Below are 65496 nucleotides of genomic sequence, written 5' to 3' on the forward strand. Positions count from 1 at the left end.
TCTCGCAGTGCGTCAGCATCATCCGTGGAAACGTAGTGCAGAAATTGTAGCCACGACGTCTTGAAGGAGGGATGAAGACATGATGCCATAACGCATTTCATGTTGTTGAAGCACTTATTGAATCGTTTCTTCACCCCTTCAAGGACTTTCACTTTCAACTCCTCACAGGTCACAAGATCACTGATCTCGGTCAACTTCTTCGCGCAAATTGTAATGGTTGGAAGCAAGACTCCGTCATACGCCTTGGACTCGCCCTAGAGAATGTCTAAAGCCTGGCAGATAGGCTTCATCACACGGAGATATTCCCCGAAGAAATTGACGTCAGCTAGAAAAGACCGAAACTTTGCAACCAAGCCGATTATATAGCTGCTTGACCACGCCAGTATTGCAAAAAAATCAAGCATTTTTTTAAATTTAAATTAAAAAGTAGCGGTAGCGGGAGTGCGACTGAAAAAAAGTAGCGCCTCTCCCGCTACCGCTACTTTGGAATAAAAATAGCGCCGCTACTGCAGCCGCTACTCCAACTAAAAAGTAGCGCCGCTACCGCTACTTTTACCAAAAAAGTAGCGCCGCTAGTAGCGCCGCTAGTAGCGCCGCTACAAAAGTAGCGCGCTACTGCCCACCTCTGGGTATATCACAAAACAGTTTATTCGTCTCTAACGACTGAATGTTGAGTTTAGCAAGGTCAGCACAAGTAGGTTTCTGACCAGCCAGAGTATCCATTTTAAACGACGCTTTGTCATACGGTTTAACGCCAAGTTCGCACACCAAATCACTCGAAACAAACGTCAACTGCGAACCAGGATCATGCTGACAATACACCAACTTCGACTTGCCAGTCATTGGATTCAAAACACGAGCAGCAGTAACGCGGTTAAAAGCTGCTTTAACATTTCCAATCTTAACATTACGGACAGGAACTCTGGCACGAACATCATCTTTCCCAACCGAATCCAGACAATCACGTGACGTCACATAAAAATCATGCAGAAGAAAATAGTGTTTCCTATCGTTGTTAGGGCCACACTTACGACAGTTGTTTGCATGAACGCAATCCCTAACCATATGCTGGCGCAAACAATTCAAGCATTTGTCAGCTTTCACAATGACATCTCTCCGATCTTTAGGTGTCAAGCGCAAAAGTTCTTTACAATTAGACAAAAAATGATATTCAACTTGACCACGTGACGAACAATAAAAACATGCCGGTATGTCTCTACGTCTGGCCACACCACCGCGCGGTGCGCCAACAGCAGTCGAGTACTGCGAACTCCCTGAAATCACATTATCATGGGGTTTTACCGACGTCTGCCTAACCGGACATGAAGGCAATTTTCCTTTGCCAAACTTTTTAAAATGCTGCGACTCACCAGAATCGCCCATTAGCATAATGCTAAAATCAGTCGACTTGCGCGTTTCCTCCCGTACTACAAATTCAAACGAACTCTGAAAAGTAGGCTCATCAGTACCACCATACTGATCACCTAAAAAGTCAAGATAACGCTGCTTAGCGTCAAACGGGAGTCGCTTAGCTAAATCCAAAACAAAACGTCCTTCCAATTTGTCACGCTGACCAGTGACTATAAGCTTGCGCGTAAAGCAGACACTGCGACAATTCATCTTTAAACTCTTTCAAATCTCTGGAAGAGATTGAAGTCAGTTTGCTACCATAGCGATACTTTCTAATTTCCGGTTCGGCGAAAAGACCTCCACGAACTCCAAAACACTGGGACAAGCGAGCTAACGACATTTCTATCCTGTCTTCCTCTGACAAGCCAGGAGTGTCAGAAACCAAATTAGCAATCGTTTGCGCAGCTGTTCTAACACAAGTTGCTTGTAACAAAGTCAAACGAGTCCCCTTAAAGGGAGAAGCTGCCATCAAGGCCGTAACACGATTTTTAAAGAAAATAAATGGCATATTATTACCATCGTAACCAATCAAGGCCGCCTTATCGAAAAACGTCCTACAATTTTGGTATTTAAAAAAGCAATCCTGCTGTTGAGAACTCGATTTAGCGGGAGAAGACAAGCTATATCCCTTAAGGGGCTGAGGGGGCTCAGTCACATGTACAGCCTGATCACGATCCTCACACACGTTAAAATCATTAGACGCGACATGCCTCTCACAACCACCCAGATTACGTGTAGCTGGGCGATCCAAAACTAGCGGCGCAGAAAACTGTGAAGGGGGCAAAGCATTACTGCTAATGGCGGCCCCGTGACCTGTACGCTCTGGGGGAGGAGTTCTGTTGTAATTCGCAGGCCTTGGCTCTACAGCCTTCGGAAGACCCTTAGCCGCGGCCCCGAGACCTCCTGAAACAGCTGGAAAACGTGTGGATTGCACTGGTCCACTCACGGACTGAACAGGCGTCTGGAAAAGGTTATGTAAATTAAACTGCGATTGATGTTTGTAGTGTTTCGTCATAGAAACCATTGTTACGTTTCACTAGCCTATCGTTTGTGCTATGTGCGACTGTTACGAGACTAGAGCATGAGATAGATTCAGCTAAGAGAAAGTACAATAAAGTGGTCTGTGTGTAATCTATTAAAGTGTGGTATATCTAAGTTAATCAAACGGAAATACAACAATGGCGACGAGGATTTAAGTGAAAGATGGCTGAACAAGTTACTGTAGCCCGAAGCAACCCGCTGGTCTGCGAACTAGGCAGTCTCAAATCGTTTCAAGTGCAAGGTGATCCACATGGTTTAGGACAAAAATGGAAGCAGTGGAAAAGGTCATTTTCTCTTTTTACAGTCAGTAAAGGAATCGCAGACGATAAACAAAAGCAAGCGTTGTTGTTACACACAGCTGGAAAAGAGGTTCAAGAAGTTTATTTCAGCCTCGTGGACGAAAATGACGACAGTAAGTCTTTTAACGATACTCTAGCAATTTTGGATGAGTACTTTTTGCCTAAATCTAATGTTCCTTTTGAAAGATACAAGTTTCGACAGCTGACGCAAGCCCAAGACGAGACAATTGATAAATTTATTTGCCGTTTGCGCCAGCAAGCAACGTTGTGTGAATTTGGAACCAATAGAAATGACTACATTCGAGATCAAGTTATTGAAAAATGTGCTTCTAACATATTGAGAAGGAAGTTGCTCGAAAAAAATAATCTAGTTTTGAATGATGCAATAGTTATTGCAAAAGCTCATGAAGATGTCGAAAATCAATTAAAGACAATGCAGCCTACGTCATCAGTTCATGTCAACGAAGTGCGCCACCCAGAGCATCGACGCGCATTGCCTTCAATTAAGAAGGAAGGGAAAGTATGTTTTGCTTGTGGTAAGACTGGACATTTTAAGTTTGATCAACAATGCCCAGCAAGAGGCAAGCAATGTAACAAATGTGGCAAAGTCGGACATTTTGCTTTACAATGTCGAACACGGTCCCGAACGAATAGATGTGTGACGTCACAATATCCTTCTGACGTCAAGATGAATCGGAATATGCCGTCGCGGAGACCAGTGCAGCGCAAGTCCAATACCAATACATTAGAGGAAGAAGAAGGAAAGACTTTTATTTTCGCAGAAAACGAGGAGAGCAACAAAGAAGAACTTTTCAACTTACAAGGGACACGTAAGAACTCTTGTACAATAACTTTGAAAGTTGGTGGTGTAAAATTATCTGATGTTTTGATCGATTCAGGTGCTGCCAGTAATGTGATTAGTAAAGATACTTGGAAATGGTTAAAATGTCGTAATGTTGTTGCCCAATGTCGGAAATCAGCTAAATCTTTGTATTCATATGGGAGTACTACACCGTTACCTACACTAGGTACTTTTACTGCAGAAGTGATTTGTGAGGATACTAATTGTGCCTGTGTAACTGATTTTATTGTAGTTAACTGTGATGCACCTAGTCTCTTAAGTAGAGATACTGCAGAAAAATTAAGTGTATTGCGTATTGGCCCTTCACGTGTAAACAATCTGTGTAATGATGTTTTTGATAGTTACCCTAAACTGTTTAATGGGGTGGGACTTTTAAAAAATTATGAATTAAAGTTACACATTGACACATCGGTAAAGCCCGTGGCTCAACCAGTACGTAAAGTTCCATTTCAACTTAGAGGTAAAGTTGAGTGCAAATTGCAAGACCTACTCGACGCAGACATCATTGAAGAAGTTCCCGAGGGACCTACAGGTTGGGTTTCACCCGTTGTTATTATCCCAAAGCCAGATGGGGATGTACGATTGTGTGTAGACATGCGTCGAGCGAATGAAGCAATCATCCGGGAACGACATCCCATTCCAACAATTGAAGATTTGTTGCATCGAATGAATGGTAGCACTATGTTTAGTAAACTCGATTTAAAGTGGGGTTTCCATCAAATTATGTTAGAGCCAGAAAGTCGTTACATCACAACATTTGTGACGCATAAAGGACTGTATCGCTATAAACGTTTGATGTTTGGAATCAACTCCGCTCCAGAGAAGTAGCCTACCAAAAGATTCTGTGCGATGTGTTGAAGAAATGCCAAGGAGTAGCCAACATCGCAGACGATGTAATTGTGTACGGAAAAACAAAGAAGAACATGATCAAAGATTGATTAATGTTTTAGAAAAACTACGGGAAGCCGGATTAACCTTGAACAAACATAAATGCCAATTTCGTTTACCGAAGCTGACGTTTTTTGGACACAATCTGAGCAAGCAAGGTGTCAGTCCTAGCGAGGAAAAAGTCGCAGCAATACTGAATGCAGAACCACCGAAAACTTCAAGTGAAGCAAGATCATTTATGGGATTGGTTCAATACTTTTCTAAATTTATTCCAAATCTTGCTACGATCGCTAGGCCTATACTTGATCTGACAAAGAAAGAAGTTAAATTTGAGTGGAAGCAGGAGCAGCAACAAGCTTTTGAACAGCTGAAATCATTGATGACCAAAGCTAATGCATTAGCATTTTTTCGAACCGATTGCAAGACACGCATTATTGCAGATGCATCACCAGTCGGTTTAGGAGCTGTTCTTACACAGCTACAGGATGGGTTATGGCGCGTAATTGCCTATGCGTCAAGGAGTCTTTCTGACATTGAGAAGCGTTATAGCCAAACAGAAAAGGAAGCTTTAGGATTAGTTTGGGCATGTGAACGCTTTAATCTGTATGTGTTCGGGAAGGAATTTGAGCTGGAAACAGACCATAAACCTTTACAGTTTATTTATAACAAAACGTCCAAACCCTCTGCCAGAATAGAAAGATGGGTTTTAAGGTTACAAGCTTATGATTTCAAAGTTGTTTACAGACCGGGACGTACGAACATTGCAGATGCCTTATCAAGACTCAACTCCACACAATCAAAAGAAGACGGTTCGCATGAAGAGTACGATTTTGTGAGGTTAGTAGCAATAAGCAGTACTCCAGTTGCATTAACACCGCTAGAAATTGAAAGAGAGTCTGCTCGTGACAAGGAGTTTGAAGAAATTCGAAAATATGTCAAATCTGGCGATTGGTCAAAGTGTTCTCAATTTAGCTATTTACATGTCAAGGATGAACTTTGTTGTTATGGTGAATTAATTTTAAGAGGAACACGACTAGTAATTCCAAAGTCTTTGCGAGAACGCGTTTTGGAGCTCGCACATGAAGGACACCAGGGAATCGTTAACCCTTAGGCGGTTGGGCTAATGGAGTCTTGCTGAGTTTGGGGGGGGGCTGTCGATTTTTCTTATGCTTTAGGAGTGATATCTCTGTTATTTTTTAAGGCACTGTTTCAAAATTTGGGATTCACTTTGTAAAACTATTCACGCAGAGCATATCCGAAAATTAAAACTATGTAAATTTTAGAACTGCTTATATACGTTGAAACGTTGATGTGACTTATGACGTTTGAATTATTTGGTATTTTTTGATAGAGTAATGAAAAACATGCATTGCAATGTTGTGATTAAATTTTTTTACATAATCTCAATTTAAATCATTTGATTAACGAGACATGGGCCAAATTAATTGCTTTCATCCAGCTGGTGGGAAAATTTTGAACAATAGAATATGAAATATTTCAGAGGATGTGCTGAGAAATGCCTTATATCTCTCAATTTATAACCTTTATTCGCTCAATATTTCAGCTCAATAGAGGTGAATAAAAGTTAGGAAAAGTCAAGAAATCTCGTAGTCGCAGCCTCAGTGGTTTTAGAGATACAACTGTTGATACAAAAAAGTTGAATTGACAGCCCCCCCCCAACCTTCAAAGGGTTAAAACTAAGAATAGACTACGCACGAAAGTGTGGTGGCCTAAAATGGACAGTGATGCAGAGAAGTTGTGTAGGAAATGTCATGGTTGCCAAGTGACAAGCGAATATGCAAGACCGGAGCCGATGACAAGAGTGGTTCCTCCGAACGGTCCATGGCAAGCTTGTTCTGCTGACATTCTTGGACCGTTGCCAAGCGGTGAAAACATTTTAGTTATTGTAGACTACTACAGTAGGTACTATAAAATAGCTGTCTTGAAGTCTACTACCACCACGAAAATAATAGACGCAATTGTGCCTGTGTTTGCACGATTCGGTGTGCCAGTTTCTTTGAGAACTGATAATGGGCCACAATTTGTTTCTTCAGAGATTTGAAAATTTCTTAACCGAGTACGGCATAAAGCATGAAAAGTCGACGCCATTGTGGCCACAAGCAAATGGAGAGGTGGAGCGACAAAACAGAACGTTGATGAAAGCGATCAGAATTGCACATGTGGACGGAAAAGAATGGAAAGAGGAGATCAGTAAATTCCTGATGGCTTATCGATCGACACCACAGTCATCCACTGGTGCATCTCCGTACTATTTGATGTTTGGACGAGAAATGAAAACGAAACTTCCAGAATTGTGTCGTGAGCCACAACAGTTCGACGAAGAAGTCAGAGATCGTGATTGGGAGAACAAATTGAAAAGTAAAAGCTATGCTGACAAAAAAAGGGGGGCTGTAGAGTCGGAAATAAAAGTGGGTGATGAAGTCTTAGTTAGAAATCCTAAAACTTCTAAATTGTCTCCTACATTTAAACCTGTCCCTCAAACAGTTGTCTCGAAAGAAAAGGGTGAGGTTACTGTTATGGATAAAGATGGTATTGAACTAAAACGTAATTCGTCTTTCTTTAAGAAGTATATCCGTCCAGACAATAGTCCTTGTGAAAGTGAGACTTACGACTCACCACTAGTCACTGTCGATGAATCAGATTCAATGAATCTATCACCCCCACGTTTACAAATGCCAGAACGTAGATCTTCTCGCTGTATAACTAAACCAACAAGGTTTAATGACTATGTTCTCACATAAACATGTTTACTGTATGTGGTAATATTGTGTAGTTCTGTTTTTACGTGTATTGGAGCCTACCACATACTAACAATTTTCTTATTTGTTTATGTCTTGCTTCATACTTGCATATTAAAGCATATCGTCGAAATAGTAATAGCCTGATCTGATGTTCTATGTACATACCGTTTGTGTCACCAATTGTTTCGTAATTGAGTCGCCACTAAAGTGCAGCTGTAGCAGTTCATAAAAGCTCATTCATATTCTTGTTTTTCAATGTTAAAGCTGCATTAACTATTGTGATCTGTACCGTATTTTAAAGTTTAAAAAAAAAAGGATGGATGTAGTGTTTCGTCATAGAAACCATTGTTACGTTTCACTAGCCTATCGTTTGTGCTATGTGCGACTGTTACGAGACTAGAGCATGAGATAGATTCAGCTAAGAGAAAGTACAATAAAGTGGTCTGTGTGTAATCTATTAAAGTGTGGTATATCTAAGTTAATCAAACGGAAATACAACAATGTTCACTTCTGGAATAGCTAGAAGAGCCCTTCTTAGAACTACGCCGGGAGCCCACCTCTGATCGATATTCAGCTAAAGCTACCTCCTTACGTTGTTCAGCCCTCAACTGTGCGTCTTTGAGTGCGAACTCAGCAGCTCTCGCTTCGGCCTCAGCTTGTATCTGGAGCTCCTCTCGTCTTAGCTGTAGGTTAATTTTTGCAACTATCCGAGACGAACTCCTAGACATCCTAGTGCTTACATTTGAGGCGCTATCCTCAGGATGTATGTCAGCACCCAACCTATCTGAGAACTCACTTACTTTTTGTTCGAAGTTATTTTTCAACGAGTTAAATTCGGAGTCTACCCTATCACGAAGTTCTGCCAAAATTGCAGAGTTAAAAATTTTACTCAAAAGAGCATGGAAATGCCGTAAATCCTCTTCCAAAGTAGAGAACTTAGATCTAAAAATTAACAGTTCCTGCTTATCACTCAAAGAACCTAGGGCTACAGAAAGTTCCCCAATTTGAGTCAAAATATCCCTTCTAAGATGCCGGGCCTCTCGAACTGACTTAGCCTCATCGTTACTGGGTCCCTCACCAGAATGGCCTGCCCGACCGCAAAGAACATCATCAGGCTTAAACTCAGTCGAGTCGACGGCGGTCGAGTCCCTGTCGCCACCGAGCGTAGACATATTAAATGTTGGGGCTAAATTTAGCAATTAAAAAATTAAGTTACACAAACACACAAAATTAAGTTATAAAAAACTTAACTGCAAAGACCGTAAAAATACAAAAAAGAACTTAAATGCACAATACCGTAGTTGTACGGGTATATGAAGTCCTAAAGTTCCACACAACTTGCTTGGATTCGTTCACTTGAATCTTCAAGCACAGATCGATTGTCTTTAATCTTTTATCTTGCCAATGAATGTCAAAGTTGTTTTCCTTCAGAACCAACAAAGACATGCCTTTAATTTTTAACTTGAAGTTCTTCTGCACCAACTGAGAAGAAATGTCTTTAATTTTCTTTTGCTTCTGTAGACTACCAACCAACAAGATTTTCTTTTTTATTATTTCTTTGCTTCTGTAGCCTAGCAACCAACAACTTCGTCTTTTATTATTTTGTGCTTCTAAGTTCCAACTGACAACAACGTCTTTTATTATTTTGTGTCTTGCCTGTGCTTCCGTACAAACACTAGCCAGAGAATCGTCTTTTATTATTTTGCTTCTGCAGCCTACCAACTGACAAGAACTCGTCTTTTATTTTTTATGGTCACAGCGGTAAACCATAATCTCTTCGTGGGAAAATTGTAACATAAGATTCCCGAATCCGTTCGTCTGTATGTAATGACCGAAACGTCTATTCAAAATTTTCCGTTATCTCGTCCAGCTCCTTTGAAACGTCTATTCAAAATTGTATTTCTGTAAAATTAGTCACCTGGCTGTCGAAAATGGAATGCAACGCCGTACACCACTAAAACTTGTCACTACAGAACAGATTAGGCCTACTTGGATAAAAGACGGAAATTTTATCCAGCTGGCAAGCACTAAGCAAACAGTTAAATATGCTTCCAACTTTCAAGCAACAACCTTTACGAATGACTAGAATAATTTGCGATATCTCAAACTCACGTACACAGTAATTGTGACGCAATAATGAAAGACATTGTCACGCAATTCAAACAGGTGTTGAAAGGCGATGATGCAATGTTTCATCAGGTCTTACGAACGATGGTGCAATATTTGGACATTTTCTAGCAATTTCCATGACGTAAGATGCCAGCTAGGTTAAGTAGACCATAACGGTTTTATATGACGTTTGATTTGGTGAATAATTGTCGGGAACAATGGCAGTCCAGCTTATTAGCCTACTTCAGTTGATTCATATTCAGTGCAAGTAGGCCATATGTGATAGGCTGCATTGCTTTTACAAGTAAAGAAGCAAAAAGGCTACAAACTGAAACCCACTTAGCCTACTTTATGTAGCAAATAAGACAATAATTCTCGCTTATTATTATAAAGACTTAGCTAAAGCAGAAAGAAATTTTAAGTCTATCAGAATTGCAGACCAACAGCGTTTTGCTTAGAGATTAACACACTACCGTACCAGCAGTTCCTTCAAGCGCCATAGCTTATGCGCAGTTACTAGAGCCCATTAAATAAGTGGCTTATCATTGTATAACTTGGCTTGTTTTTCATGTAAAAGTAACTTGAATAAATTTTAACAGTCAGATCCTTGTTTTTTAACGTTGATTCCATGTTTTTAAGAAGATTCTTTTAACTACGCAACAACCACATATTATATCATTCTATTTGAATAAGGTGAATGGATGCCTAGGTAGCTTGTATTTAAAAACCGGAAAATTTAAGTAGTTTTAATCTTGCCTAATACTTCTTGCTGCTTCAATTACCTTGCAAAGAAAAATGGATGAAGTTAAATGCATGCTGAAGCAATTGTCTGAAGAAATCAAGGAAATTCAAAAGGAGCAAAAGACAATAAAAGGGAAGTACCAGACTGAAATTCATAAACCAAAAGCTGACTCTAATGGTACATCCTGTTTTGCAGATTTACAAAAAAATCCTGATGTTGAACGACTTGACAAAAGAATTGACCATCTGGTCAATAAATTCAACATGATGTCTTCTGCCATGAAAAAAATTGAAAACAAAATGGATGACCAAGAACAGTATACCAGACGTGACTGCTTGATTCTTCATGGATGCTCAGCCATGCCTAAAGAATCAATCAGTCGCTCTCCTCCTTCTTTTTTAACTAATTTTGTAATTCAAACCATAAATGAGAAGTTAGATTTAAACATCACAGATTGGGACATAAGTACTTGCCACCCTTTATCTAACAGAACTGAAAATGTACCAATAATTGTGAAATTTACTAGGAGGTCAACTCGAGATCTGATCTTCAACTCAAAACGCAAACTTAAAGGAAGCGGGATGGCCATAACCGAGTCCCTCACCAAAAGAAGGCTAGCATTGCTGAATCAGGCCAAGGAGAAATTGGGAAAAAGTAATGTTTTCTCATTCAATGGAAAAATTTATGCATATGTCCACGACAAAAAGCATTGGATTCAGACTGAAGATGACATATCAAAGTTAAGCAATTAATATTAATTATTTAAATGATTTCTTCCATACATTAAGCTCCATTATCTGTTGAGAATTGAAATGTTAAAACCTATTTTAGATACAGTAAGCTTACTGAAAAGTACTGCTTTTTGATATAGCATTTCTTAAAGTCAGCTTGCAATATGCTGACATAACTTTAAAACCTCCAGTCAACCTCAACTTTATTATATTACCTTAATTACCTTGTTAAACTACTTTAAACTATTGATAATATACTTTTGATTATTGTTCAAATTTTAGCATATTTTTCTGCTTGTTTGTATACTCAGCAGTAGGCTGTATTTAAATATCATGTTCGGTTGATTTCTTCACAGCTACACAGGTAAGTCCATATTATCTATGCCTACATGTAACATCTGTGAGAAAGTTGTTCGCAGCAACCAGAAGTCCATCTCCTGCAGTGTATGTAATTTGTCTAATCATTTTAAATGTACAAACTTAACTCAGACTGATAGATCTTATTTCTGTACAAACTGTTTACATAACTCTTTACCGTTTTTCAACTGTAGTGATATTATATTTACCCAACTTTTTTCAATCAAAACAGCACAACTTCTCAACCAAGAGCCTACATTGCTTAATGAACTTTTTTCATCACTTGAAAATGAAGTTGTAAATACTGAAGAACTTGAACCTTGTTTTCAAGCTAATGATGTGTATGTGTATTCTAACAAAGTACATTTTTTCGTAACAAATATGCAAATAAACAAATCCCTAATAACTATGCACCTTAACATTAGATCTTTATCAAACCCAAAGAATTTCTCAAAATTGCAGGCACTTGTAACGTCAATGACAGTTAAACCACATATTATATCTATTAATGAAACATGGCTTAAAGTAAACCAAACTGGTGAATTTACCTCCCTAGATGGGTATGTTTTTCTCGCAAATAGTAGATGTAAACAAAGGGGTGGAGGAGTGGCTCTGTATATAAAAGATAGCATTATGTTCTCTGTAAGAAATGACCTGACTATTATGAAAGAAAAAATTTTTGAATCCCTTTTTGTTGATATATTTGTAAACAAGAAAAAGTTAACTTGTGGTACTATATATAGATCTCCTCAATCACTTTCTGCTGCCAACTCTGAGTTTCTACAAACACTCCTTCCTACAATAAAAACAATATCAAAATCAAATGCACAATGTTTCATAATGGGAGATTTTAATTACAATTTATTGGACCATAATAATTGTCACACCAGCAACTATGCTGATGCTATGTTTGAACACAGCTTCCATCCATTGATAACTAAACCAACTAGAATTACTTCAGCCAGTACCACATGTATTGATCACATATGGACAAATGTCTGTAATGCCAAAACAAATGCTGGTATAATAGTTGACTGCATCGCTGACCATCTGCCTGTAATACAATGCTCTCAATTAGGTTCAATAGAAGAACTTTCATTAAACAAAGAGAAAAGATGCTACAGCAACATTAACATGTGTCATTTTGTAGAAAAATTATCTAAGCTCAACATTAATAACATCATGAATGAAACCAACACTGATGTAGCTTATAACATGCTTTTCAATAATTACGTTGAAGTATTTAAAAGCAGTTTTCCAGTGAAATCTGTAAGAAATGTAACAACAAAATGCTGGTATGATCATGAACTCAGTGATCTTTACAGAATGAAACAACTGGCATACAAAAAATATCTTAGAAAATCTTCTGAAAAAAACAAATCTTACTACAATGCTCTAAGAAACTTTTATACCAGGTCACTAAAGCTGAAAAAACAAAACTATTTTAAAACTTTACTGTTAAAGCACAAAAATAACCTGAAAAAAACCTGGAATATTTTAAATCAATTATTAGGTAAAACCAGATGCAATGAACAGTCCCATCTTGTTAAAGGTGATGAAGTACTTATACAGAATATTGATAAGGCTAACTACTTCAATGAATATTTCTCTTCAATAGCATCAAATCTGGTGGATAAAATTCCTAATACAAGTACCAAATTTTCAGATTATCTTTCAAATCCTATCAGTGAATCCATTTTTTTGCGCCCCACTTCTGCTGATGAAGTCAAACAAATTCTTTCTTCTTTTCAATCCAAACTTAGTTGTGGAATAGATGAAATACCAACAAAGATATTAAAAGTTGTACCACAAAACATAATTATAGCACTGACCCACATCTTCAATTTATCCTTAACTAACGGTGAATTTATAACAGCATTTAAAACATCTAAAATAATACCCATATTCAAAAAAGGCAAAACTGAAGACTGTAGTAATTACCGCCCCATCAGTCTATTATCTTCCTTTTCTAAAATACTTGAAAAAATAATGTACAACAGAGTGTATAATTTTCTTGACAACCATAACTTTTTCTACCCCCAACAATTTGGGTTCAGACAAAATCATTCAACTAACCTCGCAGTTTTGCATCTTGTCAGTAAAATTTCAAATGCATTTGAAAAAAAAGAAACCACCCTTGGTATATTTTTAGACCTGTCTAAAGCATTTGACACAATTGATCACAAAATTTTGTTAAACAAGCTTTACTATTATGGTATCAGGGGGGCAGCCCATGACTGGCTCAGTAGTTACCTACTAAACCGATTTCAAGTAGTAGAAATATCTCAATCAATGTCTACTAAACGCAAAATATGTTTCGGGGTCCCCCAGGGTTCAATTCTAGGACCTTTACTGTTTTTGATATATATAAATGATTTCTGTAACAGCTTACAACACTCTGAATCTGTAATGTTTGCTGATGACTCCAATTTGTTTTTATGTGGTAACAGTATCCCCGAGCTTTATGAACTGGCCAATATGGAAATGTTAAATGTAACAGACTGGCTAGCAGCAAATAGGCTGTCGTTAAATGTAAATAAAACTAAGCACATTTTATTCAACAATAATAATAATACAAAGTGTTTTAACTTCACCCATACATTATCTGTGTACAATCAACCCATTGAACGTCTTAACACTGTTAGTTTCCTAGGCATTTTACTGAATGAAAATTTGTCATGGAAATCTCATATGATTCACTTGCTACAAAAACTGCGACGAAATTTCGGAATAATCTGCAAGATTAAACCTTACTTAAACACTGCGAATTTGATTTCTCTCTATCATTCTCTCATTGAAAGCAATCTAAGATATTGCATTAGTGCTTGGAAGCATGGTCATGTTACCATTGTAAACAAACTGCAAAAAATTTGCAACAAATTCATAAAAATGATCACTAAGCATGAACCACAATACAATGTCGACAGTTTTTTCACAATTGATAACCTTTATACCATCGAAACTGGCAAATTCATGTTTAAACTAAAACATAATCAACTGCCTAAAAACTTTAACTCACTATTTCAACTTAATAGCAACTTGCATCACATATCAACTAGAAGTAGCAATCGATTTTTTCTCCCCTATTACTCGAAAAAGTTAACCCAACAATCCATCCAATTTAGTGGAGTTAAAGTCTGGAACGATCTCCCTAAACACATTACTGAAATCGAAACCTTTTCATTATTCAGCAGCAAGCTGAAAACCCATCTGCAAACAAAAACTCAAACCGATTAGCATACGTCCATTGTGTAATAGATACCACTTTTGTACATTTAATCTTTCAAGTACTACTGTCAATGTCGTACATCTGCCATCAACACCTTAAACTGTTCAGTTTCAATAGGCTGCAATTAGATGCTAATATGTTACCAATGCAATATGCCTTTAATTAGCCGAACGTATAATATACTTGTTCACAGAACCTTATAACTTTCTGTTACTTTGTTGTGTAGATTTATTTGGCAAGAGTACTTCAACAATGAAGCTGTAGGCCTATCACTCTCCAGAAGTTTGGTTGGAAATTCATTTCAAGAAACTCCATCCCGCTCCGATACCGAAGTCACCCGCATGCCATCTAGACCATTTTCATAATTATCATCTTCACTACATTTTTCATCATTCATGATCATCAGTGTAATATCATGCTCAAATAATAAGTTAATTAATCTAAATTCCTGTACCCATCAGTTATCAATTCCTATTCAATATCACACCACTGTCGTTGCTGCGAACACTCCATTTTACTTAAAACGATGTACTGTACATAGTATTTTGTATATGTAATATGTTTAATATGTAAATAATATGTTTAATATGTAATAATATGCCGTATGTTCATTGTTTATTCTTGAATGCTCGTGTTGTTGATTTTTCTTTTTTATATTGGTTGTAAGGTTCAGTCGTCCCCGCATGGTTTCATCAACTGGCACACCTCCAGTTGCTTTAGGTATGTGGAGCCAACTGGTTCTTCCAACTAATTCATCTACTTTAAACTGTTAGGTTTGGTGGCCGTGCTTAATTTACGTTCGTGTACGTAACCTTTAAATTTGCATCGCATGCACGTTTTAAACTTTGTAGTTTTGCCACCTTTTCCTTTTGTTGGTTTTGTTCCCGTTCATTATTTGTAACTTTATCATTGCTGTTGTTTTCCGACAAAGAAAAATAAATTGAATTGAATTGAAGTTATCGAGCATTCACAAGCAATTTGGTGCTTGCCAATGAAGCAGCCAACGTGATTGTTTTCAACGTCACGCTTCATTGCACAGATCTGCGGAAAGGTCTCGCAGCCAACCAATGAAGCGTGACGTTGAAAACAAACCACTTTAACAACTGAAATCGTAGTAGAGAAGCACAGTTTTTGAACGTTTTGATCGAACAATGGCGCATTTTAGTCGTACATTTTGTACTAAAAGTACTTTTTGACTGATTATTATAATAATTAAGTTATTTATTTTTAGAAAAAATTTGAATTTGCTATAGGGCCTTAGCCCATGGGCCTAACTACAGCCGGCACAGTGCTATAGCCTACGGTACTGCACGGGACCACTGAACGAAAGGACCTCGCGTTGATAAACTTTATTTCAAAAATATTTGAGTTAACAACTAGACTAGGTAGCCTAAACGTGTTATCATTTCATTTAGAATCTACACTTATATTTTTTTCGTGCAGCTTTTCCGTTTATTACTTGATGTTTTTGTCCAAGCTTACCCTAGATGCTTTTGGTCACTCCAGGTTTTTAGCCACTTAATGTTTGTGTGTGGTTCGGCTTTTTTTATTCTTATGGAATTAATAAATATTGACACAGAATGAGACAGCATAGGCCTATGTATTTTGGGAAATTATTACTTTCTGTCGAAATAGGAATAATCACATCACAAGTTTGCAACACACACGCATTCATTTTAAATTGGATTACAGCGCAAGTGGAATCCCCAATATCATACTTTTTGGTTAGGCTAATATAATTTTATTAAATTATTAGCCTACTAACTGTTGCAGGGATGACTGTTGTCTAAAATTTGAGTAAACTTTTTAACATTATAAAACTCTAATTAAGTACAAACAATTTATAGTAATGTAGCAACTGCATGGTTGAGTGGTGGAAACGTTTGTGCGACGTTTGCAAAGGACGTCGGTTCGACACCGCTCCAGAGTTTGCGGCTATATCGCGGCAAAGACACTTAATGGTATGCTAAAATAAGGATAGCAGCTGACTCGACAACTAGGCTATATACCCTAATCTTCGTTGCTTCTTTTTGTGTTGTATTTGTGATCGCAGTGAAGGCTACGTATAGGCTACACTACATGTTGTTGCAATCGGAGCAAAAAAACGTGATTAGGCTAGCCTATTACTGGACTTTATGTCAACTTTACTGGGTGGCTTATACGAAACTGGGTGGGCTAAACAAACAAATAATTGAAATCCTTCTGTGGTCGGAAAAAAAGATTAAAACGTAGCTTCGATTTCATATCTAAAGTACCTAATCACCAAACTTCTGCGGAAATCCAGTTTTTATTGGATGAGTTTGGGCAAATGCGAAGTGTGTGCCCATACATCTTCATTAATAGGTTGACCCGTTAAGCAATTGAGCGAAAAGCGGCCAAAACAAGGTATAAGCTTATAGTAACAATAAATGTTTGTCAGCAGCAGCTGATTGCACCAAGAATTGACAGCAATAGACACGGGTGTTTCATAGTCTGTAGCTCCTGCGAGCTTTAGGCCTACATAGTATGTCATTTCTATGTTCTATAATAAGCACAGAAACAAACGGAGGCCTCATAATTGTATCGGAGCCCCAACTGACAAAGTGAGGCTACGGCCGTGATTGAATGGCAGTTCAGCTTATTAGCCTACTTCAGTTGGTTCATATTCAGTGCAAGTAGGCCATAAGTGATAGGCTGCATTGCTTTCACAAGTCGTCGTCGGCTCCAGCTCGTGTCCGAGCATTGGTTTTGTCTTCAAATTGAATTTGGTTTTGGATGGTGATGTTGTATGTGGCTTTGGAGGCCCAGTCTATGATGGAAAAGACGTGGGCAAAAGTCACATTGTATGGAGGGTGGGGGACGTGGTAGTTTTAGCTTTTCTTTTCTAGTGTTTCGTTTTTCTTGGTCTTTCTGTATCTTGTTTTTTTCAAAAATTTCCGTGCCTTCCCTAATTCTTTTTCTCCAAAGTGATCTGTCGCTAGCAAGTAGTTCCCATGAATCCAGATCAATATTTGCATGGTTGAGGGAGTAATTTTCACAAGTAAAAAAGGCTATAAACTGAAGCCCACTTAGCCTACTTATTGTAGCAAATAAGACAGGAATTCTCACTTATTCTTATAAGACACCTAGTAGCTAAAGTAGAAAGAAATTTCAAGTCTATCAGAATTGCAGACCAACAGCGTTTGCTTAGACATTAACACACTACCACCAGTTCCTTCAAGCGCCATTAGCTTATGCGCAGTTACTAGAGCCCATTAAATAAGTGGCTTATCATTGTATCACTTGGCTTGTTTTTCATATAAAAGTAACTTGAATAAAATTTAACAGTCAGATCCTTGTTTTTTAACGTTGATTCCATGTTTTTAAGAAGATTCTTCTAACTACTTAACAAGTTATCAAGTATTCACAAGCAATTTGGGGCTTGCCAATGGAGCAGCCAACGTGATTGTTTTCAACGTCACGCTTCATTGCACAGAGCTGCGGGAAAGGTCTATTAGGTAAACAACCAAGCAGCTTGTTTTCGGGAAAACCCCAATTTGGAACTTACACTTGTGGACAAGATGAGCCATCCTTGTAGACCAAGACAATCTCTATAACAGGCCAACATGACACTTTGATCTTGATCGTTTTATTGCATTTTCCTTGCATGAGGTTTCCTTTCATTTGCTGAAAAACACTGTTGGAAAAACTAGAATTTTTAACAAAACTAGAGATTAGATTAGAACAACAGTGGGCAAACTGCGACTCGCGAGCCGCATGCGGCTCGTCAACATAAATTTTGTGGCTCTTGCATTGAATCGTAATATTACAAATAATTAAGATTAGGCCTATACTTTATAAATATGTTATCTCGGGCTGTCAACCAAGCAGTGGCGTACCTAGGGTGTGGCAGGCATGGCTCGAGCCATGGGCATTTCATTGATAGGGGCGCAAAAATCCGGAATGGCCCGTTTCGGTGAGTCCGATCCCTTAACGGGGGATTTTTTCAATTTTTTTTTTAAATTATCGGGTACCGTAGCCTAATTATCACTGCCGTTTTAGGGTTAGGGTTTGGGGTTAGGGGGTAGAGGTTAGGAACTCACCGAATTGGGCTCACTGAATAGTAGCAGACTCGCAAAAATCGGTTGGTAAAAATTAAAATTTGTGATTTACACTGTCTTCAAAATCTAATTTGCGGCCAATACAACACAAAGATCAAAAAACAGTTTCTCTTTTACTGTAACCATTGTTAAACAATGGAATTGTGACTTTGCAAAAGCAACATTGTGCTTCTTCTGGCTCATTTTGCGTTCAGTCAGCAACAATTGGAAGTTTAGTAAAGTCGCTAAGCAGCGATTAGTTGAAGCTTGGAAGTAGCATCAGAACTTACTCATTCATTTTTATAAGAATTTATAATTTACTGTAAAACCTTGAAAAATGAACACTTGAAAGAATTAATTCACACAGCATTAACAACTTATCATTCAAATTTTCAAAGATTAATGGGTCAAGTACAAAACTCGGTTATGCGTAAATTCAAAGCGGGTAATAATTCAAATTGGTCAATTCAATGCCAATAATTTATTTATGATAAAGACAATAACCTTAAGCCTAACCTTAACCCAGGGATCTCTGAAGAATAGAGAGATCTTTCATTCAGAGATCTCTGTCTTAAAATTTCGTCTTTGAATTGTCGTGATACCACAAAACTCATATGGATAAACAATCATAGGCGCCAACTTTTATTTTTGCACGGGGTGGCGGATAGCACATTATGGAAACCCAAAAACTTTCAAACTGCATGTTTTTGTTTGATTTTTACTAAGCGTGTTTCGTAGATGCAATTGTCTGTTCACACCTGATTTGTAGCTCGATAATTTACAAAGCAACTTTAAAACAAAGCACAGGAGGTATGTCGTGAATTGTATTGTTACGTTGCTGCTCTGACACAGTGACACTTAACATTTGGTAAATGTATTTTTGCAAACAGCAGCTCTGTCAATCCAACTGTTAATCAACTGGTCAAGTTGTAACCCTGAAGCTTCAGCTTGATAAACATTATAATTAGGACGTGGTTTAATCACTGTTGCGTCATTGTAGATCGCAAGTAGGTTTTTATGCGCCTGAGTGCACTAAACGATCGCTCCGCCTCGCAGGCGGTGGAAGGTAACAATAAGTATATTTTCACAATGCAGAACACGTTTGGAAGCATTAATGAAATTGTTTCATTGCTTGCAATAGATCAAGCAGTTGCGACATAATTGAAACAAATACCCGGTTTCTGTACAAACTTTTACAGAGTTCTGAATTAATGGAGTTACCGACGCCACATTTAATTTGTTGCGTGAAATTGCCCATTTTCAAATCGGATAGAATGCTCTATCTTTGCATCTATCGTATTCTAGCGACGGGAATTCGCTCTCCCACGAATTTTGATAGCTTCTCCCTTCAACAGCGATTATCCTGCTCGTGCTCGGTTCTTCCACTTTCCTGATCGTGCTAACATCTTTTGGCAGTGGCACACTTTCGTTTCGTTCAGGCGTTTGGTCACTTTCATGCTGGCTGAAATCTTGACTAGACGCAACAAAAAATGACTCAATGGAGGGCTGCAATTTTGAACGCTTTTTCGGTGGCGTCTTTAAGCTGAATAAAACTGGAATGCCGGCGAAAACTTTTACTGGACGATTTTTCGTAATTTTTTCTATGATGTGACAAGCAACTCCTATGTCAGACCAATAAATTCCGCCTCACAGTTTGTCACGCATTGACACGCAATATTACTGCAGGGTCATTTCATTATAATTTTAAGAGAATTCATGATTTTTTCCACAGGGTTCTTTAATATTCATCATTTTTTTATATGTTAATCAGTGTAAAAAATGATGAACAATAAAAAAAATTTTTTTGAAATTTGTTGAGTGGTTTTCGAGATATAGTCGTTGGAAGTTTTCACCACTAGGTGGCGATTTTATGACCGAGCGAGATGGTCCAGCAAGTCTTTTTGTTAATATATGATATGTTAGTGAAATTTTGAAGTGTAAATATATGTATCCCCCTATTTTTGGGGTGAAGGAATCCAATTCTGAGGTCTAAAATGCATTTAGATCAACCCAAGTGGGTCTAAATAGCATTTCAAAATCAATTTCCAGACTTTGCATATGCCGAACTTCTGGAGCCCTTTTTGGCATGTTTGGAAAAGTTTGGGAATTTTTTTTTTTTTTAATCATGATCTATTAATCCTATTCTACTAGGAAATACATGATTTATAATTTAGTATTGACCATAGAGAAAATTAAGAGTCTTACAAGTAATCTTGTAAATTTCATGCAAAATTTATACAAGTATCATATAATTAACAGATGGATTACTTTTCAACATTGTTAAGAAATAATTTTTTTTTTTTTAACTTATCAAATTTATAGGCTATTGCATGAATGATGTACCTGATGCCTTATTCACTATTTAATCATTAATTAAATTATTGTGAGAGTATATATAATATTGTATTTTTCTAAAATTTAAGTCTTACATGATACATGAATTAATTTATATATAATGTATATTCTGTATTAAATTGTGTTGCAAACGTCAGTTTGAGGAAGATGGAACCCTGCAGTCTTGGAGTTATATGGGACGATGAAAATTGTCACAAAATGAGCTATGTGAGGAAAATGGAATTAAAAGCATTTGCCGAGTATGGGGATAGTGACAAAAAATTAATTTTGTGGAGATCTGAACTCAGATACACTCACAAAGAGTCAGACCTATCAACAATTTGTCTCCATCATGAAAAATTATTTCTTGGAATTGTCTTCGAAAGAAAGTTTTCTAAATGTTGTAATATACTTAATGCACACAAAAACAAAGCAAAAGGAACCCATAAAATATCAATAAAAATTGCTGAAAAAATGGAACAGAAAAACTTATTTGTCATACCAGGATGGAGAATGTGTGCGTCTTGTTACAAGACCATTTCAGCACTGGAAATACCACGTGTAGCTTCATCAGATGATGACAAGAGCATAACCTCAGACGATTCAGTGGATGCTGAATACTCCAGTGAATTGAAAAAGATAGTCAGTAAGGCTAAGGTTAACAATACGTTGGATGCACTTGACTTATCACCAATGCATAGCTCACATGGTCTCTCAAAACGCCGTAGAACAGATCAAGGGATAGAAAAATAAACACAGTTAAGAAGAAGCTAGGGGATTTGTACAGTGGATTGCTTGAGGTAGAAAAGATTTCAATGGAGGAAGATAGTGTCATTAACATGAAAGAACTTGCCCTGTTGAAGAAAAAGGCTGCTGCACATGATAGATTAAATGAACTGATAAGAGATAAATTACAAGCCACCAAATCTTACAATGAGCAAAAACACATTCTCACATTAATACCGGAAAACTGGACAATTTCTGAAGCTGCAATTTATTTTAAAGTTTCTGAATATCTCATCAGAGAAGCAAATTTATTACGAAAAGAGCATGGCATACTGGGACATCCAACACGCAAAACAAGGTTTGGAATTGATGATGAAACGGTGAAAGCTGTATTGAAGTTTTACCAAGATAATGAGAATAGCAGGATAATGCCTGGAAAAAAAGACTGTGTTAGCATTGGTAAAAATGGGAGCAAGTCTTTTAGGCGCTGACAGTTAGGCGCTGGTCTAATAGGCGCGCACACTGTGGCGTCTGGATATTTAGGTGCGGAGCACTGTGGCGCCCGGTCATTTAGGTGCTATTCCTAGTAAAGTCTGTAGATTGTATCAGCTTGGTAGCTTGCCAGAAAATTATATCATGGCTTCAGTGAGTGAAGCTACTAAAACCGGCAATGCTTTTCACACAAAATGTTACATTGAACAGAAAAATATATTGGTGTTTTATTGATTTATTATTGTTTTATTTGTTGTTAGTCCAGGTTTGCTTTGGTGAAAGCTTTATCAATAAATTATGGAAGCTTCCAACATTATTGAGTTCATTTTTAGTTAACTCTTTCGCGACCATGGACGTATACACACGTCTTGGGATTTTTGCCATGATGACCAAGGAAGTATCCCTACGTCCAAGGTTAAAAGGTAGCCTATTTCAAGCAAAAAATAATGTAAATGATGGCAGATCCATAGTCTTTGCCTGTCCTTTTTTGGCTAATTAAAAAAAAATATTTTGCCGGTGCAGTTATCAGATGAGGACTTCTTAAAGATGGGGACACAGTGGATTTTTTTTTCTTTCACTCATTGGAATTGGCAGTCAAAACTGGCTAGGCAACCCCTTACTTTGGAATTTCTCGATCAAAAAGACTGTAGGCTAAATTACGTAAACTTTTTGCTTAAAATTTTCCAAATTTCTCCATAATCATTCTGCTGTACCTCCTAAAGCATTGCGCGCAGAAACGAAGTAAATTTTTTCTCATGTGCAGAATTGTTTTGGCATTCGATTAAACTACATATATTTTCATATTATTGTATCATGCTTGGGTAGTAAAAATTATAATGAAGTACACTTTTCTGCCAATTTTTAATTTTTTTAGAAATTAGAAAAAATACCTTTTGGAAAGTTGCTAGTTGTACAATGTACATAGAATGTTTTAAATTTTATTGCAAAGCGTTGCATCTTCGGATAGCTGAAGATGTATGCTTTCATTTGATGTCAAGATTGTGCGTCTACGTCGATCACATGACATGTTTTTACCGCGTAAATACAACAGATTTGTGTGAAAAATGTCTGGTAATTTAGATTAAATACAAATTACTTCTGTTCGGGATGGATTGGCCATGTGACGAGAACGCGTAAGACGCTCTACTACTGTTCACATGAATACATTTTTACAGGGCATATAGGCTACACCTTGGCTACAAGTTGCAAGCATAATGGTGAGACTTCGCTCGTTATTAAACCTAGTCCGGGTTTTGACGGAAAACTAAGTTACTCTTCAGTCTTCACTCAAGGCTACCGCCCGCTTGAGTACAGCCTACGGTACATCTTTTACTGATGTTTAGTTATTATTTGACCTAACTAAAAGTGAACTCAATCTCATACAGTTTCGGAAACTTGAATAATTTATTGATAAAGCTTTCGCCGGCGCAAACCTGGACTAACAACAAATAAATGCTGAACACGCGCATTAAAAAAACAACATATTTTTCTGTTCAATATAACATTTTATGTGAAATCATTGCCGGTTTAAGCAGCTTCACTCACGGAAGCCATAACATATTTTTCTGTTCAATATAACATTTTGTGTGAAAAGCATTTCCGGTTCAAGCAGCTTCACCCATATATTCTTCTGTGTAATATAACATTTTGTGTGAAAAAGCATTGCCAGTTTAAGCAACTTCACGCACTGAAGCCATGACCAACAACGCACACGCATTAACAAAACAATATATTTTCCTGTTCAATATAATATTTTGTGTGAAAAGCATTGCCCTACGCCCCTACCTGCCAAGCTGATACAATCTACAGACTTTACTAGGAATAGCACCTAAATGAACGGGCGCCACAGTGCTCCGCACCTAAATATCCAGACGCCACAGTGTGCGCGCCTATTAGACCAGCGCCTAACTGTCAGCGCCTAAGAGACGTGGACCCGTAAAAATATCTATGAACAAAAACGTTTGCTTCTTTGCAATGTGAAGGAACTGCATGCCAAATTTTTGGAAAAGCATCCCTTCAAACAAATAGGAATTACCAAATTTTTTTCCCTGAAACCAAAGTGGTGTGTTAATGTTTCGTCCAGTGGAACGCATTCAGTATGTGTATGTGTACATCATCAGAATGCTTTGCTATTAGCTAATGCTGCACACACATCAGGTAACGATGACTACAAGTCCTTAATGGCAAAGATAGTGTGTAATGTTGATAATAGAGTTTGCATGATGCATCGGTGTGACAACTGCCCTGGAAAGGAATGTCTTCGAGAATATTTGGAACAGGTCACACCACTTGCCAAAGATTCTTATGAAGAACAAGAGATTAAGTTCCAAAGGTGGCAATCAACAGACAGATGTAGCCTTGATACACTAATTCTGCCTCGTTCTAACTTCCTTGATTCATTAGTGACTGCAATAGATGACTTAACTTCCCATTCGTTTCTGGCAAAATGCCAAGCAAGATTTCTCAAAAAACAGAAGGAGGAACTTGATGACAAATCTGTAATTCTTTTGTTAGATTTTGCTGAAAATTATCAATTTGTGATACAAGATGAAATACAATCGTATCACTGGAATCAAAGTCAGTGTACACTACATCCGGTGGCTATGTATTATTTGGAAAATGGTGAGATTAAACAACAATCCCTGTGTATTATATCTGATGATTTGGATCATGATGTCGTATTTGTGTATCAATTGATGGAGAAATTGTCAACTTATGTTGCCACGCAATTTCATAACAAGGTCAAAGTTCTGAAATATTTCTCTGATGGATGTGGTGGGCAGTACAAAAACTATAAAAATATGATGAATCTCTGTTTTCACAAATCAGATTTCAAAGTTGAGGCAACTTGGAGCTTTTTTGCCACAAGTCATGGCAAATCTCCTTGTGATGGGATAGTAGGTACTGTTAAGCGTACGGCCGCCAGAGCAAGTTTACAACGTCCATGTCATAACCAAATTTTAACTGCAAAATCATTGTTTAAATACTACAAATCACACATGACAGGAATAACTTTCTTTTTCTTTGAGCATTTTACTTTGAAAAAACAACGTATTGTAATGGCCAAGCGTTTTGAACTTGGATCAACAATTCCTGGTACCCGTTCCTTTCATCATTTTCAACCCCTTTCTTGTTCTTCCATTGGATACAAGAGAACAAGTGAGGATGAACATTTTGCTGGAGTGCACACATTTAATGCTGTACCAAATGTTATTAATATATTGGATATAAATGTCAATGATTATCTTGCTTGTAAGTTTGATGGTCAATGGTGGATAGGTCTTGTTGACGAAATTAATCAAGAAGAAATGGATGCACACGTTATGTTCATGCATCCACCTGGACCAAGTTTAGATTTCAAATGGCCGACTGATAAAGACCAATGTTGGGTTCCATTTACAGAAATTATCTGCATAATTTCAATACCATTTGCAGCAACTTCAACAGGACGTACCTTTCGAATCAGTGACAGTGACCGGAGTAACATTGTTGCTCATTTTGATTAATTTGCACCTTGTCAAAATAATAACAATTTCTTCATTTGTCTGCTTGAACCGGGACCTTGTATTAGTTATTTGTTTCAAGATCATTGATTTACAGTGGCTTACAGCTACAGGGATGAAACTGATTATGATAATAGTAAAATGTTTTAACATTTCATATTCAGCTGTGTGCTTTTTAAGATAGCAGGAATGAAAATAAGACATTATTTGTATTTTCGGTTAGTATTTGATGACCGCTATTTACACAAAACCTTGGTATTATCACAATAATTTAATTAATGATTAAATAGTGAATAAGGCATATAGTGCATACATAAGGCATATAAGGCATTAAATAGTGAATATATACTGTCACAATAATTTAATTAATGATTAAATAGTGAATAAGGCATCAGGTACATCATTCATGCAATAGCCTATAAATTTGATAAGTTAAAAAAAAAAAAAATTATTTCTTAACAATGTTGAAAAGTAATCCATCTGTTAATTATATGATACTTGTATAAATTTTGCATGAAATTTACAAGATTACTTGTAAGACTCTTAACTTTCTCTATGGTCAATACTAAATTATAAATCATGTATTTCCTAGTAGAATAGGATTAATAGATCATGATTAAAAAAAAAAAAAATTCCCAAACTTTTCCAAACATGCCAAAAAGGGCTCCAGAAGTTCGGCATATGCAAAGTCTGGAAATTGATTTTGAAATGCTGTTTAGACCCACTTGGGTTGATCTAAATGCATTTTAGACCTCAGAATTGGATTCCTTGACCCCAAAAATAGGGGGATACATATATTTACACTTCAAAATTTCACTAACATATCATATATTAACAAAAAGACTTGCTGGACCACCTCGCTCGGTCATAAAATCGCCACCTAGTGGTGAAAACTTCCAACGACTATATCTCGAAAACCACTCAACAAATTTCAAAAATTTTTTTTTTATTGTTTATCATTTTTCACACTGATTAGCATATATAAAAAAGAGAAATTTTTGGGGACCCTGTATTTTCTCTCTTAAAATTATAATGAAATGACCCTGCATGAAGTAGATAACAAAGTAGAAATTAAAGCATGAAGTAGATGACAGTACACTCCAATTGAAATTGGAAAATAATTCAAAATGCAAAATCTTGAGTAATTGAAAAAGGTTGCTTTTATTATTGGGAATTGGCAGGGGGTGCGGTGTAGCTTTCCTGGAATAGAATCATGCAAACGTGTAAATTTGCAGAACGTTAAAACTGCTACTTTACTAAGTGCACTTTTTAAATAAAACTCAAAAAGTTTCGAAAATTGCATTTTTTTAATGAAATTTGAAAATAGATATTCATTTAGGGGGTGGAGCTATTAATCATCGAGATAGTTTTATTTCCAAGTATTTTATAGCTATTATAATTTATAGCGATATTATGAGCAGTTTAAAATTAAAAAAAAAAAGATTTTTGAGGGAGACAATGGAAAGATCGTATTTTATTGATTAATAAATCCCATTGTAAACCTGACAAATGTAACAATGACTTATGCCAAGTAACAAATAAAACGATCGCAAACAACAAGGAAAAAAAACTCGTAGCCACGTGTTGCGTAATCTTCACGTAGCTTGCTTGATGTTACGCGAGCATCATGCTTGTGACAAAAACAATCATTTTCTTAAAATTTCTTCGCAATACTGTATTGGTTCACCTCTTGCTTTACGTTGACTTGAAGCGAAAACCAATGATCAAAAAAAGGTTTAAACATCAGATCAAATTACATTTAATTGCAGTAAGTAATGTAACCTAAACGGAGTGGCTGCCACCCCGCCACAGCGGTTACGGGGTGGCGTGGCCACCCCGTAACCCCGTAAGTCGGCGCCAGTGTGGCCACCCCGTAACCCCGTAAGTCGGCGCCAGTGTAAACAATCATTGTGTTTTTAATGCGGTTATGTTGTGTCACGTGATTTTGCAGTTCGCTGGTGTTTATGGTTTATCTTCAAGCGGCTCTTTCTTTAAACAACTTTGCCCACCCCTGGATTAGAACTAGATTTATAGTGAACAAGTTCATAGGCGTCGAAATAGGGTGGGCCGGGTGGGCGACGCCTACCCTGCCGTGAAACGAGGGTGGGCAAAATATGTTTCGCCCACCCTGTTTTCATGACACTTATGAAGCGTTCTTTACAATTATTTCCGCTTTTGTTAAACGCTGAATTATCCAACCAACTGCAGCGCAACTTCTTGTTTTACGCTATGTCTCTCGCTAGGTATCCGACAGAACAAAGTCATTTCGATACAACACTGCGTGAAAAAAAGGGCGGTACTCACTGCATTGTTGTTGCTACGGCAACTGCCACACGCTGGCAATTCCTGGTGAGAGAAAGCCACGTTTGATCTTTTCTCCGAATGGTCTCACTTTTGTTACGTCACAATCAAACTTCAGTTACGGGTGAGCGTAAGGGAATATGACATCATAATGAACATGACAATAAAATAACCGATACAAACTAAAGACGCACTGAAACAATAGCTTTTTACAAATCAAAATGTGGCAAATCCGAAGGCGCCACTTCAAAGATAACAGGTCACGAGTCACTCGCTTTTTAGGTCGCAAAGAAAAACATAAAAGAAGTTTGTTTAGTTTAGCAGCGCTCATAAGATCGCAAGGTGCAAGAAAGCAAACATCAAACCTATTACAGCTTAATTGCCGCAGCGACGCTAAACGCAGTCTTTGTGAGAAAGACCAGCCACAGTCTTCGAAATTAGCATCGGCAATAAAAATGCCGAAGCCACACGAGCGCTTGTAAGGATCACAAGATTACAAAAAAAACTAATCTTCTTAGACTACACCAGACTAGGATTTTGATTCAATCTTACTATTGCAGGATGTTTTATTTGGGATACTTCATACTTCCCCGGCGCTAAGACACGTGCCCAGCTGGGAGAATCTTTTATAGAAATATCACCCTATTTCCAGTAGACGTCAAATTATTGTAAGCATCTATTCTCCTTATTGCGCCTCGCTTTCCGTTATCTCGTCCAGCTGATACAGCATCTGATGATACCGATTCTGACTAGGTCATCAAAGAGACTTTGTGTTGCTCACAGTGTCCCAATTGTGCCCAAATTATGTTAGCTTATACGTAAATCAAGGCAATCTTCTCGCAGGGAGCTATTAATATGTTACCCGGTTGAGCAATTAACGTTATTTTATGATAATTAATTCAACGTCGCTAGATGTCGAATTAATGTAAAACAAACGTAAATTTCTTATTGGGCATTGTTGTTACGCAATATAACCCGCCGGGAAAATTAAATCGATTTGTGCTGACTTGAACGTTGAATCAATCCAAAATTAACTTACTTTCCCCCTCCCCGTGAGTTTTTTAACGTGAATTACCGTAACAGAGTGCGTAATCCATGGCGTATTGCGTTGCTCGCTTTATCGCTACTTTTGGTATTACTACATCACAACAAATCAAACAATGCGTTCGTGATAGACTACTCTAGTATATTTTTAGCTTCTCGTTTTACGTGTTTTAGTACAATCTTTTCGTAATAAGTGTTCACAGTAATTGCCGAGGCAATTTGAAGTAAAAATATGCTAATTTTGAAGACTGAACCATTGCGAATGTGCGAACATACACATTCAATGAAATCTGTTTGAAAACTCTCGCGGTCTCGCCCCCCTAGAATTCCTATCTATGTTTTGCTCTAATTCATCAAATTAAGACAACTAGAATTATCTAAGTTGTCCAAGTCCGAACTAGAGGCAAATGGTTTAAGCGAGGTTTTTGGTTGTAACGCAAAATGCTTTTGATCTTTGTGAGTGTGTTGTTATTCAGGCAGCTAAACAGGCTTAATAAAAGGCAGTGGCTATTCGACCGGCGCCGGTCTTTGAATCTGAAACACTATTTGACCAGTCATGACGTCACTATCCAGTCACTTTTTTCTCTTTCAAAGCAAAAGACGAGAAGCACATATATAAGTTCTAAATTCGACTATTTTATTCAACTCGATCCGTGGCGCGTGCGATACTTTGCCGGCTTCTATTCTAGAGGGAATGAGTTCGATACTACCCGAAAGCGTTCTTTTTTTGTAAACTAAATTCTTGACCCAAAGTGCATTTTTGTAGTCAATTTTTAATTTGAGTTGCCTACAGCCCAATTTTTTATGTCTTTTCAAATGTGAGTAATAAAGTTAGAGTTTTTTTTAATTTGAGAATTTCTCTGGCAGGGTTGATCGGTTTAAACCGACCGGTTAAAACCTGGTTTAAACCGGGCAGTTTTGACCACCTATTGCTGGTCAAAACTGGTCAAAACCCCTTTAGTGTATGAATCAAGTTGCTTTTCAATTGAATTAAAAGTATTACCCTCCATGTTATTAGTAATGATGTTCAACTATATTTTGTTTTGATCAACATAACCTAAATGCTGGATTTGGAACAAAAAATATTCAACTTCTCTGTTTGTTTTTGATATTTCAATCAGTTGGTTATTTTAATTATGGAGAAAATTCAAATTCTAAAAATAAGTTTCTGATGAACCAAAAAATGCTTGGTAGAACGATGAACAATTTGCACAGCCAACTGAAGTACAAGAATTTATTTCAACAATTTTTTTTATGAATAACATTTGCCATCAAATTTTATCCAGTTAAAATAAAACAATGCGAATGCATATTCTAAGATGCTTTAAAAATTAAAGACAGGATAGTTTATGATTCGTTCTTTGATGCAAAGTACATGTCAAGCCAAGAAAGGATTATCGGAAAAGGAACAAGTTGTGATGCCTTATGCCTATCTACTTTATGTAGAACACCTCAATAGAACAAATGGAATTAACAAGTCTCTCCAGTATATTCAAATGCTTCATTCACCAGTCAATTTCATCTTTTCCTTCTCCCTCCTCCCTCACCTTCTACCTTCTCCCTCATATTTTCAGTGATTTTCTGGCGAACACGATCAAGCAACTCATTACAGGGTTTTGACCAGTCAGGTCAGGGTTTTGACCAGTCAGGGTTTTGACCAGTTTTGACCGGTTTAAACCTAGTTTTGACCGGTTAAAACCAGGTTTAAACCGCTTAGTGGTCAAAACTGGGTTTTGACCACTTAGAGATCAACCCTGTTCTCTGGGTAATTTTCCGTTTGTGACCGTGCTAACTACTGATACAGTATATTGCCTACAACATAATTTTTTCATTCAGGCACGTTTTAAACCTTTCAAGGTTTTGCCACCTTTTTCCGTTCATTAACGTGCTGGTAGGTCTATATCGACTTTTGTAGTTAGTATCTTTTTCGTCCCTGACGCGTTAATGACAAAAAATAAAACGATTGATTGATGTGACCGTGTTTGCCGAACGAAGCATTACATTTTTGCTCTCAACAAGTTAGTTATATACAATGCTTCTTTTAAAAAAATGGTATATTTGGTATGTAAATGTAATGCAACTCAAATTAAAAATTGACTACAAAAATGCACTTCGGGTCAAAATTTAGTTACAAAAAAAAAGAATGCTTCCAGGTAGAATCGAACTCAATCCCTCTAGAATAGGAGCCGGCGAAGTATTGCACGTGCCATGGTTCGATTTGAATAAAATTGTCAAATTTAGAACTTATATACGCGCTTCTCGTCTTTTGCTTTGAAAGAGAAAAAGAAAAAAAGTGACTGTATAGTGACGTCATGGCCGATCAAATAGTGTTTCAGATTCAAAGACCGGCGCAGGTCAAATAGCCACTGCCTTTAAAATAAAAACAAATTTAAACTAGGCACTGCAGTTTTTTTTCAGAGAATTAGAGGTTTTTATGTGTGAAACTAGATTGGCCTGGCAGTTAAGCTGCAGAAACCACCAGCCAGCAGGCCAGTGTGTTAGATATGTTTAGTACGGCACACTACATGATTTAAAATTGAAATCAAGCTAATTAGTCCAAATTGTGTGCTCTTGAAAGTAACATACATGTTTCTGTACACCTATAGTTTAGAGACACCACTAGTCCTAATGTGATGTGATAATGGCAGGAAGTGTTGTGTTACTGGATGCAGATCTGGTTACGATGAAAATGAACAAATTTCAATGTATTGCTTACCCAAGGATAGTGAAGAGAGAGAGAGAGAGCGCTGGTTGAAGTCAATACCACGAGATAACATATCGTACCAGAAAGCAAATATATTATAATGTGTGAGAACTTGAGATGGACTGGCCCAAAGATTGCAAAAAAGTTTGTGCTACGGTAAATTAAGGCCAGCATCACATCCATCAGTTTTCAATTGTATTCTAAAAAGTCTTGTTTCTAACAATGTTAGTAAAAAAGAGTTACTCAGAGGGCTACAAGTACAGTAAAAGAAGGTTTGTTACTGATGAAATAGACTAGTATCACAAAACAAACACAATTGCTAGTTTTAATGCAGATACACTGATAAAAAAGCTAAGCGCTATCATTTCAATCCGCAGTAATCTAATTTCTTAAGGAAACAAGCATTGTGATACAGTCAACCAATTTCAGCTGTGGAATCCCATTAGTTTTATAACTTTGCACAACAATTTTAAATTTGGTTATTACTATCTTAGAATTAAATGCTTCATCCCCTCATTAGCCAAAAATAGAATTGTTAAAATGAACAAGTGGTCAGTTATAGAAGAAGCAGTTTTAAAATTATCTTTCTAAAGCAGACAAAAGTCACCACAGTCAAGTGCTAGATGATTACAGAGAAGCAATGTCTTCCACATGTTCTGTTGGAAGCAAACTTTATTCTCCAGCAAGATTGATTCAAGCTTTTCAATGTTTTGCTTATTCCAGAGCTGCATATGAGCTATTTCGAAAGGATCATCAACTTCCCAGTCTAAAAACTCTTACTGTACCGGTACTAGAATTACATCAAAAGTTAATAATATGCAAGGTTTTAAAGTTCTTCTTAAAAACTTTTTTACTGTAGATACATTGCAGAGTCGCTAGAAACAAGTGATTTATTTGATTGATGAAATATTATATGTCAAGCCTAGTATGTCTTATCACGAAGGAAGACTTTTGGAAAAGCTCAAAATAATCGTAAACAATTAGCAACCGCTGTTCTAGCAGTTATGATTAAGTGTCTTTTTAGTGGTCCAGAATTCATATTAGAAATGGTACCAGTTCATCGTTTAACAGCAGACTTTCAGTATGATCGAAAGTGTGGTTAGATTGTATACTGAGATAATCATAGGCTTATGAGCAGATCCTTTCAGGCTAGATTGGGGGGCAGGAAATCATAAGCCAATCAGCAGTCTCGTCGTCCAAGACCCTCACACCATGCGCACCGTGTGGAGGCCGGTGGGTTAGGCAGTGGTAGATGACTGTCTGTTCAGTGGCACCACACTCGCATTCTGATGAAGAAGCCAGGCCCCACTTGTGCATGTCCGACCAAAAGCGGCCGACACTAGTTCGCAGGCGGTTAAGCCTGACCCACACAAGCGAGGGACATCCCTGGTGGACGGGGATTGGCGTCAGGTATGAAGTCATGGAACATGGAGGCAGGTTTTGCCACTCCATTTTCCACATGTGGTTTGTCCAGTGTTCCGCACTTAAACCAAGTTCTTCTGCGTTTTTAAGTAGTTGTTGTGCAGCAGGCACAAAGGAGCATCTTGATTTCAGCCGCTGCTTTATAGGTTGTGGTTGCTTGAATGTTGCATGGAGGGGATGGTCGGAGTCCAGAGCACGCCGAGCGAGAGAAATCGCGGCTCCTTTATCCTGGGTTCATCAGTATCGCACCACTAATTCATGCCACATAGTTCTCAACCGTTGTTTTTGTCAGTCAATTGAATCCTTACCATGGTGGAAAGAAAACAACTAAACTAACTGTCGTCAAGGACATACACTGTTGAGAAGGAGCGATCTTCCTGGCGTCAGCACTAACTATAAGTGTTACGGTATACTACAAATCAATTCATCTGTAGGCCTATTGTTATTATGCATTGTTCACAATTAATAAAAATTTGCAATGTTTATTACTGGTTTAAACAAGCTGCAGTGTATAATATGTTGTGCCAACAAATTAACAGAAAATTAGATGCTGTTTTTCACTTTTCCAACAGTAATTGGTAAAAAGTTTGCTACTAAAAATAATTTCTAGTTTCTGTTGCTTTATAACCTTGAAGCAGCCTGTAAGACATTAGACCATTAACGTTTGTAGAGCTTTTGTTAAGGCACTCCTATTGATATCATACAATTTGAAACAGTACTTTTTTGTAATTTTAACTTTGATGTCATTGAACAGTGATGATATTTTATCTTAGATTTTTGTAACTTTTGCTATTTGAGTAAATTTAATTGTAATAAAACTGTAAAAAAGTTATGATACCTTTTCGATATTTAAAAACCCAACTTCGTTTTTGTAAAAGATTGTTCAACAATTGGGTGTATCAAGAAGGGCAACATGGGTATAACAACAAGGCTATTGAAACCAAGCTCCGTTCATTACCAGGTAGATATTGGGTTTTCTTCAACACTTTATGCGTAAAACTAGAAAGTAAATTTCATTTAAAGTTTTATTTTTAGCTGAAATTATACGTCAAAAATTAAAAAGCTTAAGCTGCACTCACCAATTTACCACTTTGTTGACTGAGGAAAGTTTGTATAGTTTAAAATATGTGGAAATAAATATGTAATTTTGTACTGTTCCTTGGAATTGGATAGAAAAGTTGGCTACAAGTCTGTAGCGTTGTCACAAAACCTGCATATGAATTATGATATAAAAGGTTTTGAGATTGCACAAAGCATTTATTTTAAAGTTATCTTAGCTCAGTATTTTTTTAAATTTAGTTTCGTCACATTAAACCACATGAAATTTTGTGTTCCTTTGCAGGCGGGAGTGTGGATTTGTTGGTGAATGATGACAGTGGTATCGGTTTGCTGAAAATTAACTATCCAGAAAAACGTAATGCATTTTCAGGTACTGGTACTTAAGCTGTAATTCACACATGAAATCATCATTTAGATGTATTCCGTTGTTCATTTTTTTATGAGACTGTATTATATTTATTTACTGTTCATAATATATAGTTTTTACAACTGTTAAAATTTGTTTTTTTTTCTGATTATCACAGCAAAACCAATAGGCTAAGACATTCCAATTTGACAAAAGATGATGTTGCAACTGTTTATTTTAAAACCCGGACTACCCGGAATAAAACCCGGACTACCCGGAAAAAACTACCCGGAATAAAACAACATGAAGTATTCATGTTATACCTCTAATCCAGTTAAATTGTTCTATCACTGCTAATGGAACAAAATTTACACAGAAACTCGGGTGTACAATCTGAAAATGCAGCTTTTAAAACAACTGTCTGTTGAAACATAGTTTTCTAATCATCTAATGATACAATATTATATTACGGTATATTGTTTGAAAGGCATGGAGGAACCACGTGGGCCAGGGCCCACCTACTTTATTTTCTGGATGGGCCTGGCCTACCCACTTTTGAAAGCCAAATTTCTTTGAAAAGGTAGCGAAAATGGCAAAGCAGAGAGAGAGTTCTAAAAAAAGGTCTTCACTCATTTGATACACACTAGTTTGATTATCTTTGATAGCTCAGTGATGAAATCCAATCTTCAAACTTTTCTGTTGATGGGCAGCACGTTTGGGTGTGATTGGTGGAGCAATCTATCAATCAATATAATTATTCATTGTGGTCTCTATGGTTAAACAATGCTATCATTACGTAATACGTATGCAGTATGCACGTACTGTTACTGTATAATGCTGCAGATTGTTACTCACAGGTGGTATTTATAACTGTGTGTGTATTGTTGCCTTTTTATTGGTGTGTACATCGCCATCTTTTGTACAGCACTATAGAGCAATTTAACAATTTTTTTTATTTTTTTGGCCAAATCGGACCTAAAAGTGGAAAATTTTTGCTTGTTGGCACGAAAGGCAATCATGAAAACACAATGTAAAACGATTTTAAGTATTAGGAATGCAACAATATTCTGGGGGGCAAAGCCGCCCAGAAGTTGGGTTGACTTTGACTGCTGCGCCTCTGGGCCCACCTACTTTTGAAATGGTTTCTCCATGCCTGGACTCTTTGATTCTGCTGTTATCACTCTTCTTTGTGAATTTCGTGTATAGGGCAAATGATGTATGAACTGCGGCTTGCATTGGAGAGATTAGTGAACTGGAACAGAGGAAAGACACTGATCATGTATGGTACCGGACATACATTTTGTGCTGGAGCAGATTTATCAATTGTCAGAGAATTGTCTACCCCTGAGGTAACTTTCTTTACATTTTCATATGGTGTTTTCTCTTTCTTAATACATTTTTGTCAATCCTGGTGTATGCCTTTATGCTCAAATGCAAAATTAACTTTAAAGGCTAACTATGTTGCATAGCATTGCTTGTACATCTTTATTTCTATTTAAATAGAACAACAAAAATTTTACTTATATTTGCTGTGTTTATCAAATGCAGTGTAACTGCACAATGAAATTTTAGACTGGAACGCAGATGTGCATGTACATGCAAAACACCCTGACTGCTTTTCATCAACTTCCGATCATCAGCGTTGCTTTCATTGAAGGAAAAGCCATAGGCGGTGGAGCAGAGTTGGCTACAGCTTGTGATTTCAGGTATATATCCAGTAGATTAGTTGAAGATACATATTTGGTTGATTAAAATTGCTAAACTACTAATTCATATAGCAGAGTGACGTTTTATTGGATCCTGTTGAAGAAGAATATAGGTAAATTAAAAAAGTGTTACGTGCAAATTTCTATTAGCAAGTTCTCAATATCTTGGTAAGCTAAATCAGTGGTTCTCAATCTCAAGTTTTTTTTAGCACATCAAAAAAAAATTGGTAAGCGTGTGATTTCAAACGAATCAATAAATTTGACACTAAATTGACAATACATATTGACGGTTGCATTGAATTATCATATAATATCTCCGGTACACGAGATCCGGGCGAGACAAACTGGGCGATACCCACTTGGGTGAGACCAGGTGGGCGACGAGCCAAGTGGGCGACTGTAGCGAAAATTTAGCCGTTTGGAACGGTGGGGACATATTTAATTTATCTAGCTGTGTTACAAACACATCGTCGTTTCGGGCCGGTTGTAATGCTTTCTCTCTAATTTTAACGTTACGTAGATATTGCGTAAATATTCGTCTTGGGCAACGTCATGTTTAGGTCTCCTACATTTGTCGCCAGAGTGGCGGAGTTTGAAACTCCCGATACGAATCACGTGGAGTCATAGGACAGCGACTTTCTTTCTCTCTCGCTATGATGTCTGTGTTTTGTTGTTCAACGTAATTTAGTAAGATAATTTAGTAGATTTAGTAAAATAATTTGGTTTGTTGTTCAATTTAGTATGATATGGGCCTTTGCTTTCTAAGCGCACAATTGTCCAGTAGAACGTTCCTTCCATCCATCGTCCAATTTATTTGACCAGTTTAGTAGCTTGATGTGAGCATAGGATGTATTTGTACGTTTAGTTCATCTTCATTTATGGCATGAATATAAACAGTAATAGTTTCGTTCTATCTTTCAGATTTAAGCTCGTTGTAGATGTGTGCCACAACTATTCGAAATCTCTCTCTCTTTCTTCATCTAAATGCCAATCTCAATTTGATATAGTTTATTTCGAAATTGTCTATTGGAAGCGTACTGTCCTTTGAGTGGAAACGTTGGAAATTAATAGAAATTATTTGAGAGCATTTCGTTTGGCACCTGCAGACGAGAAGATTAGCGACCCAATTGCCTAAGAAAGCCGCACCGTCTTATCTTAGCTATTCGGGTTTGGCGAGAGATCTCAATAGGTGAAATCGCTTGCTACGTAGAACATAGGGTTCTACATTATTTCGAATAGTGGTTGAATTATTTTCAACAGTCTATCACATCATTTCAACTACGTGAGTGCAGGGCTCAAGTTCGTTCACATTCTATTTGAATAAGACGTCGTGATATTCCTTTAAAATTTATGATGCCCAGAGCATCATCGAGCTCGTCCAATGCAAGCAGCAGCAGAAGAGCCGCCAAAGAGGTCGAACTTCTCCAGAAGAAAAAGGCTCTAGAACTGCTCATGCAAAGAAAGAAAGCGGTGCAGCAATAGAAGAAGAACAAAGGCTTGCCGTCAAGAAAGAAGCTTTAGAGTATGAGATCGAGACAAGCAAGATCGAAGAGGAACTGATGTCTCAATTCCCCCATTAATGTTGAAGAACAACCCGATGACCCAGTTTTTGATGATGTTTTTCATCCAGACTCAACTCAGTCTGTTTCTTATGGAAACTTGGGACTGGAAAAACGTCCACAACCTCAGCCAACTCCTTCCATCCGCCTTGCTGAGTTGAAGGATAATGGTAGTGCACTCAACCTGTCGATGCCTATCAGCCCGGCTGAGTGCGAAGTATCTACTAGAACTAGACCACCCCCGGGGTTTTAGCACCCTTCTCAGTTTTCGCTAGATTGCGAGCAATTTTTGACTAAAGGTTTTGTACCTCCTATGTTGGAAAGGTCAAGTCAGAGTGCTCCAGTTGCTCAGGTGCTACAATCCAGTCCGTGTGAGTATCAACCTCGAGGGCAGAACACGGACAATTGTTTGATGCAAGCCATGCATCTCGTGGCAACACCATTCGCGATGGTTTTGATGCACCCAAGGGAAGCATGCCATCGTTTCATGGAGATGAAGTGGATATGCTGATCGGGGCCGGTGCGCAAGAAGTGCATGATATTCACGAAATCCGTAAAGGAGGAGTAGATCAGCCAAGAGCTGCGATGACTGGACTTGGCTGGGCTCTGGTTGGTCGCGAGTCGCTTCCTGGTGGACAGAATCGTGACACAGGTAGTTTTGTGAATTTTGTAACGTCTCAACCGGAGGATCTACATGTCCAAAAACAAAGAATGTTTGAAAAAGAATTTGTAGAAGATCAGTATAGTGACATGACAACTCACTCTGTAGAAGACAAGCGAGCAGTGAGCATCATGCAGGATACCATTAAAAGGGAAGAGGGACACTTCTCTATAGGCTTACCATGGAAAACCGATAATGTTAAGCTGCCATACAACCGTTCTATGGCGGAGAAAAGGTTGGTTGGACTAAAGAAAAAATTGCTGGCTGACCAATTATTCTGGAAGAGGTGGTTGAAGGAATATCTCTCTTTGCTGCAAAGGCGGCAGAAATGGCTTCAACCAGTCAGAAATATGTCGGTAGGAGACTTAGTTCTTGTGGTCGACAACACTACTTGTAGAAGTGGCCTTTGGCCCAAAGGCATTATTGAAGAGGTATTTCTTGACAAGGACGGGTTCGTTCGACAAGCCCGTGTGCGCACGTCAGATTCGACTTTACAGCGGGACATTCGCAAATTGTGTCTTTTGGAAGGCGCGTAAAGTGCTAACTACGAACTGCAATCGTGACACAACGTTACATCATAATTATGTTAACTTTCCTGGCAACTCTTGAGGTCAAAGTTGCAATTTATTTGTACATGTGCGTATTTGTATAAACTGTGTATGTTTGTGTTTGTTATAAGAAAATGAGAATTCTCATCGTCATTTTGAGGCCGGTATGTTACAAACACATCGTTGTTTCGGGCCGGTTGTAATGCTTTCTCTCTAATTTCAACGTTACGTAGATATTGCGTAAATATTCGTCTTGGCAACGTCATGTTTAGGTCTCCTACATTTGTCGCCAGAGTGGCGGAGTTTGAAACTCCCGATACGAATCACGTGGAGTCATAGGACAGCGACTTTCTTTCTCTCTCGCTATGATGTCTGTGTTTTGTTGTTCAACGTAACTTCTATGTATTTAGTAAGATATGGGCCACTGCTTTCTAAGCGCACAATTGTCCAGTAGAACGCGCTTTCCATCATCGTCCAATTTATTTGACCAGTTTAGTAGCTTGATGTGAGCATAGGATGTATTTGTACTTTTAGTTCATCTTCATTTATGGCATGAATATAAACAGTAATAGTTTCGTTCTATCTTTCAGATTTAAGCTCGTTGTAGGTGTTTGCCACAACTATTCGAAATCTCTCTCTCTTTCTTTATCTAAATGCCAATCTCAATTTGATATAGTTTATTTCGAAATTGTCTATTGGAAGCGTACTGTCCTTTGAGTGGAAACGTTGGAAATTAATGGAAATTAATAGAAATTATTTGAGAGCATTTCGTTTGGCACCTGCAGACGAGAAGATTAGCGACCCAATTGCCTGAGAAAGCCGCACCGTCTTATTTTAGCTATTCGAGTTTGGCGAGAGATCTCAATAGGTGAAATCGCTTGCTACGTAGAACATAGGGTTCTACAAGTTGCTTTGCTTCCTCACGGTTTATCGTGAAGCTTAAGAGAAACCCCTCAGAAAAGAGACAAACAAGTCAGTTATGAACGCTCCCTAACCGTTATCGAAGCTTGCCAGTTGTTATAAAGTCATATTTTCTGTTTTAGACCATAAAATATGACTTTTCATTTTACTTTAAAATACAATGATTGAACTCTATAGTAACTTCGTAAATGCAGTTCAAACAGCTCCTGTAGACGTTAAAATTGGATAATTTGTGGAAGGGAGGCAATGAGAGTTCTCACGCTGAGTTTCACGAAGCATTGGAAGCAACATTTTCATTATTTTTTGTAGTCTAGTAATAGCGCTTGCTGTTTGATGTTAATTTGCATTGTGACATCATCTTGACACATTATTTTGCAACACACAATCCAGTCTCTGTTTGGTAGGTAGGTACATGCATTAGACACGGAGATTAGCATAAATTTGATGCTCTAAAAATAAAGTCATAATTATACTCCAAAAAATGAAGTCATATTTTTCAATTTTTTGGTCATAAAAAATGGCCCTAGTAATGACTGTCAGTCACAATGTGTTCTGTAAACTGCTGATGCGGCTACGCAGCGTCTAGATTCTAGAATCTAGACCAGTGGTTTCCAACCTGGGGTGCGCGGACCCCTTGGGGGTCCGTGAGAAAGCATTTGGGGGTCCGTGATTACCTTGATGAATTTTGGAAAAAAAACGAAAAGCGATTTTTGAAAGGAAATATTTTCATCAGAAAAAAATGACCGAAATAAATAAAAAATGACCGAATTTTTACAAGTCATTTCGGACAAATGACCGAAAAGTCATGTTTTATGATCTAACGCAGAAAATATGACTTCATAACTTCTTAAATTGACCCCATAGCAACGTCGTTGTTTCACTGTTATTGGTTTGACAACTTTCTTTCCCACCGAAAAAAATATGACTTTAAAGACTTTTACTTACATCATCAGCATCGGTATTGCGACTGACAAGTTTCGATTACGGTTGTGGAGTATTTTCAACAATAACACACTCCCACAACTAACAAAAAACTTCTGTTTCGCTTGAAAATCACTACAAAAATTCAAATATCTAATGCATGTACCTACCAAACCAGCTACTTAGTAGTTAAGATCTCAGCCCTGGCTGATCTAGTGACCTACCGCAAGTGTTTATAATAATTATTCAGAGACTGGATTGTGTGTTGCAAAATAATGTGTCAAGATAATGTCACAATGCAAATTAACATCAAACAGCAAGCGCTATTACAGCATGCTTCGTGAAACTCAGCGTGAGAACTCTCATTGCCTCCCTTCCACAAATTATCAAATTTCAATGTCTACAGGAGCTGTTTGAACTGCATTTACGAAGTTACTAGGGTTCAATCATTGTATTTTAAAGTAAAAATGAAAAGTCTTATTTTGTGATCTAAAACAGAAAATATGACTTTATAACGACTGACAAGCTTCGATAACGGTTAGGAAGCGTTCATAACTAACTTCAACCACTCTTTAGCCATTCGTTTGTCTCTTTTCTGAGGGGTTTATCTTAAGCTTCACGATAAACCGTGAGGCCGCAAAGCAACTAGATAAATTAAATATGTCACCAGTCACCACCGTTTCGAACGGCTAAATTTTCGCTACAGTCGCCCACTTGGCTCGTCGCCCACCTGGTCTCGCCCATTTGGTCCGTCGCCCACCTGGTCTCGCCCAAGAGGGTTTCGCCCAGTTTGTCTCGCCCAGATGTCGTGTACCGTAATATCTCTACCCTCATGGCAGCAATTAAGCAGCGTTTAGACTACATGCGTTTTTGTTGCGCAACCACTCCGACAAAACGTATCGCCCGATCCATTACACTAAAGCTTGATTACACACAAGTGAATGGGAGTGTTTACATTGCACGCGTATTTCGTGCGTTTGCACTCAGACACTCGCAAGCCGTCGCAAGCGATCCATCTGAATGCAAGCTGAAGCTAACGCAACCGATCCGAGGTCGCGTTTTTGCTAAGTCAGTCTGAGGTAGTTTTGCGAAAAAACGCCGGGGTAGGTTAGTTTTTTGTGAAGTATTGATGGAAAAATTACTTTTTACATCAAAAGCGACTTGTTGGACAGATTCTGCTGAAGTTTAGACTTTTTGAAAGGGTTTTATTGTATTTTTAAGCAAGATAGATGCCTCCCAGTTAGTGTTTTTCTTGATCAAACGTAATTATTTTTCATTCCTCATGGTTTAGGCCACCGTTTTGAACTTTATGTTCGATAGATTGTTACACATAACAAAATCTATGATTATGAAGTAACAGTGAAGTAGCCTACTGTATGAAGTAAAACTTATGATGAAAGTTATGAAGTAAAACCAACCAACCAGTGATCACCATGCTTATTGCTTATGAGAGGCTACCAGAAGGTGAGTAAAATGACTACTTGAATATCAAGTTCCTGCTACCATTACCTAAATGTTATTTTAAAGTATGAAGCTAACGATCATACCAAATACCTATTCCATATTTGGAAGTGCTGATTATTTCACTTAAAACCATTATGGTTTTGCCACCTTTTCTTTTGTTGGCTTTATTATGTTGTTTCTACAATTGGTTTGGTTTTTGAATCTTTATCCTCTGACTGAACAATCTTTGAAAGGTTAATCCTGGAAGTTTCGCATACTTGTAGAGGCTTTTGATGCAATATCGCTTGATTTGCATTTCAACAAAGAAAAATGAATTCAATTGAAAGCATATTTAACTTTTAAAAGTCATCGCAAACATAAACAATTAAACGTAAGGAAATATGTAATACAACATAGACAATGCAAAATTTGTTAAAAACAAGCAGAGTGAGAAGGGGTCTGGGATGCTTGCCCCCTATAAAAGTTTACTTTGCTTTGGTGACATTTCGTACACTTTAAAAGCCTAATAATGTAAATTTTTGTTTGTAGATTACTACTATACCGTTCCTATTATACAACCTAGTTTACATTAGTTTGTTTTAGGATGGACCCTCGGCCCAAGAACCTCATGGCTCATACGAGGATGATCTTATTCCTTTAATGCATATCTTGATCATATATACTGCATAAAAACAAAGTGTGCCTGATACAATTGCCATCACCGTACACTGTTTTGGCTTGTCCATTGTACTTTGTAGACAAAATAAAGCAATATTCCTTTTCAGAGGTTTCTAGGCTATGTCTCTCAGTCACATTTTGCTATGAACATAAAAAGTGCATTTATGTGTATCATCGTTGATTGCAATTTGATTTGTTTTGCAGATATGTTTGTGGTCTTATCGGACTCGTGATGATTCTTCTACTGTTGAAATTTGAAGTCTTGCACTTTCTACTTCATCAACATTCAAGAGACCACCACCTATAAAGCAGCGGCTGAAATCAAGACGCCCTTTTGTGCCTGCCGCACAACAACTCCTTAAGAACGCAGAAGAACTTGGTTTAAGTGCGGCACACTGGACGAACCACATGTGGAACACGGAGTGGCAAAATCACACCTCCACGCTCCGTGATTTCGTACCCGACGCCGATCCCCGTCCACCAGGGATGTCCCTCGCAAGGCTTGCGTGGGTCAGGCTTAACCGCCTGCGAACTGGCGTCGGCCGCTTTTGTTCGGACATGCACAAGTGGGGCCTGGCTCCTTCATCAGAATGCGAGTGTGGTGCCACGGAACAGACCGCAGACCATGTCATCCACCATTGCCTAACCCACCGGCCTCCACACGGTGCGCATGGTCTGAGAATCCTGGACGACGAGACTGCTGAGTGGCTGAAGATTTTCTGCCCTCCAATCTAGCCTGGAAAGATCGCTCATACGCCATCATCATCAATGCAAAGTCAATGATAAAGAATTTGAACTACATAGTCATTGTACTATCATGGGCATATACTATATCAGAATTAATGCACTATATACACCTATACTCTAGTATGATACAACATTCCAAAAGTATACATGTAAACTTTTGCTTATGGCCTATTTCATTGGTATATTAAAATATATTATATAATACCCTTCAATTGTTCTGAAGTTATGAGTTTTCATGGTTACTTTGACTATGCATTTTATTATAATCACTCTTAAAATGAATTATTCTGAAGTCAGGAGTTTTTATGATTACTTTGGCTGTGCATTTCATTACAATCACCCTTAAAAGGAATTTAATGGTAAGAACACACATATAGCATATCATGTTATAAGATGTGTTCTTAGGCATTAAGAATTGTTTTGACAAAAGTGTAATATTAACTGACATTATTCCATACGTGTGTCACACAAACATGTTAATATAGAAAATTGTAATTTCCATCATTAGACAGATTAATAGAAGAGCATTTGTTTGCTGCAAATGATTTGTTGTTGTGAATAACTTAACTACCAATTACCATTGCACTTGCAGGCCTATAGGTTTATTGATAACAGTCATAGATCGTCAACTATAATGGTGGTTTATCATTGTCAACATTGTCATTACAAAAAATTAATTGTCCATGTTTTTCATTGTTATGACTTTGCGACCTTTTTAATTCTGTTAGTGCTATTTTATTTGCTTCTACCAAATTTGTAGCATCTGTTTTTTTCATTATCTGTGCATAACCTGTAAGCAATTATACAGAAAACTGCCAACATGCAAAAATTCTATCTTTTTGATTCGCTGGTAACAAATAAGATTGAATTGCATTCAGTTTTTTTGTATTAGCCTAATAATATTTTATAAAAGCAGAAATTAAACAGCTATTAAACTATAGCCTATCAATCAGAGAATTTAGTCCATCACAAGTGACATACCTACTGTATATTTATCACAAATATGCATTGCTCAGTGGTTAACAATGCAGGCATTTTCAGTGCTCTTTATGCTGAGTGCAAAGTAGGAAAGCACTTTTCCAAGGTTTTTGATGACCCCAAGGGGTAGGCTATTTGCCATTTTCACTGACTTAGATGTAGGCACTACGCAGTGGTTCCCAAACTTTTTCAGCTTGTGGCACACTAAAAAAATTATAAAATGCTTGCGGCACACTTATAGAAGAGAAGAAAAGTTGCTTTAAAAGAATTTATTTCCACGTGTTAATGGGGTGGAATGAATATGCAAATGGTAATATAATTTTGATTGCTTTTGCACCGTTCATGGAATAGGATTTAAAAGCAGACAGCCAAAACTCATTCAAGTTTTTTTGTGGAAACAGCGTTTGAAAAAACGGGTCGTTTCGTAAATCAATGAGCTGTTCTTCTTCTTCTGCAGAAAGATTGCTTGATTCATTGCTTCCAAATGGTGGGAAGTAATGTTGCAGTGCAAGCTGAAGTCCAGCCAATGTGCTCATGATTTGCGGAATGCTTTCTTGTTTATGAGTTGATTTATTAAAGCAGCAAACGAATTGTCACGATTTCTTTCTATCTCTTACCAGGAAAGAGACTTGGAAAGGTTCAATGACGTAGTTTAATGGGTATAACCGAAAAGTAGTCAATTAAATGTCGAATAGTTCTACTAGTGAAATGATAATCTAACTTCTTGAAGGACTTTAACGAACAGCTTCTCAAATAACTCTAATTTCGAACACAATTTATATCAGCACCAATTCTCATCTACTTGTATTCGATTACTTCAACTCTCAACCAACAATAACTTCTGCACCAACTACCAATCCACAGCTCATAACATAACTCTCATAATCAACTCATAATAATACAACTCATAATAATTTACACCACTATTTATAGTTGGTTGTTCAGTCCAGTAACTTCGAGAAGGTTACGTAAGGTTACATCATAAAGAACCATTGTTCTATCAAGCAGCATTTAAATGTAAACAACAGAAGCTCAAAGAAATTTAAAGAATGTCACGTAGGGTAGAAGATTGTTACATAATAAATATTTCGCAATCGGACATCTACTGGTAAACATCCTTATGACGTCATGACAAACGACGCTCAGAAATTATGAAAAACAACAGAACATTCCAGATATGCATGCTTACAGACGATTCTGGAAATGCGTTACATAATACAGATTTCTCATTCAAAGGTTACTTCAGCTCAATACCCGATAATAACACATCGCTCAAAATTCCATAATGAAAACAGCACATTCTGTCAAGACGCAAAGCAGCCCGACGCGAGGCCTTGCACATTGATTGTGACACGAATCAAAGACTTTCTTCAAGACCCTTATTTTTCCCCTGCATTGAAGGACAACCATCAGTACAAACGCTCACGCAGTTACTCCATTTCAACTCAGAAAGCAAAATATTTTCATTTACCAATTTGAATATGTCTTCTCCTTTGGTTGTGCCCTTCATTTCTTTGCCAAACAAACATTCATATACCAATGTTTCATTGTTAATGAAGCGAATAAAAGCCAGCAGATGAGATTTCTCAGTTCTGTCAGTAGATTCGTTAACTTGTTAAGACCATACTACAGACAGCTCTTTGTCTGTAGCAACAAAGTGGTTGCAAACTTGATCCTTTAAATCTGAGGATAGCTCTTCTATGCTTCATGAAATTGTGTTATTTGACAACGGAACTCCAACTTCTTCCGGGGAAGCATTATCAAGCATTTCTTCAACAACAATGGCTAATGCTGGCTGATTCTGCATCCGTGTGTGATTTTTTACGTTTCACCGACAAGTTACTTTGTAACTTGCAATCAATCCTTTATCCTGCAGCTTGAGGAAGGTATTATTTCAAATATTTATACAGTTCTTTTCCAAAATTCCAAAAAGATTCGCGGCACACTTGAGAATCTCTGGCGGCACACTAGTGTGCCGCGGCACACAGTTTGGGAATCACTGCACTACAGTATATGAACAAGGCCACATTTATAGTAGTGGACTTGTGGTCTAGTTTTAACGTATAAAAAAAATAATCTATTAAAAAGCCAACAAAGAATTCAAAGTTATTTTACAAAGGTCATGAAACAAGGAAGGTTGTTGAACAAAGACACCAAGGTCAGGAGCAAAATGGCTGGAATGCGAGGTTAATCTAATCAAAAAATATATAACCCAGAAATAGACAGTTTGGTGTTCGAAATGTTTGCTAAACATGAGTTTAGAATCCAAAGTTATTAAAAATCACATCTAAAAGCATAGCCTGTCCAAAAATTACAATGGTGCAGTCTTGGTGTTGGTCCACAGGCAACAAAGTTTATATTACCGTAACATAACAACCCACTCGGTGCAATTAAAGGTTTCTGGCATTGCTTTAAAAGTCTGGATGCCACTCTGCACTTCATAGTGTTAAGTAATTTTTGTTTGGTTTCTCCATTTGCAATATACTATGACCCTCAAAAGTGTTCTACTTTGCTATCATAGTGTGCTGATAGATAGTGTAGGCTAGAGTTTCATTACTGTACTTGTGTTATAAGCTTGTTTCTTTCTGTGAAAGTCATTTGTGCAGAGGAAGTAAAACTCAAAATGTATTACAATGATCGCATTGACAGAAGATGTCAACTAGATCAGCTGATTGACATCAATGTAGGGGAATACCCTATATTTTCCAAATGACGTAACACAATACGCAAGAAAACCGCAAGTAGTGTAAACGCGAGCTGTTTGAGACAAGACGCACGAAAATCGCAACGCAACAAAGACGTACGGAAAACGCACGTAGTCTAAACCCACCTTTAGGGTTCATATGACGCTTGCAAAAGTAGAAACGACATATCGGGGCAGCACAACGCTTACTTTGAAAACGACTGGGCTGAATTAAGAGATGTATCCGGGAATAATTAATTGGAAATGACCTTTTTTTAATTGTTTGTCCTCCCCACGATGAACTTTAAAAAGTAAGTTTACTTCATCAGCTATCCTTGTGTCATAGCATATTTTTTTGTGTTTTAACTTATCACCTTGAGAATATTTGCCTTAGGTTTTTGTTTGTGAATATGTTTTGAATCAATCCACTGGGAAATAAAAACACAACCCAGAAACCCACGTTTATCGAAAAGCATTGATTAATTATATTACCAAGCTGGCAGCCTAGTAGTTGCTGGCTTGATACTTGGTCACAGCCTTTGAGCGAGGGATCACATGTTCAGTGACATTTTATTTAACAAGATACCTTAAAATAAAAATCATAATGTCTTTTTTGTTCAAGATTGATGGTCGAAGACGCAGAAGTACATTTCGTCCACAAGACCATGGGATTGATTCCTGGTTGGGGTGGTTTGACTCGTTTGGTGCGTTTGATTGGGAGAGAAAAAGCGCTGAACGTTTTGGCCACAGCGAGTAAAATTAATGCACAGTGTGCTCTTCAAATGGGACTAGTCGATAGCGTTGTTACCCTGTCCCAGGTAATTGTTTGTGTATTTGTTCGATTATTTTTTGCTCTTACAATAAAAGTTCCGTGAATTGTGCAAATGATCAAAAATTTTGTCCTCAAATGGGTGAGGTTTGTTTTGGTAAGCGATGGCAGTCTGCATTTGCTCGTGTTTGCGCATCACTCAAGAGTCATTTGTAATTGTATCTCGAACATATAGACACGAGTAACCTCCCTGTTCCAATCGAACTGTAGTATTACTGTACTTATAGATGCTATATAGATTTGTGAGCAAACAAAAGACCCTGTGCGAAAGCTGGTTAATTTCAATCTTTTTTCAACGCAGAAAGACATATTCCACGAAATCCAGGTCCGATCAGCGAGCCAATGCGATGGTGGACATGACAAATATGTACCCGATTGTACCGTTCACATTGCCATCGACTGGCTGAAAAACACATTCGACTTGGATAACACAGACATGTCCGTGCTGAGAGCTATAAAGAGCGCTGTTAATCTAAGCAGTGAAACGTCAGACTTAAAAGATTCATTACGATTTGAAAAAAACAATTTCAAAGGCCTTTGGTCAGCTGAAGCCAGCTTGAAAGCTATTGCAAATTCCAAACATGGCAAATCATAAGTCGCTTTCAAAGTTGCAGAAGATATGGACTAAAGAGTTGTACTTCAAATGTCTCAATCTGAAAGGGGCATAAGTTAAATGGTAGTTTCAATGTGCCATCAAAATTTAGCACACATTTTTTTGCGAATTAAAAAAACATCGTGATATAGCCTACAAGTAGGCTACACGCATGCTTGAATGTCATTATTTTACAAATTTGATAACGACTGGCGCTCTGGAGTAGTGTTTATCTTGTTTGTTTCTGTGAACACTTTTTTTTATTATTACTATAATTTTATTGCAGACAAAACGTTGTCCATAGCAACCACATACAAACGACAAAACAAGCAAACCAGACAGTATTATCAATTAATAATCAAGATAAAGAGCCTGCTGATAATGTTTGAAGTAGTCTGATCTGTAAAAACAGACAAAATTCATCAAAGACATTATTAGGCTGTTGTCGGAGTTAATACAACGTTGAGTTCTTTCTTTTAGCGAAATAGTAAGATTACAATTACTTTGATGTTGACGTGCGCTCATATGACGTGGCCATAGCCGTACGAGCCAGGGGGGCAGCCGCCCCCCCTGTTGTTTCAAACCGTCGCAAATTCGGGCAAAATCTTGAAATTATTAGGGCAAAAATTGCTATATAAAAAGCTACAAAATTGCATGAATTAAGAAAAACTATAAATTAGCATCTTTTACCTATCAAACTAAGTACAGCCTCTTATTTGCACAAGAAATGTGCCGCAAAATTGCCATTTGGCACTTGCAAAAAGCGAGTTTTGCCATTACCAAACATTCAAATATCTCAGCCAGAAATTAGCAACAAGAAAACATAGAGACTTGTAGCTTTATTTCCGAAACATGCCGACAAAAACATGATCTTATCCTTTTACTATGCCACCGGACAGCACCCTTTCACAGGAATATTCATAACCACATTTTTGTTGAAAATAGTCTCAGAATGCACCAAATTCAAAGTAATTTTTCAAAATTTTCTGGGGGAGGCCCCCAGACCCCCACTGCTGGGTGTCGCCATAAGCAAAACACGCCGTCAAACCCCTCCCTTTCAAAATTACTGGCTACGCCATTGCTGGTGATTTTGTTATGTTAGTTTTGCACTGTTATCATGCACCGCATACATTATATTTGGGCAATTTCTATAAAAGCGTGCAGATTTGGGCAAATTTACGTTCTGCCCCCCCAAAATGGTTTGGTCTCGTACGGCTATGGACGTGGCAGATTAGGTACCAACCTGTTATCTAACCCTTTTATTGTGCTTTTATTGCTTTGTTGCAAAACATCGTTGTAACAATGCACAATTTTCTTCTGCATAATACAAATAAAACTTATTTTAAATTCGCGGTTGTTTTTCTCACAAACATTAATGCAACTCAATTCCGGCCACTTTTTAAAACAAACAAACAAAATTATTTTACTGTTTTCCGATGTTTTTACTTACAGTAACATGTATCGTAGTTATGTTTATCTTTTTTTTTGAAAAATGATTTATACCGTACTCATGCCAATTGATAACTATAAATGAATAAAGAATTGATAGATAGACGTAAAGTCTTTTATGGAATTTACTGTGCTGAACTTTGTTTCACAATTTTGTAACTTTATTGCATCTTCAGAATGTTGTTTTGTTTGTTTTCTTATTTGTGGACCTGGTCCCGTAGTGATGTGCAGAATAAACCTGGCGCAGAGCACAGGTAGGCTATGCTGCATATCTTTCATTGCTGGTTTACATATTCACTGAATTCCATACTTTTATTATTGTGTTGATCGCTTACCTTATTGTGCTGTGCATGTTTTCGTATTAAAAGTAAGTATAGTCAGAAGTGGGCATCCGCTACCCTACTTTAAAAGAATAGCGCTAACCGCTACTGGGGCTGAAGTGGCGCGTGCTATTGCTACTTTTCTGTTAAACTAACACAGCACTTTGTGAAGTCAAAATGACCTTGAAAACGATTGATATCATTCGTTTACAAGGTAATTTCAACATCGTTATAGAAAACACGCTGTAAGTGAAAGGTATTGTTACGCATCTTTCAAAAACATAAGCATTTCAAAATACGAGTTGCTGAGTCTTGCCCGCTTTGGCTTCAGCACGTCTTTTCTAATGGAGAAAAGTCTCTCCACCACATCACTGGAAGAAATGGCTCTGTTCTATTTAGCCTAATAAACAGACATTTTAAATCGGCACTGGGAAAGCTCAAGGACTTGCTTCTGTCTCAACAATTGACTGTTCTTTTCGTACCGACCTTTCATGCGACGGTACCAACACACACACACACCAACAATGCCACGTAGTAGTCGTGACTGGTGTTGGTGTCACTCTTGTCGGTATCAACGTGGCTTGATGTTTCCCAAAACAGTCGGAATGATTTCTGCCTTGATGTTTTTATGCATTGTTGCCATAAAAAATCTCCTAAAACGAGTCATTTTTTTACACTTTAAATTGGAAAATAGCTGGAGTGTGACTGAAAGAAATGTAGCGCCGCTATAATTACCAAAAAGTAGCGCGCTCCTGCCCACCTCTGAATATAGTCTATTGCAGTGCTTTTCAACTTTTAAAACAACGGTACCCATTTTTTAATTTCACAAAATTTTTATTTGTACAAACCAAAAATAGTTAGTTTGTAGTTCACAAATTTGTGTTATAACAATGGAAGGGTTCACACGATACAGTTTTTAATCAATCGATTGTTTAATCGACAGCGTTGCAATGGATTAGGCTACCGGTAATCTGTATTAAAGTCTGAGTTACTTCACTCGCTACTGCTCTACGCACTGTAAGACAAGTGAAAGAATTTTTTGTTAACAGCAATAACGGAAACTATTATACATTGAGAGAATTAGCATTTTTTATTCAACTTTTCAAGTAGACTGCATTAATGACTCTTGCTGCTAAATATTTCTGAAAATTTGAGATCAGTTGGGCACAACTGATCTCCAAAGCCTTCCGCTTTGAGTCACCATCACACCAAATGTAAAATTTAGAAGTCAAATCCTTTTTCTCGTTTTGGTATCAACCAGGACATTAAAATCCTTTTGAGCCAAGTAGGGGAGACTGGGTTAAAGTGTACAATGGGGTAAGATGAGCAACCCCTGTTTTTGGAAAAACGAGTCGGCGGAATTTTTTTTTTATTCTGGATATTGCTCATAATGCCACTTCATTCAATGTATTTGTTATGTCCACTGAGAATTGTATTATGACACGCAATTATATCAGATTATATTGTTTATGTCGAAAATTCAAAATTTTTATTTTTTTGCCAAAAACTGAATAAGTTTATTGTTACACTATGTAAATCAAATCTGTTTTTTTGTATTGGTAAGTATAAAGTGTGAGGATATTCAATAAAACGTTCAGGTTGGTTAGTCTTGTAGTTTTTTAAATATTTGTAATTTTGTCACAAAAATCAGGATGGGGTAAAGTGTGCAATGCTAGTTGAAGTATCTTGGAGCAGTTGCTCAACTTACCCCAAAAGAAATAGCCTTAGCTTAGGCTATTTAATGTTTGAACTGATGCAAGAACAAAAGTGAGAGTTGGATCAAATTATTCAAACGAGTTTTTTGTGAAGGTTGGTGTACACCAAGGATCAGTTTTGTCACCTTTGATATTTGCTATTGTGGTTGACGTTGTAACTGAAGGAGTGAGGGAGGGCTTATTGAGTGAAATTTTGTATGCAGACGACCTGGTCTTGACAAGTAATAGTATGGAGGGACTGGAGAGAAAGTTTGAGAAATGGAAAGAAGCATTTGAAACCAAGGGTATGAAGGTGACTCTTGAAAAAACAAAAGTGATGGTGAGTGGAGCAGAAGGAACAGTTGTTGAGAACAAAGTAGATCCCTGTGGAATATGTGGCAAGAGAGTGATAAGAAATGCAATGCAAGGAATGTGGAAAGTGGGTACATGCAAGATGTGCTAATGTCAAGAGAGCCGCAACAAGATTGGCGAAGTGTTTTGTTTGTGGGAAATGCAGTAAAGGAAGGAATGAAGTGGAAGGCCATGATGATGAGTTCTGCCATGGCATCGAAACAGTGACAGACTTCTGTTATCTGGGTGATCGGATAAATGGAAGTGGTGGATGTGAAGCAGCGGTGACAACAAGGGCAAGATTTGTTTGTTTGTTTGTTTATCTTTATCCTGCATTGCGGGAAAGCGGACTTGAGCGCTATGCATCGGTGTACGCCTTCCGACATACACCTGACCCACGCTGCAGCCGACGGCAATGTCTGTTTTCCGGTTGTCTACTTTACTTGGGACTTAAATTTGGTACTACCCATTACTCGAAATCGATCACTAGGCAGAGGCAATTATCGTTAAGTTTCTTGCCCAGAGAAACAACAGCAAGTGCGGGTGGCTGGAGTCGAACATGCAGGCTCTCGACTGCGAGCCCAACGCGCTAACCACTCGGCCACGGCTGCCGATTGGGCTGGGCAAAGTTCAGGGAATGTGGGGAAATGTTGCATGGCAGAAAAATTTCACTAAGGCTGAAAGGAAAAGTACATCGGAGCTGTGTGCGGCCTGCAATGCTATATGGTAGCGAGACATGGGTATTGAGAGAGAGTGAACTGGCAATCCTGAGAAGAACGGAAAGGTCAATGGTGAGAGCAATGTGTGGGGTGAAAACGAGAAGGGAAAAAAGGCAGGGATATCTAGAACAACGGGATTGCTGACTTTGCAAATTTCGATAAAGCGATGGACACTAGAAGGGTCAGGGCTGTTAACGCCCGAAAATGAAAAAGGCAAAAGCGCGTGTCAATTACGCTGTTAAGAAGTCGCCTTTTCTAGATATCCCTGCTGTGAAGTTAAAATAAGGTCTTGAAAGTGGGCACTCCTAGGCATCTTCCCTAGCAACGCCCATAGCAACAACTAATGGCTGGCCTTGTCTATAACTTAAGATCATCATTTTAAAGCAAACTTTTACTGTTAGTCATTCAAGACTATTGAGTATTGAACACAGCTTTAGTTTTCATATTTAATTGATTATTGCATCACTTTTGGGCAAGTTTTAGTCATCAAAAATAGGAAATAAAAAAAAACATGAAAAGAAGTAAGAAAATTCAATTTCGTGGTATTGCTAAACAAAGAAAGTTGGATAAGGTTGGTTGTAAGTCTAACAATGGTGGTAGACTTGATGAACTGTTACTGTAACACAAGTGTAACCTTTCCTGTAACACCAGAAATCCATCCAACAACAGAAGATCAAAGCCCTTTTTGCCAACCTTCTACTTCAGCAAAAAAAATTAGGAAAACAAGACAGTGGCAAAATCTCTGCGTATTCAGAAATCTGCCAAATACTCGATAAGTTTTGACTTGACAAATCACGAAAAAGAACCTTTGACACATCCAAAGCCAGGAGAAAAACATTAAAAGCACTTAAGAAAAAATTACAAACCCAAGCAGAGGCAAAAAAAGGGTCTACTTATGATAAAGGAGGCTTTAAGGTGTTGAAAATGTTTATTGTTGTTTTTCGTAAAATGTGATTTTTGACCAAGTACCAAATTTTAATCCCAAATATCTCTTTCATTTATTTGCCAATCGCTTTCAAATTTTTAACACTATCAGACAGAGTAAACATGCAAAGCCTCTGGTCAAACAATTTTGGAAATTTTGTCCATGATGCTGTCACCCATTTGTTTCATGTCCGAGGATCAAAATTTTTTGAAAAAATGCAACAATTCGAATAACTTTTCATTTTCTCAAAATATCTTCATTTCCTTCCATAGATCTCCAGTCGTGATACTTATAAACATTCTGTTAAAGTTTGATTTAAATCCAGTAAGTGGTATTAAAAATATTTATGCTTAAAATATGTGTATTTTTCACCACTTGGTGGCGGTTTGGGGAAAAACGGCCACATTGTCAAATTTTCTTTTGCTTTTTTCAAATTATTTCATCTTCAAGCATCATTTTAAAAACAAGAAATGGGTTGTATGTTGAGAAATGCACATTTTAGTTTGTGCAGTAATGATGCGGTAATGATGCAGTAACCCTCCTATTGTCCACTTCAAAACAGAGTCAGCAATCCCGTTGGTCTAGATATCCCTGAAAAAAGGACTGAAGAATTGTTGGATATGCTGGAGATGAGAGAGACCATAGACCAACTGGCAAGGGCAAATGGAGTAAGATGGTATGGACATGTGATAAGGAGGGAAGAAGGAAGTTTTCTTAGAAAGGCACTAGATCTAAAGGTGGATGGGAACAGGAAACGTGGTCGTCCAAGAAGAACGTGGAAACAACAAGTGAAGGATGAATTTTAAAAAGTCGGACTGAAGGAGGAAGATGCAAGGGACAGGGTGAAATGGAGAAAAGGGATTAAAACAATTGCTGCGCGGAAACAATCGGCCACCCCCACTAGTGGGGAACAAACCGACGGTGGATTATGATGATGATGATGTCTGGCATCGCTCTTGTTTGTGCTAAGTTCGCGTTCAAAATACTGTTTTTTAGCTAAAAATTTCAGTTTGATCACAAGTGAGGATGTGTTATCTTGATTCAGCATGTTTGTTCATTATAAACCATCATTTGCGCCACTTTTCCTTCATGTAGGCCTATAACCAAACCGGAATCAGCAAGTGCAATCCCTGTGACCAGGGGCGTAATCAGAGGAGGCAATTGCTTCCCCTCCCCAGAAATATGTTTTCATATGCAGCCGACTAACAAACTTGTAGGGGAGACCGGGGCGCGAAATTTTTTTTCCCACGAGATTTCTGTTTCATTGATTCTAGTCACTCTAAAAGTAAGATTTTCCGAAAGTGTTTTGAGAGATTGGTTGATTCAGATTGCGAAATAACTATTTGCCAATGAAATTCTGCAATGATAATAAAATATAAGCTTTCCCTAACCCTACTTTTTTTGAAAAGCTCTTGTGCACCGCAAAAATTAATTTAAAGAAAAAAAAAATTTGACTTCGACGGGCGTCGAATCCGCGTTCTCACGATCACTAGGCAGAGAATGAAACCACTGAACCAACCGTGACAACGAGAAAATGCTGCATTCACACGGCTTTAATACAAACTTTTACCAAAATATGTAAATGATACAGAAACCTCGTGGGAAAAAAAATTTCGCGACCGGGGCAAGTTGAGCAGGTTTTTTTTTAATTTAATTTTTTTTTTTTTTAATAACTTTTTCGAAGACTCAAGTATTGCATTTCAAAAACATGCTAATAAGCCAAGTTTTAAGACAAAAACTGGTTGGTTTTATTTATTATTTTGCACTGTATTCAAGTTTAAGTAACGATTGCGCAACTTGCCCGGATTATTTTTCCGGGGCAACACCATGGTGGGCAAGCTGTGGGGTAAGTTGAGCAACACTAGTGCCAGGGGCAAGTTGAGCAACATATTACAGTTGCACAACTTGCCCCGTCATCAATTGCACAACTTGCCCCATTCACACTTTTTTTAAAGAACAAAAAATTTCAAGAAAACTAACAAATGTACAAAAAAATTTTACCTGCGAAAATACAACTTCATCACATGTCTACTGACCCCTACTGCTAAAGTTTGACTAGTTCTATTGTGCATCCAAAAATCAAAATTTCGTTTGCATCCGAATTTCGATCCTAAGACCTAAACACCTTATATCGTTGATCAAGCCTAACCTGCCCAAAAAACTGATAACTGCAATTCACGTGCTTCAAAGGCATTATAGGTAAAATATAATAATGGCGTTAAAGATTCATTACGCTCTTTATTTCCTTTCAAACAAGACTTGCACAACTTGCCCCGTTGCACAACTTGCCCCGGTCTCCCCTAAGTTACTGAAACGCTGTAGAAAAATAAACTTTTCCCTCTGTTACAGAATTATTTGACAAAGTTTTATTATTAGCTGAATGTACTCTCAGAATGCGCAATTTCAAGGTTTTTTTTTTTCAGAAAATTTTGGGGAAGGCCCCTCTGCTATAACAGGCTACTCATTTGTCTTTTATCAATTATTTTGATGGCTGCGCCCGACGCCGTGTTACTTTATAAAACAGATCGTATCGCTAAAAGTAGTCACTGGAAATCAATTCATTGATTCGACGGGTACATATTATTCGGTTTGTTTCTCGATTAAACACGGTCAAACTTCTAAAAAGCAATTGGATTGCTGGAATATTTATCTTTATACTAAGAAACGCTCTTCAGAAGCCTTACATGGGCCAACTGACAGTTTCGTATCCTTGTGGAGCAGTGGTTCTTAAACTGGGGGACGTGTGATGCTCTCAAGGGGGGCGCAAGAAATTGAAAAACTCTGCATGAATTATGACTAAACATGTCTTCACAACTACGCTGGACAGTCGATTGTTGAGGATGAAGTTTTGTGTTACAACAGCACAGTGTTTGAAGAGCATGTTGTTGTCACATCTCGCATTCCTTGTGATGTTTTAGAATTTAGACGTTGCTGAATGTTTCCGCGGCACATTAACCCTCGCCTCGTAACACAACGGTTGTCTGACACAGCAACCTCGAGCTCTAATTGTAATAACAATGGCAATGTCATTGTCACGATTTCTTTCTATCTCTTACCAGGAAAGAGACTAGAAAAGGTTCAATGACGTAGTTTAAAGGGACATTACTGAAAGGCAGTCAATTAAATGTCGAATAGTTCTACTGGTGAAATGATATATGAAAATTCTTGAAGGACATTAACGAAGTTCTCTCACAGCTTCTCATGTAACTCCAATTTCGATCACAATTTATATCAGCACCCAATTACTTCGACTCTCAATCAACAATAATCTCTGCAGCTATTATACCAACTACTACAACAACAATCTACAACCCATAATCATAATAAATCATGCAAATTACACCACTATTTATAGCAGGTTGTTTGGTCTAGTAACTTCGAGAAGGTTACGTAATGTTACAGAACTCATTGTTCTGTCAAGTTGCATTACACGTAAACATCTTTGTGACGTCATAAACCATGCACCTGGCAAAACATGAGAAGCAAGCAAAAGAAGCTTCCAGATTTATACATCAGGTAGAAAATTCTGGAAATATGTCACATAATAAAGATTTCGCAATCAGAGGTCACTACAGGACAGTAACCGATAATAACATATCATCAACAGTATCATAGCCGATGCGGCCTTTGATGAACTAGATGCTCAGTTCGTAAATTTTTCCAGTGTTCGCTTTGTCGCGCAGTGTCCCAAAGTGTTCTTGGTTGGCTGATTGATGTATTGAAATTGGATATAAATGTTGTTCTTTGCCTGCCACGAGCACGTTTCCCGAGAAGGCGGCCGCTTAGACAGAGATTTTCGAAATCTTCTTTTCTGATAATGTGACCGAGAAATTTGAGTTGCCTTTGAGTTATGTTGTTCAATAGTTCCTTATCTTGATGTACCTGGTTCAAAGCTTCTGCATTTGTGATGTGATCAGTATATGAAATCCTGAGCATTCTTCTGTAAAACCACATTTCAGCTGCTTCAATGTTACGCCTAGTTTCTGTGTTGAAGGTCCATGTTTCACAACCATACTGGAGAACAGACCACACTAACACTTTGAGAAGTCGCACCTTCAGAAGAATAGAAAGCTTGCGATCCAATAGAATAGGTCGTAGTCTATTAATAAAAGCGTCTTTAGCTAGGCCTATTCTTCTTCGTATCTCTTTCTTACATCGTGCGTCCGCTGTTAAGAGAGAACCAAAATAGTTGAAAGAAGACACTTGTTCAATTGTGTTGCCTCCCTGGTGAAGTACAAAGTGGGGTTCAGGACTTTGTTTGGAGATAGTCATGCATTTTGTTTTTTTGTCATTAATTTCAATTCCATATTTTGCACTGATGTCTGAAGTTTTGTTAATTAGTGTTTGTAAACCATCCGGGGATGTCGCTATGAGCACAGTGTCATCAGCATAGCGAATATTGTTTAATGAGATGCCGTTCACTAAAACTCCCTCATCAATACCTTCTATTTCTCTGAGAATCATTTCACTATACAAGTTAAACAGATCTGGTGACATCACACAGCCTTGTCTGACCCCACGTTGAATTTCAAAATATCTAGACAGACCTTCACGTAGGCGAACTGCAACTTGTTGTTGGTAATACACATTCTTAATTATGCGCAGGTCGTTGTGATCAACGTTAATGTTGTTCAGAATCTCAAAAAGCTGTTCGTGACGAACTTTATCGAAGGCTTTTTTAAAATCTACAAATGCTAGATATAGGTCTTGCTGGACTTCGATTGCTCTTTCACCAAGCATTCTCATCGTGAAGATTGCGTTGGTTGTTCCCCTGTCTTTCATGAAGCCAAATTGATTGCCCCCCTATTTCTGGAAGCCATTGCCTTCTTAAGCGTTGGAGGATGATCTTTAGCAGCAATTTCACAGTGTGTGAGATCAGACTAATAGTGCGATGTTTGTCGCAATCAAGTGTTCCTGGAACTTTGGGTAGTGCAATGAATACTGATTTCAACATGTCCTCAGGAATCACACCACTTTCATATATTCTGTCTAAGAGCTTCCAAATGATGTCTATTCCTTCTTCGTCTAGGGCTTTAAGCATTTCCACACAGATTTCATCTGGCCCAGCTGCTTTTCCTGTTTTCATTTGATGCAGAGCCCACATAACTTCGGCTTTCAAGATCGGTGGACCTGTCACATCTCGAGATGCATCTTCAGTAAGCTTGCTTTTGCTCGCATCCCGAAAGAGGTCCTGTATATATTTCTCCCATCTCTGAGTTACATCTTTTGGGTCACGAAGGATGTCTCCATTTGCCGCTCTGATACATTTCGATGTTGGTGCTGATTTTTTGCCTACAAGCTGGTTTATCTTTTTGAACATGTTTTTCCCATCAAGTCGAAGTTTCTCAATTTCTAGACATTTTTCTTCAAGCCATTTTTCTTTAGCTTTATGACATTCTTTTTTAATTTCAAGGTTTACTAAACGATATTGTATTGGATCTTGTTTCAATTTACGACGTTTGTCAATTAAATTCCTTATTTCAGAATTGAACCAATAAGTTGAAGTTTTCTTGCTCTGGTCTATCTTAGGAATATTAGTGTATGCGGCTTCTTTGATAACGGTTGAATATACATTCTAGTAAGTTTCGGGGTCTTGCGGCAAAGTATCTGGCAAGTTTTTCAGGACATCATGTTTGAAGTTTGCACAAACATCTAAATCACCGAGAGGGTGTAGGTTAAACTTTAGTTTTGGTTTTGGTTTTTGAATGCACTTAAAAAACAGTTGGAATCTTGCAACGACTGGATTGTGGTCCGAGTCAATATCTGCTCCTGCGGGTATGCATGGCAATCTTTAACAGCATTCCTGTATCGAGTACTCATCAAAATGTAATCTATTTGATTTCTTGCTCTGTCTCCTGGGCTTGTCCAGGTGTACCTTCTTCGATGTACGTTAAACCAAGTGTTAGTAATTGTCAGGTTTTTGTCCCTACACCAGTCAACCAGCCTGTCACCTCTCTCATTTCGTTCACCATGCCCAAACTGACCAACAATTTTACCTTCCTCCATACATCCAACTTTGGCATTAAAGTCTCCCATAACCATTGTAACTTCATTTGGTTTGCAAGTTTTGTAGAGATCATTCAAGGACTCATAGAACTTATTGATTTCATGTTTGTCCGAGTCAGCTGTGGGAGCATTATACTACTATAATGTTTACGTTGAAAGGACTTGATTTGAGTTTCACCATTAGCATTCGTTCATTTTTTGGCCAGAAGGAGAGCACTGACTTTGCTAATTGCTCAGACAGTATTAGAGCTACTCCATGTTGATGTTTTAAGCCGGCTGAATAGAAAATCCTTTTTTTATTTTTAGTAAATTCTCCCGAATTAGTCCATCTAATTTCACATAAACCCAAGCAATCAAGTTTAATTCGGTCTAGCTCTACCAACACGTTATCTAACTTTCCTGCTTGGTGGAGTGTTCTAACATTCCATATTCCAATTCTAGATATCTTTTTCCTAAAGTTTCTTGCATTGTTTGAGTTGATGATGTGGTACCGAAATTGAGCAAAATTCCGAAAGTGGATTAAGCTGTTTCGTAGCCTACCACAGGTTTACTGCAAGGATAAAGAAAAAATGCCAATGTGGTGAGATCTCACTGCGTGGTTCACCGAGAAACTCTTGCTTCCAGGACTCTACCTGCTGCAATGAAGGATCATTTTGCAATAATCATACGAGCTGTTAACTTCGTCAAAACAAGTGCTGTTAATACAAGATTGTTTACCAAGCAGTGTCAAGACATGGGTTCCAATCATGAAACTCTACTGCAGGGCTACTCAACTGGCGGACCGCGATCCGAATCCGGACCTTCTGGGTGTTGAAGGTGGACCTCGGGCTTCTGGAAAAACAACTTCATTGCCACATTTTAGGGCCTCTTTAAACAGATTTCCATTAGGGAAAAACAATTTTTTGTGATTATCCAAGGAGCTGGGGGCTTCGCCCCCAGACCCCCAACGCTTTGCCGTCTTCTCTGATGCGCAATCCCCACAGATACACTACAAAGAAACACAGTACATATTTTCCTTTTTTATTTCTTTGTTTGTGTTAGACAAAAATCCAAGTCATGTTACATAAACCTGAAAAGTGTTTCGGTGCTGGTAGGCTACTGGTTGTTTAATTTTTGTGGTTGCCTATGAAATATTCACCGGACCGCAAAAATATTCAACTTGTCAAAATGGACTTTTGCTAACATTAGTTGAGTAGCCCTGCTCTACTGTTTCATAGCTTACATCCGTTCGGTGGTTGTCAAAAGGTGATATGTTAGCTTGAGTGTATAAAATAAAAGAACCAAAGCTATTTTTGGAAGCTCGTGGGAAAAAAGGATCTACTTCTGTCATTCAAATCAGAGAAGCTTCAGTTGGAGTTTGGCCTACCTCGTGGACATTTTCGAAGTCCTTAATAATTAATTTAAATCTGCTCCTGCAGGGCAAGAATACTAATCACATCAAAGACTATGATGTCGTCCATGCTTTCATAGCAAAACTGGGGCTGTGGCATTGTCGAGTTCAAAAAGGAAACGCAGCTTCATTTTCCAACCTTGATACTGTCCTCGTGAAAAAACAAATTTAACTGAAGGGCGAGCTTAAGTTCGGAGTGGAGTGCCACCTTCAACTCTTAAAACAAGAATTTGAACGCTATTTTCCAACTTGGGTGACACCCAATTTCCAGAGTGACAAGGAATCCTTTTCGTCTTAATGAGGAACTTCTTCCCGACAATTTACATCAGGAATTCTTGGAGCTAAAATGAAATTCTACTGAAAGGGACGACTTTGAAGCAATGCCATTAACTGAGTTCTGGCTGAAATATGTGCACTTTTACAAGAGTGTGGGTGCTGTGGCTACACGCAGAGATGGGCAAGATCACCAGTATTGGTGATCTTGAAGATCAGGATCACTTTAAAAATCACTTTTTGTGTACTTGAAAAAAAACGAAATTTTTGATCAATGATGTTGCAAAAAATAATTATTATAAGCAACCTGGGTAAAAGTGTATAGTTGGTATTGCTAACTTATACTTTTAACTACTCGATCGCTGGCCTAAGAATAGTAATATTAGTGACTGTTGCTATTAGGCCTATCAATTGTTGACGTAATTTGCGTAGAATCGCAACGTCACAGCCAAGGCCGAGGTTAATTACAGTAGTAGGCCTATTGAAAAAGTCGCAAAATTTGCATTAGTTTTATACTTTTTATTTATAATCAATAAATAAAAATATGCACTGCACTGCATCATTTTTTACCAAATTTTTGTCTGGTTCATGTGGGAGTTTTTATTCGTGTTACTAAGTAGTTTTAACCAGTGATGTACGCGCATAGCCTACAAAAAATATTGACGCCGTCAGCGTAAACGCAAACGTTCGAAAAATCATACGACGTATGTGTCAACGCAACTTGTAAAAAAAGTTGGCGGCGTCAGCGCATACACTAGCGTAAACTAATTTTGTTTGCTAGGTGCCAAACATTCACACGGTATAAACCACTCGAAACAAACAAGTTTTATTTTGAATTTCCACGAAGAAACACAAGCATCTGAAAGTGTTCATCTGACAATTTGCTGTGTTTTGGTTCCAATATGTCTTTGTCCATTGAAAACATTCTTTCAACTGCAGCGCTGGAAGGTATTGGCGTGTTGTAGCGAAAACAATACATTATAAAGTATGCGTTGACGCCATGCGCTAAAAAACCGCGAAAACTTTACGGCGTAGCCTCAAGCGCAAACTATCCAAAAAAATGTGGCCTCAAGCGTTAGCGCAAACAAAAAGTCTACGCCGCAAGTCTGCGGCGTAGAATTTGCGGCGTATACGTACATCTCTGGTTTTAACTTTCACTTCATTATGTCAATGTTTATTGCACCATTTACCCATCTGGCAACCTTGATACTGTTGTCTGCTATCAAAAAAGTTCAGAGGTTTGCGGTCAGACAAACCGCTCCATACTCAGACCCTAAAAAAAGTCTGTTTTGGTTGATTTGCTGCATTAAACCACTTTACATGACCAAAGTCGGCTAGAGTCCACATTTTTTAACACCGTCATTCTAGACTTTTGAAACATCTAAAATTGGGTCAAAGAAAGCAAACATTTCTTTAAAATTAACACATGGAAAGTGTGAACAAGGTTAAATAATTTTTTATTATGCGTCAACATAAAGTACAGGGAAGTTGACTTCTATATTATGACCAACACAGAAAACTTTTTCAATTTTGAAATGGCAACACTCACCAGATTAGATGGAGACTTTAAACCGTCTTTTTTTGAACACATATCATATTAACAGTGGCTTAATGTTAGTAGTTGCCACTACTATTTTGTACCGCACGAGTTCTAAAAAAATTCCTCTATCTAGGAAGTAAACTTCAATTTTAAAGTGATCTTGATCTTATTGTTCTTCAAGATCAAGATCACACAAAAAAAAGTGATCTTACATCAAGATCACCAAAAAAAGGGATCTTGAAGATCAAACCCATCTCTGGCTATACGCACACTTCTTTCACTTAACCTACTTGTGCGAAAATATTTTTTCTACTCTCATGAACATAAAGGCAAAATCTAGAAACAAACTTGACTATGAAGCCGATCTGAGATATGCTACTAATCCTCGAATTAAACATTTGGTATTCAAAAAACAGTTACATCCTTTGCATTAATGCAACCTACATGGAAACGAATTGCTGTTCTGCTTAATGTATTTTGATTTTGAAACAAGGTGGGGCGCGAATTTTGTTAGAATTGTCAAAGAGAGGCGTGTCTCAAAAAGTTCAAGAACCACTGTTGTAGAGGCTTTGTACCACTGGTGCACACGCCAATAGTTGAGCCATCGCTGTCTAATTAACCTATTAAACTTAAAGCAGACTGATTATTGCCAATGTCTTAGTTTAAAAAAATCTTTGCGGGTTCTACGAGAGATTATTTTCTCGGAACCTTGGGATATAGACTATTCCTGGTCATGTTAAGTTATTATATTCCAAGCACCCGTTGATGCAAATAGGCCTACTGAAATACGATTGACATTCATCATTTTCTTCAAATGTACTGTTGCTTTTATTTTTGCAATCCTAAAACTGCTAAACAATAAATAATGTATTTTCAGGTTAAACTGCGAATGTACCCAACAATGGATGCCAAGCACGCAAAACAAGCAGATGACTTCATCCTTATAACAACGTCACATTACCGTATGTGTTTTGACGCAAAGAATCACGAAAAGTTATTCAGAAGTCATTGCCACGAAAAAAAAATTTCAAAAAATAAAATTTAATAAAATAGATAATTAAACAGTGCTGTGTTGATCACGTGTTTTTGAAAAAAAAACATGCATTGACTTTGCATTGCGGAACGTCAAAAGACAAACAAGCAACATTGAACTAAGCATAAGCGAAAGAAAACAATCAGAAACAAAAATGATTTCATGTAGGCTAATTTAGTGGACGGCAAAGTGTGCGCTATTGAGCCCTGAACTGTTTGGTATTATTTTAGTTCTGTGAAGTAGTTGTGTTCAGCCGTAGACGACGTTGATTCTATTCTGTCCCTTTCTGTGAATCGATTTATCCGTAAAGAAAATCCCATCAACAATTTTTTGCTTTTATTGGTTGTTTTGTTTCTTTTTAACCAAAAATTGCAGTTCGAATGTGCTTTTGATAATCCGATCATTCTAAGAAGTACCAATATTATTATACTGGGTAATAATTACCAAGCTAGTGCGTTTTGCAAGTGACTGAGGTTATGAGTCTAACAGCGATTTGTTTCGTCGCAGTGGTTTCAAAAGTAACAGACCTATGATACCTAAGTATTGAAAGAGTGCTTTGAGCTACGATAAAAAGTTTGCCGACCACTGATGAAATTTTTACGAAAATTGAACAGTTAAAATTCAACAAAACAGAAAATTCAAACGATCTTCACAAACAGTTGAAAAGGAGTTGACCATAGATGCTTTTCTAGGCTGCGCTTGCGATTGACGTGTTGTGTGGACTCACACTTTTTGACGAGAGAAGAGCGATGGTAAAAATGGCATCATTGTGTTAAAGTTTGTTTCATGGATAAAACCAACACAGAGACCTTTGTTACAATGGATTTGTGGTTTACAAATTTCTATACAAAACAAAACACAGGTTTAGCCTGCGTGGCTTTTGAAATGAGATCAGTTATGTTCTGTCAAGTTGGAAAGTATGCAGTGCTAAAGTTGTTTAAATGTCACTTTACGTTTTATGATAAAAATATGGCACATTTTCAACCACAGGGATTTCTTTTATCTGATAAACTTTCGAAAAACATAATACTGTAGTGACATTGACATAATTATACCATATCAAGTTATAGACGAGTAACTTTCTCAAGACATATAAATTTACTTTATAAAA

At 37.7% G+C, this 65496-nt stretch overlaps 2 protein-coding genes and 1 long non-coding RNA gene across 4 annotated transcripts; all 3 read left to right on the forward strand.

Annotated features, from left to right (window-relative positions):
* Positions 1-2613: 2613 nt before the first annotated feature.
* Positions 2614-4440, forward strand: LOC145788498 (uncharacterized). Its single transcript, XM_082600261.1, has one exon. The coding sequence runs from the start codon at positions 2614-2616 to the stop codon at positions 4438-4440; it is 1827 nt and encodes a 608-aa protein (XP_082456387.1).
* A 6092-nt stretch (positions 4441-10532) lies between these two features.
* LOC145765057 (uncharacterized) lies at positions 10533-15385 on the forward strand. Its single transcript, XR_014288539.1, has 2 exons — positions 10533-10767; positions 14657-15385. It is a non-coding gene; the product is annotated as an uncharacterized LOC145765057 (long non-coding RNA).
* An 18396-nt stretch (positions 15386-33781) lies between these two features.
* Positions 33782-52054, forward strand: LOC145764841 (ethylmalonyl-CoA decarboxylase-like). 2 transcript variants are annotated; one of them, XM_082576524.1, is made up of 6 exons: positions 33782-33975; positions 34357-34443; positions 35626-35768; positions 35992-36125; positions 47887-48082; positions 48395-52054. In XM_082576524.1, the coding sequence occupies exons 1-6, from the start codon at positions 33846-33848 to the stop codon at positions 48686-48688; spliced, it is 984 nt and encodes a 327-aa protein (XP_082432650.1). In that variant the 5' UTR covers positions 33782-33845; the 3' UTR covers positions 48689-52054. The 2 variants fall into 2 exon arrangements, with proteins under 2 accessions (XP_082432650.1, XP_082432651.1); XM_082576525.1 differs by having other exon boundaries at positions 34357-34428.
* The last annotated feature ends 13442 nt before the right edge of the window (positions 52055-65496 follow it).

Source organism: Aplidium turbinatum, chromosome 2 (genome assembly GCF_918807975.1).
Source record: "Aplidium turbinatum chromosome 2, kaAplTurb1.1, whole genome shotgun sequence".
Classification (NCBI taxonomy): domain Eukaryota; kingdom Metazoa; phylum Chordata; class Ascidiacea; order Aplousobranchia; family Polyclinidae; genus Aplidium; species Aplidium turbinatum.

What these genes read in the sequence shown, in the direction of transcription:
- LOC145788498 (XM_082600261.1), top strand. Translation starts at nt 2,614, where the DNA reads ATGGCTGAACAAGTTACTGTAGCCCGAAGCAACCCGCTGGTCTGCGAA.
- LOC145764841 (XM_082576524.1), top strand. Translation starts at nt 33,846, where the DNA reads ATGATACCTTTTCGATATTTAAAAACCCAACTTCGTTTTTGTAAAAGA. An exon ending in AAAACGTAATGCATTTTCAG is followed by an intron (nt 34,444 to 35,625) that starts GTACTGGTACTT and finishes TTTCGTGTATAG; the next exon opens with GGCAAATGATGTATGAACTG. An exon ending in GCGTTGTTACCCTGTCCCAG is followed by an intron (nt 48,083 to 48,394) that starts GTAATTGTTTGT and finishes TTTTCAACGCAG; the next exon opens with AAAGACATATTCCACGAAAT.